This window comes from Pinus tabuliformis, chromosome X (genome assembly GCF_031772625.1).
Source record: "Pinus tabuliformis cultivar Carrire ecotype Pingquan chromosome X, CPIR1, whole genome shotgun sequence".
NCBI lineage: Eukaryota > Viridiplantae > Streptophyta > Pinopsida > Pinales > Pinaceae > Pinus > Pinus tabuliformis.
The window spans coordinates 77,264,013-77,336,101 of NC_142308.1; the positions used below are offsets into that span (position 1 = coordinate 77,264,013).

The 72,089-nt window shown below is 35.6% G+C and overlaps 2 protein-coding genes and 1 non-coding gene across 3 annotated transcripts; 1 reads left to right on the plus strand and 2 right to left on the minus strand.

Annotated features, from left to right (window-relative positions):
* Window positions 1-20,908: 20,908 nt before the first annotated feature.
* LOC149138447 (U6 spliceosomal RNA) lies at window positions 20,909-21,011 on the minus strand. Its single transcript, XR_016265424.1, has one exon. It is a non-coding gene; the product is annotated as a U6 spliceosomal RNA (small nuclear RNA).
* Window positions 21,012-23,541: 2,530 nt separating this feature from the next.
* Window positions 23,542-33,554, minus strand: LOC149138448 (Major facilitator superfamily protein). The gene is made up of 4 exons (XM_089453275.1): window positions 33,113-33,554; window positions 32,491-32,708; window positions 30,337-30,899; window positions 23,542-25,027 (listed from the first exon to the last, which is right to left on the minus strand). The coding sequence occupies exons 1-4, from the start codon at window positions 33,249-33,251 to the stop codon at window positions 24,061-24,063; spliced, it is 1,887 nt and encodes a 628-aa protein (XP_089309401.1). The 5' UTR covers window positions 33,252-33,554; the 3' UTR covers window positions 23,542-24,060.
* A 9,938-nt stretch (window positions 33,555-43,492) lies between these two features.
* LOC149138449 (uncharacterized) lies at window positions 43,493-44,604 on the plus strand. Its single transcript, XM_089450358.1, has 4 exons — window positions 43,493-43,906; window positions 44,003-44,092; window positions 44,296-44,388; window positions 44,521-44,604. Exons 1-4 carry the CDS (start codon window positions 43,493-43,495, stop codon window positions 44,602-44,604), a joined length of 681 nt encoding a protein of 226 aa, XP_089306484.1.
* Window positions 44,605-72,089: the final 27,485 nt, after the last annotated feature.

Here is a 72,089-nt window from a genome sequence, read left to right on the forward strand (position 1 = left end):
CTCGACAAAAAATAGATGAGTAAGCACGACTTGTCTATTAATAAAGATACATGTCAGTGACCCATCTATATCTGCTTGCAAGAGCAAGCTGCTAAGTCCCTCAATAACAAGAATGAAAATAAGGGATGATAAGGTGCATCCTTGTCAGAGACCCTGAGAGGCAGAAAATAATTTAGTAGGAAGTCCATTAACCAATAAGAAAAAGTTTACAATAGATACACAGGCCATGATCCATTTTGAAACTTGAAATGAAATGTCAATTTTGTGTAGGACAAGCCGAAGAAAAGTATAATCTACATAATCAAAATCTTTTTGAAGGTCTAGCTTCATAATGATCATCTCAAGCTTATTATATTTGATAGTATGTACAGTCTCCTATGCAATAACAACCACATATTGAATTTGTCTTTGACATGATTATCCCCTAATGTTTAAGGACATGATTATCATGGTAAGCCATCATAATTAAGAAAATAATATCTAAGGGACTGGATTGGAGAGAAAGTGAAAACAAAAGATAATGTACCAGAAGATGATGGACCAAGATCTAGTGTTGCAGAAAGATTGTAAAGATCAGTATCAGCCCCATTCAAACGATTCAAAGGCTTCAAACACTATTCCTTCCTAATGGTCACATTATGATGATAATTGGGACTGATAGAGATCTTAGGAGAGGAGGATGACTGAAACAACAGTGTCTCTAGATGGGTCTTAGAGTGAAGGAGGCTAAACTCAATATTCCTCTGAATCAGTTGAGATAGTGAAGCCTCTTATCTACTTCAGACAAACCACTGTGACTCGGACCTGTGCTCAAACTTCCACACAGTGGCTTGATGGACATACATAGCAACTCGGATCTGTAACCTTCTATTACGCATCACTTAAACATTCTAAGATTACCCTTGATCAGTGGAGTAGTGTTGTGATAACCTTCAGACTGTGGATTTTTGTTGTAGCTCAGATTGTGGAGTATTGATAACCCTTATACTTTTGTTGTAGCTCAGATCATGGGTATTGATCACCCTCAGACTATTACGTTGGAGTATTGTTGAGATCAACTTTTGGACTATTGCTTTGGAGTATTGAAGAATGTCTTGGGACAGTCAAGAAGACTCTTGAGCAACTGCTTTAAATATATCCTTGAAGATGTCATGATAAAGCCTTGAAGAAGAATGTGCATCAATTGAGTGAAGACACTATGAATCATTAAAGCATTGAGGCAATGAAGAAGAACTAAGATCTTGAAGTCTTGGTGTATCATGGTGCATTGGACAGTGGTGTAGTGTGGTGCAAGGTTTGTCATTACTGAAGTCTTGGTGCAACATGGTGCATTGGATACTGGTGTAGTGTGGTGCAAGGATTGTCATTTCTAAATTCTTGGTGCAAAATGGTGCATTGGACAATTGTGTAGTGTGGTGCAAGGATTGTCATTATTTAAGTCTTGGTACAACATGGTGCATTGGGCAGTGTGATATTTTGAACAGTGGTCTCATGGACTGAAGTATTATTGCTCATAGGAAGATTGAAGCTTGGGTCTGAAATTTATTGACCTATGAAAAGAATAGTCACCTGGAACCTGTGATGTGTGGATGGGTAAGACTTGAAGAAGCCTTGTAAACATCCTTGGAGACATGATGCTGTGTTGAAGTCATCATGAAACAAACTTGGACGATTTGATTGGGTACCATGAAGAACAGTGGTGACATCTTCTATATGACAAGGTTTTCATTGATGATGTAGCATGGAGACTAAAATGAAGCTGATGATTGATAGGACTCATTGAAGAAGAATTTGGGAGCTGTGAAGTACAACCAGAACACATCTTGACAAAATAAGATTGGTTTCCTTGGAGTTGATTCTCCTAAACTCAAGGTTGGTGCCTTGGATAATATAGGGTTAGAGCCCTAGAGGTCGTAGCCTCACTAAGGTTCAAGTAGGTGCTTGGCACATCCCAGGTTGGAGCCCGGTGTCTTCATTAAGGGTTGTATCCCTACCCATATTGTACTTAATTCATTATAAAGATTATATTAATAAGAGCATTTATTTCTATTGTTCATTTTGTGTTCTAAATATAAGTGATCTAACTGGTAAAAGTAATAATTGAAAAGAAATATTGATTCACCCCCCTCTCATTATTTTCAACAAGTTAATGAAATTTCATTCAACAAAAAGCTTCCTATGAAATAGGGTATTCTCCAATAATTAATTCCTACAAGCTCAAACTATATCAACCTTCCCATCTAGACAAATATAATCCTATATCTCATTCAATGGATAACATTTTAGATTTCTATTACCCCTTCGATAATGATTACCTCTTAAAGGTGTGCCCCAAATCCATTCAACATGGCATTATCACTATTTACATCATGCACAATATGGGTAAACACCCCACCCAAGATAAATGGTTTCTATAATATGATTTTGCTACACATTTCCCTCATTCCATTTCACAAATATGGACACTTTCATCTTCAAATAAGGAGGAAATGACGTGGATTTCAAGAGACGAAGAAATTGGAGGACATAATAGTGTTATGGCACTAGAATGGATCCACATTTACTTTGAATATATAGATGAAGTTTTTCATTTCCATGTTCAACAAGGAAGGAATTATAGATCAATTCCTATAAGTTTCTTGTTGCATTTGTGAAAGATATGGCCCATATCATCTACAATTATGCTCTTTAGTGTAACCTAACACACATCCATATGTTTTGTGATCACTATCGTAGCCCTGGATCCTTATAGGTTAGTGATAATGTATGACTATAACCTTAGAACCAACATTTTCATTGCACTAAACACCATAAGCTTCATCCACTCCCATGGGGCCATCACCTAATTAATTGTGACATAGTAGCTGCATTATCGAATATGAAATAATGTCGTTAATTTCACTAGGTATTGATAAATACCTCCAGTTTTGTTTTTTTCAAACCCCCCTCCCAATACATATTGCTAAGAAAGAAAGCTCTTATTTTTACTACATATCCTTTAAATTTCCCTCAATGCCTATAAACCATTTGATACTCTACAACTCCCCATAGTAATTATAATACATTGACTTTATTCTTTACAATTTTAAAAGTCCCTTTAACAAATGAACATGGTAGGATATTGGTCAAGAAGGTGAAGCCTCTCTACCCACTCCTTTATTGCAAATATTAGATTCTACAGTAGATTGGTGAGAATTCCTTCAAATTAGAGCTTCCTCTATAATAGGGTACTCTCCAACAATTAATGCCTACAAGATCGAGTTATATCAACCTTCCCATCTAGACAAATATAATCCTATATCTCGTTCAAATGGATAAATTTTTAGATTTCTAGCCCTCATTTGATAATGATACCTTCTTAAAGGTGCGCCCTAGATCAAATCATCATGGGATTCTCACTATTTACATAATGGAAAACAAGGGTAAAGTCCACACCCAAGATAATAGGTTTCTAGAAGATGAATTTTTTACTTATTTCCCTTATCTCATTTAAAAAATGGTGACATGTGCATCTTTAAATAATGAGGAAATAGTATGAATTTCAAGAGACGAAGTCATTGGAGGATAGAGTAGTGCTATGGCACTAGCAAAAATCCATCTTAACTCTAAATATATAGATGTCCCACTCTGTTCCATCATTATATCACATGACACCTGTCACTTAAGGGATGTACCGTGGACTTGTCACTCCCTTAGAGGTTGAAACCACTTAATAGGGTCCTTGATTAAACTCCTTCTTAAACTTGGAGACACTTGTACGTTCTAAAGTCTATTATGCAAAGGCATGCTATTGTGAAGTGTCAACTTCGTTCCATGATTTGTAAGATCATTTACTCAATTGCACTAATGATTTGTTGTACTAGAAGGTGAGGAGATACATTGTATCTTATATAGGATTACAGGTGGGTCTTCATCTTGGGTTTTGGTCTCCCTATACGGGGTCCAAGCCCTCTAGAGGGTCATAGTGTCAATGTAGGGTGAGAATAGAGAGCCATGGGCCTCCACTATAGCAGAGAGCATATAGCCACATCATTGGATCCTTCAACTCCACTCAATGCTGGCTCATGTTCCATTTAATTCAAGATGATGATGTACCTGGACCACCTTGCCTAGATGGATACACACTTGCACCACACACTTGGCAGTTGTTCTAGGGCCCAGATAAGGATGCCATGGGAGATAAAAGGAGGGCTTTCATCATTTTTCTAGCCCTTACAGATGGGATACATGCTTTTTTGATCCACTTGGAGACCCATGAGGGTGATTTTGTGATGCCACGACCACTTGGGAGCACCACAAGTCATTTTCTTGGAGATCAAAGGGCCACCCCCTTTATTAATATATTTTGAGCCCTTGCATCCATTTTGGCACATGTTGAACTTCACTAGGCCTTCCAATGACCCTCATAACTATTGTATTATCATTTCAACCCTCCCAATAGGCTTATTTTTCATGTTATGGAGTTATTTGGCGGGCTTCTCACCAATTAGGGTGTTATTTTGCACATTAGAGACACTTTTAGGGGTTTTTTAGGCTAATTAGACCCATTGAACTATTAGAGGCTCATATAAATAGAAGTGAGATCTGATTTGTAACTCATCATCACTTGGATTTGGATCATTTTTTCTTCTGGAATTTCAATATAGCTATTGAAGGAGAAATGGGAGATTCTTTAATCATTTTGATGTTTGGGTTAATGTTATTCTATTTTGATCTTCTCTCTTGTAAATGTGATGGATGGATATATTTTTTTTGCCATGTAACTTTCTATTTTATGCAAAATTTTGACTATTTAATATATGGAATACTAATCATGATGCATCTTATGCTCTAAATTATGCATAAATCTTGAATCACTTTGGTAGTATTCATCTATTCCATGTGTTATTCATTGGGAAAGAAAAAGTGAATGTTCATAGGGGTTTCCTTGGGAAAACCTAACCCTAAAACTCCATTATTTGACAAGTCTAAGTATAAATCCTTGTTGTAGCTAAGTAGTTGCTTCATTAGGGCATGCAAATATGCAATTAGGCTCCTTGATAGAACAAAACCCTGAATCAATCTCATTCTTGACTCCATTCTCTCAATATACTAGGCATTGGTCCTATATCCTTGGTGATCACATCCACTTAATGAAATATCATTTGTTCACATCTATTTTCCTCTTTTCTTCGTCCCCTAAAGATAAGGAGATTTTCTAGGGCTTGGTGGAAAATTTAGGGAGGTGAAATTTTAGGATTTCGTCTAGGAAAGTTTCTTCATTTATGTCTCCTCTTGACATCCTCCAATTTTGAATGAATTTCACCAGTGGAATTTCAAATAAATTTATTCTATGGCTAGTGCACCAAGAGGGAACCCTTGGAGCTCCTTTAACTTCGGGATCTCTTGAAGGTTTTCACTTTGTAGTTCATAATTAAAAACCTTTTATTTTAACTATAGGTGATCATTGAATGAGCATTTACTATGATATATCTCTCAAACCTTGGTCTATTATAGTATTTATCTCAAGGGTTTTTCATGGAAAGTCACCCTATATTCTCCCAAAACTCATGCTTTAATTGAATCTTTCCATTGGATGAGTCATCCTTGCCTCACTTTGAACCCTAGGATAAACACATCAATCAAAAGTGAGGTATTTTGGAAGTTTTTATCTTAGGCATTCATCATTTTTTAATATTCCTAAACCCAAGATCATCCTTCCCTCAAGCCCTTCTTTTGCTTCTAAAAAAATAACCTATTATCTGAGCCTCTCCTTTGAATGGGCATTTGAAATCATATTGTGCATCATTATTGATCTCATCATTCTAGTGATTTCCCTATATCAGGACTCCTCCTATCGGTGAAAGTTTGTAAAGAGCAGGGGGCATTGACTGAGGTGACAGTGGGTCCTTGTCCCATTGTTGCCACTTGATCTAGTAGTAGTCCTTTGGAACCCCTCCTAGGACCCTTGCTAAATTAAGCGTTAACATTTTTCAAGAACAAGTATAAAGTAGATAGCTCACTTGACAAGAATAAAGCTAGGCTTGTGGTAAAAGTATTTTCATAGAAAGAAGGGGGTGATTATGAGGATAAATTTTCTCCCATTGTAAAATGGTATACCATCCAAACACTCCTTGCCTTGGCAGCTCAGAATAGTTGGAAATTTCATCAAATGGATGTAAAAAAATATTTCTTGAATGGAGAATCTTTGAAAGATAATGTTTTTATGTCCCAACCAGAAGGATTTTTTGTGAAGGGTTAAGAACACAAAGTATGCAATCTTGTAAAATCCTTGTATGGCACCAAGAAAGCACAACGACCCTGGTATGAGAAGTTGATTGGGCATCTTCTGAAACTCAATCTCAAACATTATGATCTTGATGATGCAACTTTGTTAAGTTGGAAAAATAGTTGTGTATCTTTTGGTGTATGTAGATGATCTTTTGATGACAGGGAACAATGAGAACGAAATTACATCCATAAAGAAAGAACTGAGGAAAGGTTTTGAAATGACAGATTTGAGTTATGTTCACTACTATCTTGGTATTGAAGTAACCCAACATCCGGAGTTTATATTCATACCTCAAAAGAAGTAAATTGGAGATCTGTTGAACATGTTTAGCATGGTTGGGTGCAATCCTTTAACTACTCCAATTGAACATGATGTAAATCTCACATCCATTGAAGGAAAATAATTTGAGGTTGCGACAAAGTATAGACAAATCATAGGAAATCTCAACTACTTGACTACTACCAGACCATGCATTTCATTTGTTATTGGAATCCTCTCTAGGTTTATGCAAAACCCTTGTGAGGGTCATTAGTCTGCTGCAAAAAGAGTTCTAAAGTACTTGAAGGGAACTCAAGACTTTGGACTCAAGTATACACAGGTGGGTGACTTCAGCTTGATTAGATACTCTTATTCAGACTTTGATAGAGATAAAGAAATCAAAGTATCTACTTCAGGTTGTCTTATGAGCCTTAGATCAAGATTTGTCTCTTGGAGGTCACATAAACAATCAATTCTAGTAGATTCCGTAACTGAGGTATAATATGTGGCAACAGTTGAAGCAACCAAGGAAATTGTGTGGCTAAGGAAAATTCTAGAATATTTTTAGGAGAGACTAGTACATTCAATTCCTCTTTTGATTGACAATAGTTATACAATAAATTTGGCCAAGAACCCAAAGTTCCATGATCAAACAAAGCACATCGATACAAAATACCATCTCACTCGACATCATGTTGAGGCTAAAACAATCCACCTATGACATTCTTCCACAAATGAGAAGATTGTAGACATATTCACCAAAGCGCTTAGAAGGCAAAAGTTTGAAAGATTCAGAATGATTCTTGGACACACCAACATCCCTTCAGATAAGGAGGGGAATGTTGAAACCTATTCTTTAGGATAATGAAAACTTACGTAAATAGCAAAAACATAAAGGAAGTTAGAATACAAAGAGACATTGGGAGATGAAACTCGATAATCTCCCTCTCCTTGTATATATTCATATTATCTCTTAATGCAAAACACAATTTGATTCCGATTTTGTTAGGTCCCTATAATACTTGTGATTACCCCATTACTATTGTAGTTATATCCCTTATTAATATTTTTGTGCCCCTATTGTCCCCATATTGTTATTACTATGCCCCATAGAATCCCTCTATTGTTATTTTTGTGGCTTTATATTATTATTGTTAGGTCGGCTGGGTTATATTGTGACTCCTCTATATAGAAAGGAGGTTTTGTCATTTGAATCATCCAAGAATTTTTCATTTATGTAATGTAAAGGAGGTTGCCCCCTCGAAAAGGCTGAATTCTAAAGTGTTGATCTATCTTTTCTATCTTTTGTGAGCTAGTTTCATAACATTTGGTATCGGAGCTTTGGATTCTAGGGTTTTGCTGCTCCAAATAGGTCATCGTGGCAGTTTCGCTATAAATTTTTTCTGTGATGTTTCAGAAGCTAAAAAAAACCCATTTGAGAATAAATTGCACTGAACCTCGGGTCCAAATTTCAGAGCTTTTAGCACTATATTTGTAGAGATATGATCTGAGGAAGTTGGTCTTTTTGCAGACTCCTGAATTACATTCCAAACAGGTGACCTGGGGAAAATCGTCGTAACATTCTCTCTGAGCATTGGATTGAAATTTCGTAAAATGGTACAGAAAGAGGATGGACTGTAGTTTCTTGTATATATTTTTCAGAGCCAAAGGTTGAAACATTGACTCGTGGCACGTCGTACAAGTTCGCTATACTGAGCTTGTCTATAATCAGGTCACTGTGGGAGATTTGGAATAACTCTTCCCTGGAGAATCCAATTTCGATCAGACTGGTGGCATTGGAAAGAGGGCATAGAGGGCTACCGTAGATCGAAATTTTAGAACTGGGTGATCTAAAATTACAGAGATATGTCAGATTCAATATCAAGCTCCTACAAAGTGAAAAAAAGTGTGTAGTTTTTTTCAAATTTTTGCATAAGCTTGGTTTGAAAAATTAGTTTGAAGGAATTCAAAGGGAATAATAAAGCATTATTACCGGTAGTTGATGCCCCGAGGAAAGAATATGCAAACACCTAGTCTGCAACCTGAAAGCTCTAGCATGACTCATGAAGAAGAGGAAGAAATGCAACATGATATATCAAAATTAGGAGACCAAGTGCAACAAGTGTCACTTGCACAAAAAGTAACAGAATCTAAAATGGATGGTTTAAAGAAAGATGTAGAAGCTAAGATGGATGGTTTAAAGAAAGGCGTAAAAGCTAAGATGGATTGTTTAAAGAAAGGTGTAGAAACTAAGATGAATGATGTGGAAGCTAAGATGGATGATTTGAAGATAGGGATGGAAGATTTGAAGACAGATTTGACAAAGTTTCTATAAGAAATGCTTACTAATGGTGAAAGGGTGGTAAAGGAAACTCATGATGAGAAGAAAAGAAATGTTAATCATGATTTCATAGACTCTAATGTTGGATTGAAGACCCACCATATTCCAAAAATCGATATGAGGAAGTTTGATGGCAAGGATCCCGCAACATGGATATTACAGATGGAGCAATTTTTTGATCTCAATAATGTGCAAAACACATAAAAGGTACGTATTGCAACTTTATATTTGGAACCAAATCATTTTGTATGGTATCAATGGCGTTGCTCTCGTAAACAAATTATCACTTGGGCAATTTATATGGAAGAATTGACAACACATTATGAGGATACAAAAAGCAACACTTTTTTTAGCCAATTGATAAGTCTCAAACAAAAGGGTTCAATAATGGAGCACATTGAGGAGTTCCAAAAATTGAACATAAGGGTAAAAGATATTCCAGAGGAGCATAGGATTGATGTGTTCATAGGGACTTTAAAGAATAATATCCAACATGATGTTTGCCTTTGGGAACCTGATTCATTAGAGAAGGCATTCAGGTTAGCAAGAAAGATGGAAAGCAAAATTATGGCAACCAGGAAGCATACCACTCACAACTATAAAGATGGAAGTGTTGTTGCCCCTAGTCTTCCACAAACTATAAGGTTGACACCACAACAATTGGAAGAAAAAAGAGAAAAAGGGCTTTGTTACAGTTGTGATAGCAAATACACTAAAGGTCATAAGTGTGCTGAGAAGAAATTATTCTACATAGATTGTGAAGAGGAAGAAGAAAAGGAGCAAGAAAGGTAAAAAAAAGAGGATATACTCTAGGAACAAAGCCTAGGTAAAGAAGAAATGAATCCGACCATATCTTGTAATGCATTGGCTAGAATTACCACTCCTCAAACCATCAAGATAGAAGGACAAATCAAGAAGAAAAAGTTAATAGTGTTGATTGATTCAGGAAGTACCCACAATTTTATTCATTGTAAGATAACAAAAGAATTGAATTGCTTCCTATATCGAGCACCAGAGTGTCAAGTGATGGTTGCAAATGGAGGAATGATAAATTGCTCTGGAAAGTGCCATAATATCAAGCTATCCATGGGAGAATATGTATTGACTAGCCTAATGCTTTCCATTCCAATGGGAGGTACTGATGTTGTACTAGGAGTCCAATGGCTACAATCCTTGGGTACAATAGCTTTTAATTTTCAAGAACTTTTCATGAAATTTTCTGCAGAAGGAAAGGAAGTTGAATTAAGGGGTATTGTAGGGAAACCAGGAAAGATAATTAGCTCTAACGGTATGACAAAGCTTCTAAAAAAGGAACAAAGAGGTGTAAAAAGTCTTGGATAGTCATTCCAAGGTATTTGAGACTCCCAAAGGTCTCCCACCTATTCATGATCATGATCATGCTATTCATCTGATTCCAGGAAGTGTTCCTCCAAACATCAGGCCTTACAGATATCCCTATGCCCAAAAGAGTGAAATTGAACGTATGGTTGCAGAAATGCTAGAGGCTGGTATAATTCAACCTAGTCAAGTTCTTTCTTTGCTCCAGTAGTATTGGTGCACAAGAAGGATGGATCATGGTTCATGTGTCTGGATTATAGGGAGCTCAACAAGCTCACTATGAAAGATAAGTTTCCCATTCCTGTCATTGATGGATTATTGGATGAATCACATGGATCAATTTACTTCACCAAGTTGGATCTTCGTTTAGGATATCATCAAATCAGAATGAAGACTGAAGACATTCCGAAAACAACATTTAGAACTCATGAGGGTCATTATGAATTTTTGGTCATTCCTTTTGGCCTTACCAATGCACCTTCTACATTTCAAGGTTTGATGAATTCCATTTTCAAACCCTTCCTTAGAAAATTTGTGTTGGTATTTTTTGATGATATACTAATCTACAACAAGTCTTGGAAGGATCATGTTGAACATGTTGACAGGGTGCTACAACTATTGGAAGAGAAACAATTATATGCAAAAAGATCCAAAGGTTTCTTTGGAGTACAAAAGGGGGAATATCTGGGTCATATTGTATCTCATGAAGGAGTTAAGGTAGACCCTAGCAAAATTAAATCCACTAAGGAATGGAAAATCCCCACATCCATAGACCATCTGTGAGGATTTCTCAGGTTGACATGGTATTATCACAAGTTTGTTGAGAATTATGGGAGAATAGTAGCACCTCTAACAACATTATTGAAGAAAGATGCATTTTCATGGACTCCAGAAGTAGCAAAGGCCTTCGAACATCTTAAAGAGGCAATGTGCCAAGTGCCGGTCTTAGCTACACCAGACTTCACAAAAACCTTTATTGTGGAATGTGATGCTTCAGGAAATGGAATTGGTGCTATTTTGATGCAAGATGAATGACTAATTGCTTTTGAAAGTAGTCCAATCAAGGGAAATTTTTTACACAAAGCTATTTATGAGAGGGAAATGTTGGCAATACTACATGCACTTAAGAAATGGCGACCCTACCTAATGGGAAGAAAATTCAAGGTAAAAACGTATCATGATAGCCTTAAATACTTTTTAGAACAAAGATTATCCTCTGAAGAGCAACAAAAGTGGGTGACAAAGATGTTGGGTTATGACTTTGAAATCATCTACAAAAAAGAGAAGCAAAATGTGGTGGCAGATGCACTCTTAAGAAAGGATGAGGATGTGGAAGCATTGTTGTGCACCATTTCTATTATCCAACCAGATTAGATAAACGAAGCAAGGGAGGAATGGAAGAATGATGAAGAAGTGTGGGCACTTATTCAAAAGTTACAACAAGATTCCAGTACATCTGATACATTTAGCTGGAAAAATGATTCATTATGGTACAAAGATCGCTTATACCTCTGTAAGAATTCCCAACTCAAACAAAAGATTCTTATGGAATTGCACACTTCTCCCTTAGAAGTGCACTCAGGATTTTTAAAAATGTACCACAGGGTTAAGAAGGAATTTTTTTGGGATGGCCTTAAATTGGATATTCAAAAGTTTGTGGCGGAATGTTTGGTTTGCCAACAAAATAAAGTTGAAACAATTAAGACCCCAGGTCTATTACAACCTTTATCCATTCCAAGCCAACGTTGGGAGGAGGTTTCAATGGATTTTATCATAGGTTTGCCCAAGTTTGAGGGAAAGAGTGTCATCATGGTGGTAGTTGATAGACTTACGAAGTATGCACACTTTTGTGCATTATCACATCCATTTAAAGCCAGTACAATTTCTACTGCATTTATGGAAACAATTCAAAAGCTACATGGAAACCCAAAGACTATTGTAAGTGACAGAGATCCCATTTTCACTAGAAATTTTTGGACAGAATTATTTTCTTGTCTTTGTACTCAGTTAGCTCATAGCTCATCTTATCATCCTCAATCTGATGGGAAAACTGAGATGGTAAACAAATGTTTGGAAGGATATCTTTGTTGCTTTGTATATGATAAACAGACATAATGGGTCAAATTGTTGCCTTTGGCTGAATGGTGGTATAACACTTCCTTCCATACAACAACAAAAATGACCCCATTTATGGCACTTTATGGATATCAACCACCATCCATCGCATCATATTTAAGAGAAAATTCTAAGGTTCAAGAAGTGGAACATCACATTGAACATCAACAACAAGTCCTCCAACTCTTAAAGGATAACCTCGTGTTGGCACAGAATAGAATGAAACAATAGGTAGATCAATATCGCAGCGAAAGAAGTTTTGATGTAGGTGATTAGGTATTCCTATGGCTACAACCATAAAAAAAATGTCCCTCAAGCAAGCTAAGAAGGATAATAAATTATCACCAAAGTATTATGGTCTATACAAGGTGTTGCAAAAGATTGGTACTATGGCATACAAATTAGAGCTTCCTACAGCTTCTCGAGTGCACCCAGTTTTCCATGTTTCATGTTTAAAGAAGGTTATAGGCGACAAGCTCCCAGTTCAAACAATATTTCCAGAACTTGATGAGGAAGGAAAAATTATATTGGAACCAGAAGCAAACACAGAAACAAGAACTCGACAGCTACGAAATCGATCAATTTCAGAGTATCTCATCAAGTGAAAGAACTTATCCGCTGAAGATTCCACATGGGAGGATGAGAATTTTATACAGAAGCATCCAGAACTACTCAAGCATTGAGGACAACACTTTTTTGAAGGAGAGGGGCATGTTTGGTCCCTATAATACTAGTGATTACCCCATTACTATTGTAGTTGTATCCCTTATTAATATTGTTGTGCCCTATTGTCCCCATATTGTTATTACTGTGCCCCATAGAATCCCTCTATTGTTATTTTTGTGGCTTTATATTATTATTGTTAGGTCGGCTGGGTTATATTGTGACTCCTTAGACTCCTATATATAGAAAGGAGGTTTTGTCATTTGAATCATCCAAGAATTGCTCATTTATGTAATGTAAAGGAGGTTGCCCCTCGAAGAGGCTGAATTCTAAGGCGTTGATCTATCTTTTCTATCTTTTGTGAGCTGGTTTCATAACAGATTTACAAAACTGGCCTCACAGGAAAGACACTTAGAATAATCATATTAGGTAAATGAGAGTAGTAGTCATATGATGGAATGAAAACAAGCACAATACTTAGACATTTGTTTTCCTTTTTATGGCATATGAAGCATCAAGGGGCTCACACAAGATAATTGAACAAGTCTAGTCTAAAGACAAGGGTAATGTGTAGCACATGGGATGAACAGATCAGGGTAGCATGCAAGCATGTAGAGAGGAACCCATTAGAATGATTTGAATTAGCTAGAGTGGGCATGGCAGTATAGCACATGAGTCAAGTGAGCGCAAAGGAGAACAAATAATTATTGAGACAGGTTGGGCCAAACTATCATTTGGAAAAGTATGTAATACATAACATTGACCCATTCGAAATGGAAGGATGCAACCTTCTTCAATTTGGAATGATTTCTTGTAAATGCGACAAGAGAGTTGGCTAAGGCAACAAGCATTTGACCAAGTACCATTTGGATTATAAGTGCTAACGTGATATGAAGAGTTGGAGGGGAAATGCATAAATTTATGGGTTTGGATAGTGTGCGATAACCCAATGTCTAACATGATTGGGTGGGTCATTGCACAAGTCATGACACAATTTTCTTATATGACAAAGTGTAGGGAGATAAGTTATTATTAGTCAAAGGCAAAGATAAGCATGTAAACAAAAGACAAATAAATACACAAGTTTATACTTGAATAAATATTTTCTATTCATTAATTATTCTCTCATATACATCCACTGAGCTACAACTATTCTCTCTTCTTGCTTCACATTACAATGGCCCAACCACATACATATAAACACAAAACTTTTTAAATATGGAATCATGCAAACTCTAACTCTCCTTTCCTCATGCAAACTAAGACTTCACACTTTAACTAAACTTTTCTAACTTTCCTTTAACTTAACTCAACATTTTTCTTTTACTTGACTCAATTTTTCTAGACAAAGCATTAACCTTCTAACTATGGCTCACTTGACTTCTAATATTAGACTCGAATTTCTTTCCTTAACTTAACTCTACTCTTCATGCATTGCATGCATATGAGAGTAACTACTATTTATAAAAATCCCCCTTAATTATGACCATATGAATCAACCTTAACTTAAATGTGACTCAACTATGCATGCTATGCTTGCAATAAAAAATTGACTCAAAAAACCTTTTACAATGCAATTTTTTCTTTTTCATTTCTTCCATATTCTATACCCTTGAAACTGCTTCATTTTCAGTTGTTCTTTCTTGATGTAAGCTCCATATTTCTTCTCTTTCTGCTACTACAAATTTTCTTTGAATTCTTCTATATTTTTTCTAAAAAAAAAAAATTATGCTTTCAGAGCCTATCTTCTATAGGTTCCTCTTGAAATTTTCATTCACTCATGGAATACTACCACAAGTCTTCATCTTCAAACTATGAACTTTTCCATTGCTTCTTTTGCTTCATGTTCTTGATCTTCTTTTTTCCATATTTCTTGATAGTAGAATTTTATATCTTCTTGACTCCATTGTTGAAAGATTGTTTCAATGCTTTCTTCTTCATCTTTAAAAATTCCCATGCCCTTTCCTACATCATTTTCTTCATCTTCTCTTTTAGTTATAACTTTAGATTGATTGTTGTCCTGTCTACTTGCACACTCAAAATTAATGTTCAAAACATCTTCATTATGCTTTGTAGTGAGAATTTTCTTTGCTTCTTTCTTCTTTGCCTCTTTAACTGCATTGGGTCTATCTTCCAATGTTATGATGTTAGTGGATATTCTCATAAAAAAATCATGAATCACTTTATCCTCTTCTTAATCATCAATTGCTGCTAGATCGCACACTACTTCATGAGAAATTCTAACTATTGCTTCATAAATTACTACTACATCAATAGCTTCAACCTTTAATTATTCATAAAACATGGCACTTTCCATATTTCCATAATAAATCCTTGTTTCAAAAAAGGGACCACAAATTTCATCAACATAAGTTTTGTCCACTCTATGGTGAGATATCTAAGCATGCGTGTGATCATTAACAATTTCAACTTCACTAAATTCATAATTTATTTTCGGATTCATGAGAGATGCAATTTCAGCTCTACAAACCATTACCTCAAATGAAAAACTGTATTTGTTATTCTCAAAATTAAATACCTCAAACTCTAAGGGAAATAGGTCATTATCAGCTACAATCATATGAACTAGATCGCACATGTTATTCACATTTTTATTGGAATCTTAACCATCATCAACAATATCTATTTTTGGATTCACCAATTCAGAACTCACTTTGGAATCACCATCCACACATGTCTTGTCAGAGTGAGATTCACCATCATATTCACCATCCATGTTACAGTGGGGTTCTTGAGAATCTATATGCTCTTGCTCTACTTCACATGTAGAGACTTTAAATTCTCACTCTGTAATATTTTCTACGTCTTCTTCATCCTTATGCATGTCTGCATGATGGGTTTCACTTTTATAGTCTTTATGACTATCATCCACATTTGAGTGGGATTCTCCAATATTTTTTCCCTCTTAGAGTCTTACTCATTTACTCTCAGACTTGCAGTTGATTTTCTCTTGATTCTTCAATAGAATGTAACATAATTTGCTGCTTTATATCACTTTCCTTTATACCAAATTCTACTTCTAGGGTCTTCCATGCTTCCTAGGAAGATGTAGTTTTTGTTACCTTGCATAAGGACTTCTCATCCAATGCATGTTTTATAATATCCAATACTAAGGCATCACGTACTTCATCATATGGGTTATGGAAGTGTTACCAAATCTATCCTGATCCATTCATCCTCGAATTTTTCTACTTCATCTACTTGTCTTTTAGATCCCTCGACTATGGTGAGAACCTCTATGATCTCTTCAAAATACTTTGGCTCTTCCTTTCAATTTCTTTTCTCGGTTTGATTTAGTCTTGATTTGTGACCCATGACAGTCATATTTATTTTGTCTTTTGTCTTCTTTCCTTATTGTGTCATCCTTCTAGAAATGAACGTCTCATACACTTGATTATCTTTAAAACTAAACATTTTAACCTTCACTTTAACGGTGGCTCCCAACAACTACAAACAACTTTGCTAAGCTCTTCTACACAGACTCATATGGAAGCTCATGGCTACAACTTACTTTGGAGACTAATTCTTTGTTCATTGGTGGTGGCTCTTTCCTCTTGAGATGGTGGTGGCTCTATAGGCTACTCACCCTAATATTTTAGTCGTTGTGTTTACAAACTCTCAACGATCTCTAGTTTCTACTTATGGATCGATGGATGCAAACTTCAATTTGTGGGATACTCACAATATGCAAGGCTCTTGTTGGAAGTAGCTCATGACATTTTTAACTCCTTTAGTTATTTCAAACCTTGCTAAACCTTTCTCTGATACCACTGGTTATTTAGAGGCAGAGATAAATACACAAAAATAGACAAATAAGTAAACAAGCTTCTCCTTGAAAGTTTTATTCATTAATTATTCTCTCATATACATCCACCTAGTTGTTGTTATTATCTCTTCTTACTTCACACCACAATGACCCAACAATAAGTATATAAGCACTAAAATTTCTAAATATGGAATCATGCAAACTCTAGCTTTCTTTTCCTCATGCAAACTATGGCTTGACACTTTAACTAAGCTTTTCTAACTTCACTTAAACATAAATCAACATTTTTCTTTTCCTTTTCTTTTCTTGACAAGGCATTGACTTTTTAACCCTAACCCTCACTCACTTGGCTTCTAATATTAGACTTAACCTGCTTTCCTTCACTTAACTTAACTTTTCATATATTGCATGCATATGAGATTACTTAATATTTCTATCAAGTGAAACGTTTTCTGTCTATGACAAAGTTGCGATCAATGACAGTAAATCAAATAGGAAATTTAGGGATAGGTTTGTATGAATTGTATGCTCTTATAATTTTTAAATTACTATAGGATACTAGAGTTCACTTAGTTGTAACATGTTTGAATATTTGACAACTTTTAGGCCAGTTGGGTTGTTGATTCTATAAGATTACTTTCATTCATATCATTTTTATATTGGTTATGATAAGGCATAATTTTATGGAATGAGTATCTACATACTTCACTAATTGTTAAACTTATGAATTTTAATAATCGTGAAATATAAAAAGTGAGGTGTAGTATGGAATCACGTAGTTTCAAACTGAGAAAATCGATGAGATGAAATGGGCCACAATGCACCATAAACCTATAGTGATGGACTATCCGGGTGCGCTAAGTGAGTCTCTGATGTGAGTGACTATAGGGGCATGGCAATGACTTTTTAGGTTAAATTAAAGTGAATGCTAGAGGTACTCTTTCAACTCATTAATAATTTATTTCCCTAGTTTGAAATGATATCAATTACTAATATTACTTACTTAGAGGACATCCTTCAATTGTTGGAGGAGGAGTTAATTTCTAGTTTCTTGCAAATTTATATCAAAGTTTTAGTTGAAGTAATTTAAAAATTTTCATATATTAAAAAAAAAGTTAGCTCATGGAGTGTAACTCAATTGACAATCACCTTGTTGTGAAGTATTATGTAAAAGCATGAGATTCAAAGTTCAAATCCTCATGCGTTACGTCAATCAAAAAATAATAATTTTTATCTATTTATTTATTATATGTTTAGAATGTGGTATGTATATTGTAATTGTTTTGAAATCAAATTATCTTTAATTTATTACTTTTATATCATTTTTAATATAATTTTTAAATAAATATACTAAATTAAATACTTAAAAATTGGTTAAAAATATTCTAACTTTTCAAAATGTTATATTTTAATTTTATAATTAATTAAAAAATAATATAATTAACATATTCTAATTTTATATTTAATTTAAAAGGATTAATGAAAAAGGAAAAATATAATATAAAATAAAGAAAACAATATGATTAAATTTCATGTGGTTTGAATATCTATTTTCAAAAATTAAAAGTATAATTGTCCCCTATCCACTCAAGGAATTTTTGTGGAAATTTCCTAGATGAAATGACAGACAGGTTGTCTCTAATCATATCAGCAAAGATTGAAGGGACATAAGAGGAATTGATGTCTTGGAAATCTTGTGAGAAAATGTTTTCGCATTCTTCAGAGTCTACTACCCCCACAAAACAAAGAGCCCGAAAAATTATTGTCTTTATATAATATAACATGAATGGTAAGTGAAATAGCAACCTCTATATAGCACGCGAGACAATAGTAGTCTGGAAGCTTGCGGACTTAGGGCGCACTGTGAGAGTCATAATATTGTCTTAAATTGACATGGTTTTGTCTTAATTGTTAACTGTCTTAAATGAGTTTCGTCTTAATTGGCATCATCTTAAGTGACCATTGTCTTAAATATAAAGTTTTGTCTTAAATATTTTTGTCTTAAATTGTTTTTGTCTTAAATATAAAGTTTGTCTTAAAATATTTTTGTGTGAAACTATTTTTGTCTTAAATATAAAGTTTTGTCTTAAAATATTTTTGTCTTAAACTCTTTTTGTCTTAAATATAAAGTTTTGTCTTAAAAGATTTTTGTATTAAATTGATTTTTTCTTAAATATAAAATTATGTCATAAATTATTTTTGTCTCAAATTATTTTTGTCTTAAATTTTATATTTAAGACAATTCAATTGATATTAAATTTTAATGAAAAACAACTAAAATAAAAAGTGACTTTTTAAGACAAAAGATTTCTTTTGTCTTAAAAAAATGTCTTAAAAGTGTCCTTCATGTAGTAGTGTGATGTTCTACCCACTAACATTGTTTATGTCTAAAGTCTAGTGTTGTTAGTAAAGTAAGGGCTTATCATTTATACATTAATGCCTACACATGAACATAGTTTATGTCTTAATTTTAGTGTTGTTAGCTAGTATAGTAAGGGCTTATTGTTTATGGTTTATGTCTTAATTTTAGTGTTGTTAGCATAGTAAAGGATTATTGTTTATACATTAACATGTCTTAGTTTTAGTGTTGTTAGAATCTAGTGTTGTTAGTAAAGTAAGGGCTTATCGTTTATACATTAATGCCTACCCTCCTTTATACATTAGTTTCAGTGTTGTTAAAATCTAGTGTTGTTAGTAAAGTAAGGGCTTATCGTTTCTAATTTAATGCCTACCCTTAGTGTTGTTAGTAAAGTAAGGGCTTATCGTTTATACATTAATGCCTACCCTCCTTTATACATTAGTTTCAGTGTTGTTAAAATCTAGTGTTGTTAGTAAAGTAAGGGCTTATCGTTTCTAATTTAATGCTTACCCTCATTTATACATTAGTTTTAGTGTTGTTAGTAAAGTAAAGTAAGGGCTTATCATTTATACATTAATGTCTACCCTCGTTTATACATTAATGCTTTTTTAGTGTTAGTTTTAGTGTTTTTTATACATTAATGCTCTTTTAGTGTTGTTAGTATAGTATTAATGCCTACCCTTGTTTATACATTAATGCTATTTTAGTGTTAGTTTTAGTGTTGTTTACACATTAATTCCCTTTTGACCAACATGATGTTCTACGGTGGTTTATACATTAACGCTCTTCTAGTGTTAGTTTTAGTCTTGTTTATCGTTTATATGCCTACCCTCGTTTATATATTAATGCTCTTTTAGTGTTAGTTTTAGTGTTGTTTATACACTAATTCTCTACCCTCGTTTATACATTAATGATATTTTAGTGTTAGTTTTATTGTTGTTTATACATTAATGCTCTTTTAGTGTTGTTAGTATAGTGAGGGTTAGTGTTGTTTATACATTAAAGCTCTTTTAGTGTTATTTTTAGTGTTGTTTATGATGATGATGATGATGATGATGGTTAACGTCCACTGAGACCAAATTGGTCTATCGGACCTACAATTTTCTTAATTTTTACTTGTCTGGCTCCTCGTCTTTCTTGGCGAGATTGGTGTTGTAGCTTTCTTTCTTTTCTCTACGGTCTTCCAACTTCCTTTGTCTTGCATCTCCTTCATCTCTTCTGGTTCTTGGGACATTGGTGTCTTAGCTTCGCGATCTATAGTCGGAGAAGTTTTTTAGGAGATCTGCTTTGCTGTTAAATGAAGATTTATTTTCTGCGGTATTCAAATCCTCATAACTGTTGATTTGTTGGGGCGGGCTTTCTCCTTGCTTGCTTTGAGAGTTGTTTCCTTCTTCCTTGATTTCTTGTGACTCAGAGTTTTCTCTAGAATATTCTTCTTTGATGACAGTGTAGTGTTCTTTTTGTGCTCCTTCCCACCATGTAGATCTGTGGTGGTTTTTTCTAGCAAAATTTTTCTCAGAGGCTTTTGGGCAATTTTTGGCTAGATGCCCCGTCTCAAAGCACGATCGACATCTGAAGAGGACACTTTCATAATCAAGCTTCTGATTCCACACATAGTCTTTACTTGTTAGGTTTATTTCAGCTGGGAATCCGGCACTGAAATCCATTTCCACACATATGCGTGCGTAGGTGGTTCTGGCATATTCCTCTGTTTCTGGGCACCTGCAGTAAAATTTCCCAATTGCATTTCCGATGGCTTTTAGCGAGGAGAGATTCCAGAGATGCCTCCATTTCTCGATTTTTGCGTGTCATCCTTGCGCAGGGGCCATGCTAATCTTCTCTGTATCGTTCCAATTTTATCGGATGCCCACATTAATGCTAGTTTTTTAGTGTTAGTTTTAGTGTTGTTTATACAATAATTCTATTTTAGTGTTGTTTATACATTAATGCTTGTTTTAGTGTTGTTAGTATAGTAAGGATTAGTGTTGCTTATACAACAATGCTCTTTTAGTATTGTTAGTATAGTAAAGGCTTATCGTTTATATATTAATGCCTATCGTTTATACATTAATAATAAGGTTAGTGTTGTTTATACAATAATGCTCTTTTAGTATTGTTACTGTTGTTTATACCACAAAGTTGTATTGTTAATAATTCTCTTTTAATATTGTTAATATTATATAGTATTGTTAATAATACTCTTTTAGTATTGTTAGTGTTCTTTATACAACCATACTCTTTTAGTATTGTTAGTATAGTAAAAGCTTATAGTTTAATATTGTTAATAATGCTCTTTTAGTATTATTAGTATTATTTATACAACAATGGTGAGTATTGTTAGTAATGTTTTTTTTTTTTTTTTAAAGTATTGTCAGTGTTGTTTAGACAAAAATGCTCTTTTAGTGATGTTCTTTTAATATCGTTTATAAAAAATGCACTTTTAGTATAGTAAATGATAGTAAAGCTAAAAGGAGCAAAAGGTAAAGGCTTATCTTATCGTTTATACATTAATGCCATGCCGTTTTAACGAACATGAGGTTCTACCCGCGAACATGGTTTATGTCTTATTAATTGTGCCACTATGGAGCGCTAATGTCTTATTAATTGTGCCACTATGGAGCGCTAATAGGAGCAAGCGTTCAACATAGTTCTTGTCGCATATCAACTCCACATATTTATTAGAACGACGCAATCTCATACAATTTTAAACCACAGCGCTTAGTGTATGAATTTGTTTAAACCATGTGAGATATATTATAGTCTGGTTGGCCCACACAATACAACCGGCGAGACTTGCTATATGACATGTATAGAAACCCATGTGAAGTCACATGGCTTCCTGGCCTGCACACTTTCAATGGCCACGATTTGCCTTTCAGATCTAACGGTGAAGAGTTATTGGGTTTTTTTAAAACGACTAACCCTAATCAGTGAAATTATTTGCTCCTTTGGTTTTTGTCTCTCACGACCAGAGCGCCACCCTACTCTGCAACATCCCAGCGTTATTTTTGCCACCTGAATTTGTTCTTACATGTGTTGAATGTATTATTGCCAAGCGTAATTAACCTTACTTGCAGCATGGTGTGCAAAGCTCTGGAAGGTTTGTAGGGTTTTATATTTCTATTCTTTGCTCATTCATATCGTATAATAATTTCATCCTTTCTTTTCCTTTTTTTCATGTATCTCTGGTGGTTATTTTGAGGTATTCTCGGAAGGATTAGAGCATAGATAATACTTTTATTCCTATTATGTGATCGTCTTCACATAAAATTCCCCTCATACATACAGGTAGTAGAGCTAATTTCGAACTGAAACGTGCTTCTATATCACAGTCAAGGTGTGTTGCCACGTCGTCCAGTCTTAGGTGGTTGAGAGGCAACCCCCTCCAAACCCTCTTCCACCGCCCACTGAGAAACACCCCATCCCGGGAGCAATCCATGATATTATTAAAAAGGTTTGTAGGGTTTTATATTTCTATTCTTTACTCATTCATATCGTATAATAATTTCACCTCTCTTTTCTTTTTTTCATTTTTCTCTGGTCGTTATTTTAGGGTATTCTCGGAAGGATTAGAGCATAGATGATACTTTTATTCCTATTATGTGATGGACTACACATAAAATTCCCCTCGTACATACAGGTAGTAGAGCTACATATAGTAGAGATAATTTCGAACTGGAACTTGCTTCTATATCACAGTCAAGGTGTGTTGCCACGTCCTCCAGTCCTTGGTGGTTGAGAGGCAACCCCCTCCAAACCCTTTTCCCCCGCCCACTGCAAAACATCCCATCCCGGGAACAATCCATAATATTATTAAAAAGTATTATCATTATTAAATGTATTGTAATAATTAACTTTAATGTGTAAATATGAAAAAATATATTTAAAAAATATAAGAGAAAATTTAAATTATTATAAAGAATTTAGTAATATGAAGTTAGAATTTAAATAAAATATTAATTTTATAAAATTTGAAAAAGTGGTAAAATTTAATAGTTTAAAATGAGTAGTCGAGTTAAATTTAATGGTTCAAAATGAACAGTTTTGATCATTGGATAAAGTTCAATTCTTAAGGTTTAAGTTGGAGTTTTAGAAACACTTTGAATTGAAAATTAAAATTAGTTGATGTGACCCAATCATTTTGATGTCTCACATACTTTTCACATAAAGTTTTTTTTAATAATAATAATATTTTATAATAATATTAAAATACAAATATTAAATATAAATATGACCACATTATATAAATAATCATCAATCGTTTTATTTTAATCTGTCCAGCTAAAAAAAATGTGATTGAAAAAATACCATATTTGTGACCATATGATCCAGAAATCTTTGTTAATACACATTAGATTATGCATCCTTATTCTATCCATTCAGGATCCGACGTTGCACCACCTCAACAATTATACATAATTACATATTGATTTTATTAACACTTAAAAGAGATACACACCAATAACCATGGTACAAGCTTGCGATTTTCTATCCTCATATTTGGTTATTGATATTCCAGAGAGATTGAGGATATTTCCCCAACCTTCAATCTTGGAAACTCACAATACCGACATTCAATTCAGAGAGATTGACGATATTTCCTCAACCTTCAATCTTGGATACCCACAATACTGGCATTCAATTCAGGTACTTTTTCCTCCTGAACAAATTGTTTTTTTGGTTTGAAGTATACATTGTTTTATTGCAGAACAGGACAAAGAAAAATACGACTGCCATTTTATTTTGCGATATATATGCATATGGCCAGTCTACTACTTTACATATCTACATAAACTCCAAAATGTTTCTGAACTTGAGGGATTGTAGATTCTAGGAATATCTTTCGAGAAGATCAGTAAAAAAGGACAAACAATTGACTGTCTCCGGATTATTTTGCGATATTCCCAAAATTTATCATCCAAATAAAACTAATGTGCATTCTCTGAACGCAAGGCTGCAAGCTCTGTGTCTCCAGAAGACATGAATCTTTGGCTTTCAGGTTGAAGCTTAAACAGAGGCATAAATGCGAGGTGGGACGGCTGATCGGAGGGAACGGTTCCGCTGTCTTCCTTCTTGTAAACATAAAACTTTGCAATGACCAAGAAGAAGATCATGTTGAGGAAACAGAGAATGGCAATGAAAGCATAGTAGTAATCAAGATGGGAGTCATTCAGATTGTTAAGAATCCAGCTTTTGTGCCCTCCTCGTCCTGTTATGTTAGCCACAGTTGTGAGCAGAAAACTGCTGATGAAGTTGCCTATTCCGAGGCTGCTAGGGAAAAGCGCGGTGCCCAAGCTCTGCATGTCTCCAGGCGACTGATCATAAAAGAATTCCAACATGGCAATAGTCGTAAACACGTCTGCAACTCCCAACAAAACATACTGAGGCAACAACCAAAAAATACTTATGGGAACGGGTTCCATAGTACTGGTCAGATTATGCTCGCTTATAACATGAAGCCTCTTCACTTCTGTGGCGGAGGCGATGACCATGACGAGAATTTGAATGAGGTAACCGATTCCCATTCTCTGCAGGAGAGTTATTCCTCTAGGGTTTCCCGTATGACGTCGAATGAAAGGAACGAAGTAGCGGTCGTATATTGGGACCGAAATGAGCATGCAGAGCGTTATGAATGCGCCCAGAGTGGCTGCGGGGATCTGGAATCCGTGCGAACCCACGTGCCTGTCCATGGTTGCGCCCTGCTTCACAAACATAGTGTTCACTTGGGCCAAAACAGTGCTGGGTATGAGGGTTGCAAGCCAAATCGGGAGCATTCCCATCATGAGCTTTGTTTCTTCCACCTGTGTTACCGTGCACAACCGCGGTCCATGACCGGTTCTTCCTAATTCCTCTGTTCCCCCATGTTGAACTGGGGTAGCAGCCTTGTCCAAGAACCTGCGATTCAGCAGATGCACTTATGTTCAATTTAGTATTTAACCTAGGATGTAAGCTGCATAGATAACCTAGAAAATTCATACTGTGATATTACTTCGAACATAAAGTGCATTTGTTCTCGCATATATATCTACGTGGAGAAAAGCCACGGCTTCATGGGATAGAAGTTGAAGAGATTGGTATTATTTAGATTTAATTAACGTGGAGAAAAGCCACGGCTTCATGGGATAGAAGTTGAAGGGAATGGTATTATTTAGATTTAATTATGGTGTCATGGGATAGAAAGTTAAAGGGATTGGTATTATTTAGATTTAATTAATATGTCAAGTAAGTAAGGGTAGTTCAAGTGGTTTTGAGGTGCACTATTAGCTACATTTTCTATATTTTATTGTTTTATATTCATGCTTTAGTCATTGAGTTATTAGCATTTATATATATTATTTAATGCTAAGTTGAATAATATATAAATTATTAGGTTTGCAACTAATTTATATTTATTAATTTATATATTATTTATTATAATATATTTTTAAAATTTAAAATTTATATATTATTTATTATATAAATCAATATATAAGGTTAATAAAGAAAAATATAGCCATCATATAAAGGAAGGTATCATATATACTTTCTTTTCTAGTATTGGTATTGGTTTTTCTTTTCCTTTTCTTTTTATTTTTGTTTCTAATTATAACCCGTAAACATTATAAATCAACAATATGAGCTCTTTAATATTAAGCATTATATACTCATAATTACATTTATATTGCTCATCTCAATATTAAATATTCACAATTAAACAAATGTCACTCATTTCATTATTCAATATTGTGTTAACAAAGTAAATATACCTAGCAACTTCAAAGAAAAATCTTAGAATTTGGAGTTCTTAGGGTTGCAAAGCTAGGAAGGTATAATCCATCATAAAAGCATCTTTTTTTTTCTTTAGTATTGATGTAGGTTGTCTTCTGATTTAATTTTTATTTTATGATAACAGGTAAACATTGTTGATTTTGTTTTTCTTTTAAATTTTTTAATTCGACATATAAACATTATAAATTCAATAAATATTATATACAAACAACTTTTTGATAAAGAAAAATTAAATTATATAACATTCCCTCAATAATATTATATACCATCCACCTCAATATTAAATATTGACAGCTTCACACCAAATTTCTCATAAATATACCATCCCGTCAATAATATTATATACCATTTACCTCAATATTAAATATTGACAGCTTCACACCAAATTTCTCATAAATATACCATCCCCTCAATAATATTATATACCATTCACCTCAATATTAAATATTGACAACTTCACACCAAATTTCTCATAAGTAAAAATCATATTATATACCATTCACCTCCTTATTAAATATGGACAACCACATAACAACTTCACACCAAAAAGTCTTAGGCTTGATGGTTATGTGTTAAGGCTGCTAAAAAAACCTATCACTTATTTTATAAAAAAAATATAATTAATGTGAATAATATTATATACCATCCACCTCAAGATTAAATATTAGAGCTTCAAACCAAATTTTTTATAAATAAACTCATATTATATACTATCCACCTCCATATTAAATATTGAAAATCACATAACAACTTCACACCAAAAAGATCTTAGGCTTCAGGGTTATTTGTTAGGACTTCTAAAGGAAAGGTATAACTCATCGTATAAGGGAAGGTATAATTCATCCTGTACGTATCTACTCTCTTCTCTAATATTGGCGTTGTTTTTTCTTTTCTTTTAGTTATTTTAGTTCTTGATTATTACATGCAGACCTTATGTACAAACGATATACGCTCAGCAGTAAACGAACATTATACGCTAAAGAACTGACTGATGCATTTTGTACATACTTTATATGTATCGCTAAATGTACACTGCATTATGTGAAAACACTGTTACATATCCACAGCAAGAAAATATTAGGAATAACCCTTCTATCTCAGACGTGATCCTTCAACATCCTGGCTAGTTTGCTGGAGCCTTTGGAGCAAACACAAGTCATTTAAAGAAAGCAAACAATATAAATCCCACCAATGGTTCATAAATAGCATAAACCTATGATGATAGAAATTTGTAAACTAATGATTCCGGCAAATTCCAAGCAGGAATTTATTTGAAATCTCCTGATACATGTTGTTTTCCTTTAGGGGATGGCTTATTTTTATGAAGAAAATTACACCACTTACAGATATACACATTAATATAAACCCATGCAGATATAATATAAACCTCATTGAACCACACGCATATGAAAGCTTGGTCTAAATGGATTTTTGCAAAGGAAGAAATACGCCTAATACAAGCAACACATTTGAATATAGACTCAGAATCTGTGATTTAATATACATCTCAAGGACTACCTCACGTTCATAAAACAAACCTCGAGTTTAAAGGAGTATGTGTAGAAATTCTGGTGTAATTCAAGGGTATATTTATTTTGATGGTGGATATGTAGAACATTTTGGAATCTAATTGAATAGATGATCTGGCTTTTGTTCTTTGGATTTTAGAATATTCTGGAAATTCACAATCTAGATAAATTTAAGCCTAACTCAGAGAGACTAAATGAACTAAAATTCCATTAAAACAAAATACAAAATACATCAGTATTTGTTATTCTTGTATCAAAAGGTGCTCTCCCTATGAAATAAAGAAAAATACCTGTCAAATAAAAACAAAAAACAAACAAACGATAGTTATCGGAATGCAGAAGAGAACAATTATTGAATGAACTTACAACCATTACCCACAAAAGGACAGTTGAATACATTGGAAAAAGACAAATGCGTTGAAAAGTAAGTGTTGTAATGAACTATTGCTTAACATGTCCGGAACCTTGAGGTGGGGACCTTGAGATGTGATAATCTTTGATTTATTAAACATTTTCATCATGGGGGGCAGGATATATTTATGTCGAAGACGTGGTGGCCATAAGAACTTCACAATATAATAAGTTTAAATTGGGATTGATTTAGATTTGGTTTTTTTATCCCTTTTAAATGGCTGGAATTTGATAAGTATCAATTTTGATTGATGTGATAAGTATAAATTCTAATTCTGTTTTAATGGCTGGAATTTGACAATATAATAAGTAAAAATTTTGATTTTTTTTTTTTAACCGGAACTTCACAATATAATAAGTTTAAATTGGGATTGATTTTTTTTGTTAAATGGCTGGAATTTGTTATAAAAATTTTAATTGATTTGAAAGATTGGTTTCGGTAGGCATCTAACAATTATGTAAAATTATTTTTTTTCAATTTTCTATTTTGTTGGTCAGAAAAAAACATCTATTTCTTAAAGTTTTTGGGGACTTCTTGAATGTTATATATTGTTTTAATGTGTCACAAAAATGTCAGAGTCATAGTGCTATCAATACTTAAAGATATTTTATAATTAAAACAAGCTTTTGACTTTATATCTTGTTGTCAAATTTACAGAGAAAGAAAATCTGAAGTAGATATTTAGTCTAAAGAAAACTCTAAAGAAAGCTATGGACAGAAATAAGTTTTTGGCAGGTCATGTAGCACACAGATAAGACTATACAAGAATATCATCATCATTCATTCACTAAGTATACATTTTTTTTATATTCTAGAACACTTTTTTACATAGTTTCAGCTTATGGTATTTTTGATATTTGTGAGAAACTGCTTCAATATTTATCTATACTGTTTACATTTTATGAAAATAAACTACATAGCACACTGTTTTCTATGTGGTAGTTTGGTTTTTGGATATTGGCAGGGGCTCTTTACTTTCAGTTTATAATGATAAATCTTAAAATACATTAATAAAAAGTTAGGATTTTATTAATTTTTTGGATTGTTTATAATGTCAAATTATAATCCACTATTACAATAATTGGCAAGTCCACCTTAAAAAAAAAAAAGGAATCTCTATGATAATCTTTCTAAACTCTATTTATAATATTTTTTTAATCTTTTAAATAATTTATCATATACAAAATATAAATAAATTTTATATTAAATTATTTTTAGATAATACAGTTTAAACTTCAAATAAATTTGATATAATTTTTTCCTTTAAATTTATTAAATTTAAAAATATTAATAGATAATTTTTTAATAAAAATCTTATAAATTTAAATTTTGGTTAAAAAAATTTAACAATTTTTTTCCATTTAGTGAGCCAAAGCATATTTATTGAGAATATGTCAGAAGTAGCTAACTCAAGTCCATAAGTGGGGTTAAATCTTCACTAGGTTTCAAATTCAAATTTTATGAGGAGTTGAAAATAATAATCATTTCTAAAAAATTAACTTATCCAAAAAGTATAATTACTAAAAATAAATTAAACTATCCCAAAAATATCCTACTACATGTTAACTATTGCTATAAGAAACATATTTAACAAAAATAAAATTCAAACACTTCATAAATAAAAAATTAAACAATCCCAAAAATATCTACTATTTATCATGTTACTTATTACTATAAGAAACATATTTAACAAAAAAAGAAAATTAGAACACCTTATAAATAATTTGCAATGACAATTTTTTGATAACAAAAATAATAAATAACATGTATTAATAACTTTATGATTTTTTCACTATGCCCAAAGAGTTGAATAAACCAGCTTAGATCCATCTTAAACTCTGATGTATCAAAAGCAGAGAGGGATCAAATCTCTCCAAATGCAAACTTCTTTTTTGTATGTAAAACTTGAGAAAAAATTTACTCTTCTTAGAATCGACCTAAACTACTATCAATTTTTTATTATCAAAAATATAATTAATTTTATCAATAATCTATAAACCTATTTAATATATAATGATTTTAAATATCATAAATATATTAAATTATATATTAAAATAATTATTCAAAAAATTCTGTCCTGCACACTCATCAAAATAAACACTCATCTACTTATAAAGCCTGCTCACCATTTAGCTCTTTTCAACAATCACCGCATAAAATTAAATCTAGACACTTAAATCAGGCTGAAATAACTAGAAATGTGAATTATGATCAGGTTTAAAATGCCAACGTTCTCCATTATGCAAATTCAACCTAGCTGTTCACAGTTGATCAGTTTTTTAAATTATCAATCATTAAAATTGTAAGGAGATTGCAGATTTTAAAAATATCTTGAGAGTATTCTTACCGGTGTTCTAAATCTGATAATTACTAAAAGTGAAACAATGGTAAAATAAGATTCTGAGAATATCCCAGAATCCGCAATGTCGACATAGATTGCTTAAAATGCACTATTGGTGAAAAATAACTCACGAGTGAAAACTAGAGATCCTTACCTTAAAGCTGGAGTGTGAGGAATCCGGCGTTTCCCAGAAGCCTGATACTCTTTATTATCATCCAATTCATACAGCTGAGAAGGATCTGCTGGAACAGCTACCTTCCACTTCCGAATGGCCGAAACCAGTACTCTCCCAACCCGATTGATCGGGTGGTCGACGGTTCTGACCATCCTGTGTCTGTAATAAGGAGTGCCTACCATGAATACGAAAAAGGAAACGAACAGTCCTAGGGTGGGAATCCCATATCCGAGCCCCCAACCCACATTAACTTGTATATATACCATAACAGTCTGAGCGACGAAAGCTCCAAAAAAAACGCTGAATAACCACCAGTTGAAAAAGGAATTCTTCTGCAACTTCTCTCCTTGGTGAAAATCATCGAACTGGTCGGCCCCAAAGGTTGAAATGTTGGGCTTCGTGCCCCCGGTGCCCAGTGTAAGAACATACAGTGACAGGTAGAAGAATCCAATCTGCAGAGTTGAAGCCTTCTTGCATACCGCATCACATGGGGGCGGTTTCAGAGATTTCAGAGACACTGCCACTGTCAGAAGCACCATTCCCTGCAATATGAACGAAGTGAGCAAAATATTTTGATAAGGAAAAGTATGTTTTTTTACTTATCAAAAGAATATCAATTCACACTCCTAACAAGTCAATGGGCATCTTTATCTCGACAGTGGTAGTTTTATCATCTTTATCTCGACAAGAGTATCTTTATCTAGATTGTGGATTCAAGGAATATTCCAGAATCCAACAATCAAGGAATATTCCAGAATCCAACAATCAAGAAAGAGGTATTTACTGTTAAATTCCAAGATATTCTGGAAACTAAAATGAACATAAGTTCAGCAACTTGCTTGAGAAAGCTCTACATACTTGGTTTGGGAATAATACACCAGGTTTAAGATGAATTTGGTGTAGTAACCTGTCAAATCAGCATAGAGCCGAGAGGCATAAAAACTCTGGACTGCACATTTCCTCAAGGTTAAATCAATCTATAAATGTGCAGATTGATTTGATTATCATTAAAATAATTTATTGATGGACATTGCGGATTGTTAAACATTTTGAAAATCTGATTTACAAAATCACAACAGTAAAATAATCTGTTTGACTTCATTCTTATCAGTAAAATTTCCAAAATATTTTATAATATAATATATTGACTATTTTCAATAAAGTTTCCAAAATATTCTATAATATAATCAGCTGCAATTGAGTTAAGTAAGCAAAATATTTTGAGAAGGAAAAGAATGTTTTCTTATTGAAAGAATATCAATTCACACTCCTAACAAGGTCACTTGCGAAAAACGATGAACTCTACAAGCTTGGTTTGGAGATGATACACCAGGTTTAAGATGGATTTGGTTGAGTAGCAACCTGTCAGATCACTATAGGGCTGAGAAGCATAATTCCTCTCTGCACTGCACATTTCCTCAATGTTAAATCAATCTAGAAATGTACAGCTTGTAAATGTTTTACCTTGATTATCAGTAAAACAATTCATTGATGGATAGCCCTATTTAGATTCCCGAATATAATCTGATTAGCTGCAGTAAATTGCACTATTTATAATTTCATTTTTATTAGTCAAATTTCTGAAATATTCTATAATATAATCTGTTATCATTGAGTTAAGTTTAACATTTATCAATAGAGAAATATCTAAGAGGAGAATTTAGAGTGGTAAGGTATTAGCATGGGCTAGCTCAATGCTCAATAGATGATTGATGATAGCTGTGTTAATGAAGTAGGGTGGTTCAAATTCCCATAATTCAAGTAAACCAAAAAACTTAGTGATAAAGTAAACCCAAAAAACTGTATAATTTAATAGTGAAAAAATATATGAGAGGAGTTTATAACTACTACATCAGTGTTTTTTTGGGTTAGGCTGAGCCTAGACCCAAGCCAGCTCTTCTATTGGGTGGAAGAACGAAGAACACTGATCCACCTACAATACATATCTAAAATAAAAACATCAGTGTGTTATATTTCACACAGAGAATACAGCTGTTGGATAACCCACCAGCACTGAACAGGTTGTGAGTTCGATACTCCAAATTTTAACGTAAGCCTGAACCTAATCTGGTAGACAAAACCATTTGTTCTAAGTGCGGTCTGATATTTCAATAATAAAATGGCAGAACTCACCAGCAAGTAGATCAGGGACGAGACTAAAAAGGTCCAGTAACGGCCTAGATAAGTGTCAGCAATATAAGCTCCAAGAATTGGAGTGAGCCAAACAGCTCCGGACCAGTTGTTAACATTCCTAGCAGAGGAGATAGTGTCCTCATGCAGTTCTTTAGTCAAGTAGATCACCAAATTTGCTGCGATGCTATTGAAGGCCATTCTCTCAAAGGCTTCGTACCCTGCAAATACATGAAAGCATGAAATATGTAAGTGACATCCATGAAAACATGAAAGAATACCTATGTAAACAACAAAATATATGTCCTTGAAAACATGTAACATATCAATTTTAAACATCAAATATTTATTCTCAGAAGTCGGCATTATAAAGTTCTGAGCATCTGGGATTATGAATTCATACAAGGAATAAGGTCGGTTCTTAAGTAATAGGAATCCAGCTTAGTGTTAGAACAGTTCAGTGGGGACAATTCAAACTTGGAATTATTAAGAGACAGAAACTTAACTTAGTGGGAGAGCAGTCCAGTGGGGACAATCCCTGAATATGGGAACAGGGTTTCGCCATTAAAAAAGAGATCAGATTCCTAACCTATCTAAGTTTTGTGAAAGCTATCATTAATCTTACCAATGAGAAAGAAGCAAGCTCTCCATTTTCCAGTCTTCGCCCTAGGTACAGGCCGACCCCGCAGATCAACAGAACCATCAAGTGTGAATTCTGTTATACTCTTCTCATGAATCCTTCCTTCCTCGTTTGCAAACTCCATTTCTAGCTAACAGACTGAGATTGCGTGCAGGGATCCTACTGATAAATAGTACTACTCAGCCGAAGGCTACTAAACGAGAAATACATAGAGGGGTGTCAATGAGGCAGCTGTTAAATACGTAATTGGAAACAAGAAAGGGGCGCTTATGCTTGAAATGGGAAGAATGCTGTCACGGACTTGACCACATCTTTTTTCCAGTACATAACGAGAAAGAATCCCGCAGCAATGCAACAAATAGATCATTTTACAGCCGAAAAACGATGTACGAAGTGGAAATATTCACATGGTCATTTATGACACTACTGGAATTATTGTGGAGTATCTAAATAGCCAAGAATTTTTTGTTTGTTACCTTTACTTTTCTTCATTACTGGAATCATTACTTTGTTCTCTCATCTAAATTGTTATACGCCTAAAAATAATTAAAATATTTGGAAATTGCCACAGCCCATCGGTGAGGGAATAGTTTGCTATATACGCGACAGTGACATTGTGTACAGAGATTGAACACTGAGATCAACTTTTTGTCTCTTTTTTGGTAAGCTATATAAGAGATTGAACACTGAGATTCGCCAATTTATTTTTTATTAATACTAGGTTAGCTATCAGCTCTTATATAAAATGGAAAAAAATACTTATTACCTAGAGTAAGATGCTTATCACTATTTAGATATTTTTTGAGAAATTTAATTCCTTCAGAATAAATTTTATCTTCAACCTCTCACCCTAAAATTTAAGTTTGAATCTTTCCCATAAAATTTGAGAGAAATTAAACCCCACCTAAACTAAATATTAAGTTTTATTGATTTATCTAAATAACTTTTTTTAAATAATCATTTAATAATTATATTATATTTTAAAATAAATATATAAATACTAAATATTAAGTTTTATTGTTTTATTTAAATAACTTTTTTTAAATAATCATTTAATAATTATATTATATTTTAAAATAAATATATAAATAAATATTTTGAAATTGTGGTCAAATAAAGTGGTCACTCCAAACGAAAAGTTCATAGAATTTATGGAAATTTTAATTTAATAACACATTCAAATCTACTTCGAATAGTAGTTTTACTTTATTTATTCATATTTAAATCATTATTTTTCAAAAAAATTATATCATTCTGAAACTGTCGATAAGTATTCAGGTTTTCATTTAAAAACACAGTAGCCAAAATTAATTAAAATAGTTGGAAATTGCCACAGCCCATCGGTGAGAGAATAGTTTACTATATAGGCATAGACATTTCATACAAAATTTCAACAAAAACAGTGACATTATGTACGCTATATAAAGGATATAAAAAAATTGAACACTCAGATCAACTTTTTAAATAGTAGTTTTAGCTTTTTTCCCGGGGGGAGGCCGGGGGGTGTGGAGGGACCTGGTGGAATTTAGGCTGGGTTAACTCTGATATTAAATGGAAAGTGGAATGTTTATTACCAGAATTGTGTGAGGTTGGGTTTTAGGTTTAGTTTAGATTTTATTTTGGAAGTTTAATTTTTTATGTTATTTAAGAAGTTTATTTTTTTTTTGTGATTTCCATTTTCAATCTTTCTCTATAAAATTTAATATGAAAAAAACTAAACTTTATTCAAATTAATTAATTTATACCTCATAAGTCAATAGTAATTTTATTATTTAAATGACTTTTTTTAAATAATCTTTACATAAATTTATTTTATTTTTACATAAATATTTTAAAATTATTGTCTAATAAAGTGGTCACCACAAACAAATGAACTTTTGGAAATTTCAATTTAAAAACACACTCGAATCTACTTTGAATAGTATCTTACTTTATTTCCTCGTATTTAATTTTTTTTTTTTTTAAAGAATTTTATCATTCTGAAAGTGTGGATAAGTATTCACCGAAAATATGTTTTTAATTGATTTTCACTTATTTTCAATTAAAAATTCAGTAGCCAACAATATATACAGCTGCAAAAGCTTACACACTAACAACAAATTTGAATGGTGATTGAGGTTTTTTAAATTCATTGAATCTCATTTTGTTTTGATCCTCTTCCTTGTTAGGTAAGCTTACCAGTTTGAAAAGGTTCATTATCTGAATATACCAGCTATGACAGACAGTGACATGTTTACTTTACATTTCATCCATACAATGTGGGTTTCCTCCACTTACGGACTCTGGAGTTCTCCCCCACAAGCTTGCCTGCTTTGTTACTGTCATGATGTCATCTGCATCATTGGCACAGTTTCCCCCATTAACGACTGGATGAAGAACAGTCGAGCACATTGCCTCCTATATCTGAAATGGACGTTTCTTTTTCTCACAGCCTATCAAATTCATATAAAAACGAGAACAGCCGGACCCATTGTTCTCTCAAAAGGTGTAGATTGTGCTATTCACAGTTTTTCTATATCAAGAAAACCAAATTGTTCAGAGTTTCTACTTGGAGTATTTTTGTGTGGGAAAAAATATTCTTTTCGAGGGCCTACTGACTACGGTAAAGTTTCCTGGAAATATGGATTTCCGAAAGATTTTATTGCGAAACCCTTTCATATTTTTCAATTCCCCTATGTTTCTTAATATTTCCAATCTTCTTTGACTTTAATGTTCACAGTAGTCTGTATTTAAAGCTTAGATTGCAGATATTATTAAACCTAGTAGATTTTACATGATCATTTTAAATAAAACCGTGTGCATCGACTTCCAATAAAATATTTCCAAACACATCCATAATCAATATCAATATTGTTAGAATAGATGTGTTTTTCTCCTCAGGAAGAAACAAGTGCTATGTGACCCCACTTAAGAGATTATAAAAAGTAGCTTCAAAGTAGTCTTGTAGTTCATATCATTCATGAGTGCATGTCTTTTAAAGTGGTTACCATTACTTCTATTGACATGGAAAAAGCGAGAATTAATGAATGAATAATTATGATGGGAAAGAAATGAATTAATAATTAAAAAGCGAAGAAAAATTATAATTATATATATATATATATATATATATATATATATATATAACGAATTAATTTTGAATTTTAATTTATAGCTTTTTAAGTTTTTATTATATTATAGTTAAGCATAAATAAAATAATAAAAATTATGAATAAACAAATTTATAATTGATTTAAAATTGGTATACATTTAAAGTGTTTTTTGCTTTGTTTTTTATTTTATTTTTTAATAATTTGTTAATAATCAATTTAATAAAATTTAAAATATATCGATAAAATTCATTAGAATAGGAACTTTAAAATTGTTTGAAGTATTAAATGCATTTAATTTATTTAATTGCTTATTTAGTACTTGTGTTTATTCTTTGTTCTTAAATTTCTTAATAGTTAGATTTTGCTAGTTGCTTCTTGTTATCTATTAATTTAAAGATCTTTTAGTGCTCGTGATTGTATTTTATTTCCCCATAACTTCATTATTAATTTTAATAACAATTCATTATAATAATAAAAATCACAAAAATATAAAAATTGTTTGAAGACTCAATGCATTTAACATGTTTAATTTCCTATTTAGTGTTTGTATTTGCATTTATTGGATGTTTCTATTGGATGTTCCTAAATTATTAAATTAAGTAAAATAATAATAACCATGAAAATATGAATCTACAAATTGCTTAAAATTTTAGTAGTTGTGTTTGTATTTTAGTTCTTTATAACATTATTAATCTTAACAAAAACTAATTAAATAATAAAATCACCAAAATAGAAACCTCAAAATTGTTTAAGATATGAATGCATTAAACATGTTTAATTACCTATTTAGTGGTTGTACTTGAATTTGTTGCATGCTATTAAATTTCTTAATGGTTAGTTTTTGTTAGTTTCTTTTTATTACCTCCAAGTGTTAAATCTATGCCTGCAACAATTATTTCAATGTCTTATTAACTTAATGACAAATTTACTTTAGATTTCAATAGCAATCTCATTAGAACTTCAATAGCATTCACTTTACATAATCATTGATAGTAATTGTAGACAGAACATCAACAGTAAGTACATGAAGATATGCAATGAAAAGTGAATTATGTAAAATGAAAAGTTTCAAATGACTTTTCTACTCCACATACCCAAGAGACAAGTCTCTTTGTAAATTGGATCATGTATCTTTGTAAATTAAATTCTAGTAAGTTTTCACATTTACATTTTTATCCATATTTGTTAAAGTGTTGAAGAACCCGTAAATAGTGGTGGGCAATAAATCTTGGTAAGTATATTTATTTACATATTTTTCCTTATCCCATCTTTTATGAAAATACTTGCTTCAATTATGGTGGGTAGTAACTTATGATAAATACATTATTTACGTGAGTATGACGTATTTTTAACAAATGGTCATGTCTTAGAGATATGACTCTTCAACACTCATTATTAGTTAATTATCATATATATAATTCATAAAAGGATTGTAGGAATGAGAATTAGCCCCTATTTTCACGCTTTAACACTCCCTATCAACTAGGGAGGAATTCAACATGTCAACATTCGTCCATTGCTATACCATCGTGTCCATCATGTGTCATCTCTACAACTTGTCTTGCCTCTGTTGAAGATTGATATCATAGTCCAACAAGAAAGGATTGAAAGAGGGTGGGTCACAAGACCTTTCCACTATTGCCAAAATGACAGAGGTAAGCCCTCATGTATAGGGATAGAACACCTACCAGGCTTGACCCTTAGCAATCAAGTTGTTGAACATCATGCATCCTAGTCATAGCAAATACAATAGTACCTAACGTGTTTGTCGATATTACTAATTAAACCTAACCAATTTTTCCAACTTATTGGCCAAATAAGAGGTACATCCCAAAAGTCCCAAACTACAAGGGTAAGATGTATGCTGGGGTTTCCATAGGGAAAGGTGAACTACTCACCCTCTTTTCATATTGTGTACTCCATAGGGGAAGGTGAACCACTCACCCTCTTTTCATATGGTGTACTCCATACGAGAAGGTGAACCACTCACCCTAAGCTCACATGTTGGGGTATGTACTCCATAGGGGAGGTGAACCACTCACTGTATGCTCATACAACTCTAAGAAATACCAAGGTCCCTAGGAGCTCCCAAAGCTCAATGTCAACTCAATTGGGACACTCATGGGAGGGTCCTTCCATGACTCCAAGTATCTCTATGAAGGCTAAGAACTTGGCCTTTCCAAAAGGCTTTGTGATGATGTCAACAACATGTTCATTTGTCCTGATGTGTTGGAACCTTATTTCTCCCTGTTGTACCATATCTCAGATAAAATGGTAACTATTATTAATATTCTTTTATTAGTCAGGGAACACACGATTCTCTGAAAGGCGAATCCCACTTTGATTATCATAATAAATGATGGTTGTATCCAACATGTGCTCAAATATCTTATGTTGGGTAGCAGAAGTCCCGCGTAATGGTTATGAGACACAAGGCCCAAAATTTTGGGTAAAGATAGGGTAAAGACTTGCGGGATGCACAGAGCACGATTTGTAATAAGTTGAGTCAAAGGGTAGTCCGCCCAAAAATAATGTAAAAGAAATGTAAATTGAGTCAGCCCGCCCATGGTTCGTGGACCATGGAAAGGTATAAATAGAGCGAGGCTCTATGGGTAGAAAGCAACTTCTTGGTATGTAATCTTGGATCTGATATGTAATGGGTTTTTGAGAGGGAAAGTCTTGAAGCATCTGCAAGTCCGAGTCAAGGGATTGGGTAGTAGATAGAGGCTTTCCAACTATGTGCGCAGAGGCCTAGAAGAGTCCGCAGCTATGTGCGCAGACCCCTGCAGCTGAGTGTGCAGGGCGGATCTGGAGGTAGTGGTGAAGAAAGTGAATAAAGATAAGTTGATTATGAAATTCTATGTTATATCTATATTATCGCGGATTTGGCTATTGCATGGTTAAATATAACTATTTGAATTTGTGCGCATATGCTTATGTTATAAATATATGTGAATCTGCGTCTATTCCAAGTGTGCGAACTGGTTAATTCTCATAAATGTTTAGTTAAAGACTCTTCTAAGTAGATCTGATTCATAATACATCATTAAGTAATTAATCTTGAGAAGTAGCCCTATTATGGATCTGCGTGGAAGCAGAGCGACGCGAGGCTGCAGAATGGTGCGCGAAGCCTCCAGACCACATCTAGACATCCCAAGGGTGCAGAAACCTAGTTCGAGCACCCTCCCTTGCTACCTTGGGCAAGACCTCAGTCCGCGCTCTGCGGGCTGTTGCCGAAAGGGCCGGTAGCTGCAGGATTTGTCTGGATAAATAATTCTTCCGAACCTGGGTCAAGCCCATATAAGCCAACAAATGGTTCCGTTGCCAGGATCGAGATCTGCATAAGTGGTGTCTGATGTAGGAGCATTGGAACTCTATAGAGAGAATTTAAAGGTCGAAGGGATCAGGAACAATAGTAGCCCATAATACACCGACGCACAAACCAGAGGTTAAAAATGACGAGCGTGATCCAACTACGGTCATTCAAAGGAGCAGGAAGAGAAGATCCAGAAAAATTTTGGTTCGTGTTGACATCGGTATGAGACGTACATAGAATTAAGGATGATAATATTTAGAAAGGCTACTTTAGCTAGTACGCTGTAGGACCAAGCACTGACATGGTATATAAAGTACTCGAGCGATCACCCAAATGCGGGGACAACAGAGATTCAGACGGAATTGAGGAAAGAGTTTAGCTGGCCAAATTCAAAAACACAGTCGATCATAAGGTTCAAGGAGATTGCGATGGTACCTGGTGAGACCCCATGGGATCTGGATCAAAGGCTGAAAAGTACCATCCGCAAAGCAAACATGACACTGTTGGATGCGCAGCACTGTGCTTGGTTTGTAGCGTCATTGACACCACATCTGAGGATGACTTTGTCACAACAAAAGATCTCAACCCAGGATGAAGCATTAGAGACAGCGATGAGGTTGCACGAAACTCTGTTACAGGACTCGGGGTTGGGAGTTCAGCAAATCCAAGCACAGATACAAACCCTGTGTTTAGAAATGAAGAAGTTAAAATAGGAACAAGCACCTCGCCCATAAGCCTGGGAAGAAGTATGGTGTATAAAGTATAGAAGCCAGGGTCACGATAGAGATCACTGTCTAGTCTTTGTGAACTATGTGACAGGGGGGGAGACCAATGCCATTGCGACCAGAGGTACCGGCAGGGCCAAGCGCGACACCCACCCTCTGGTGTGCGATAGGTCAGGAAGGAAGAAAACATGCCATGGACAACTGCCATCTACTATAGAATATGAGACAACCCCCCCCCCCCCCCCCCCCCAAATGGCTATTTTGAAACTTGTGCAGATCGGTAGGCCATGAGGAACGAGACTGTTGTAGTTATCAATTATTGATGGACCAGTCACCAACCTATAGAATGTAGATTGAAGCGCAAAGTCAGGATCCAGCCGCGGCAATCACGCGCGGTGGGTTCGAGGGACGTGGACGAGGATGGGGTGGAATGGGGCCAGGAAGGGGTCGCGGGCAGCTAATTTGTTACAACTATGGAGGACCAGGACATTATGCACAGGATTGTACCAACCCAACTAGAATATCATGCACTTACTGTGAGCAATTCGATCATGAGCTGATAGATTGCCCCACACTGATAGCATAGATTCGTGAAAAAAGGGCAGCACAACCTACAACAACCTAGAACATGCAGATGATGAGGTTTGAACCCCATGACGAAGACCCCCAGGTAAATAGGGTACTAAGAAGTGGCATGGCCATAGAAGAAGATAAAAGGAACTTAAGTAAGGAAGACGCAAGGATTGGTAAGGAGACGTATCTGGAAGCTAGGGAGAGCTTCGCTGAGGTCTCTGCCCTAGGTAGCAGGGATCAACCTGAGCAGGACAAGGATCCCTCCATGATAGCTACCTTTTTAGAGACATGCATAAAATTGCTACACGACAATAGGGCGGTTAGGGGCTTGCAAGAATTAATAAATAGGTGTGCGGGGACACGAGAACCTAGTGTGGTCTGCAAACTAAGAAAACATGCAACATGGACGGGGCAAGAGATGCGATTAATGTCACAAATTGGCGACTATGAGATGGATGAGATCATTTTGGATTTGGGCTCAGATGTAAATGTATTGCCTAAACAAACTTGGGAGTGCATGGGTAGGCCTACAGTACAATGGTCTCCTTTTCAATTGTGGATGGTGAACCAACAGAAAATTTTGCCCATGGGAAGGTTGTAGGGAATTATGGTAGGTATATAAGGCGTGAGCACCAGAATAGACTTTGAAGTAATTGAAATCGTGGATGAAAGTACGCCTTATCCTGCATTGTTAGGAATAGACTGGGCCACCAACATGAATGGGTTCATTAACTTAAAGAAGCGGACAATGATATTTGAAACAAAGTTGCTCCGCGTAGTTGTTTCGCTAGATCTGGTTGAGGGACCACACTACATTGAACCCATGCACAACGAAGAAAGTAACAACGAATTAGACTGTATCTACACTATTTCTGCACAAAGGCAAGAATGGGTCAAGTCAAAATCACGGGGTTATGTAGAGTCCTGCACTACCGATTCAGACAAAGAAGACGGGTGATGGCATAATTGGTTGAACAGAGTAACCACACTACACTGCAATATGGTGGCTAAATCTCTATACTGCGTGAGAGCCCAGGATCACGAACTGCCGATGTATGATGGGTTGACAATAATAGATGAATTTCTAACCAAATTTGAAATCGCAGTACCAGAGCACCAACAGTTTGATGCGTTGAGATGGGCATTGTGTGTGACACCTGCACGATGGTGGGGCACACATGAAGGGACTTTCAAAGATTGGTGCGGTTGCAGGCACATTATGTAGATTAGATTTGGGAAGCCAGAACTACAAATAACGAAGAAATACGATGGACGTGATGACCCGTGCATGCACCTTACCGGATGGATCAAAGCCTACGGAGAGGAGCCTCAACCAGAGTGGGTGCACTTATTTTATCATACCCTGGATGTCATCCCAAGGAACTGGCATACTGAAACAGAGCTTCGACATGGAACCGACGAGTGGGATATCTTGCGTGAAGGGTTTCTGTCGACATTCCTTTTGGAAGACCAATGGATGGATACCATGGATGACGTGTTATAGTTGGTGAAGGCCACCATTTTCAAAACACCACTAAAACCAGAAGAAATTGTGCAGCCAGACTGGTCGCGACAGCTGAGCCAGGTCCTAGAATGTTATAATGTACAGATAGAAGATGATGAGGATGACTCACGAAACATCAGTATTCCAGAATCAGAGGGAATCCGTGAGGTGCGCGGACCTGAAATTGAAGATCTAGATATCACGATGCCATTGAAAATGAAACAAGTAAATATCGAAACAGAAGAAGAGTTGAAGTATGCAATGCTTGGGGACTATTGGGATGACGCCAGGGTGGAAAAGGTCATCGAGTTGCTTCGGGAATATCGATATTTATTCCCAACAAAAATCACGGAGGTAAAAGGGATCCTAGGAGACCTCGGAGCGATGAAGATAATGTTGAAGCTAGACATAAATCCGGTTAAGTAGCAGCCTTACTGATTGAATACAAAATACAAAGCAAAGGTCTGCGAAGAATTGGACAAGATGCTGGCAGCAGGAATCATTGAACCAGTCGAGGAGTCCGACTGGGTAAGTCCTATAGTGGTGCAGGAGAAGAAACAGAAGGGTGAGATTCACATCTGCGTGGATCTTAGAAAGCTCAATGATGCCTATGTTAACGATCCATTCCCAACGCCTTTTACAGACGAAGTACTGGAAAATGTGGGGTGGCAGGAAGCCTACTCCTTCACGGACAGGTTCTCTGGGAACCACCAGATCAAGATCGCGCCAAAGGATAGGAGTAAAACAACATTTGTCATTGAATGTGGTTGTTTTCAGTATACAGTGATGCCCTTTAGACTGAAGAATGTGCCGACGCTAAAGTACCTAGTGAATAAGCATGTGTTGGGGGGGTGCATTTTTAGGTGGTTACTGTTATTCCAAGAATATGACTTCGAGGTTGTCATAAAGTTGGGACATCTAAACGTAGGCCCGGATCACCTATCCCGAATTGAAACCAGCGAAGAGCCCACAAGTTTAGAGGACAGACTCTCGGATGCACAACTATATGCAAAGCATGTAGCAGATGGCCACTTTGGGGATATAATCCATTTCTTAACTATAGGAACCGCATCGTAGGGATATTCTGTTTAGCAGAAGAAGGAACTAGTGATATGCAAAACAGACTTTACCATGATTGTAGGGCACCTCTACAAAATGGGCAACGACGAAATATTACACAGGTATGTCCCAGAGTTCAAACGAGGACAGATCCTGGTCGAAGCACATGGGGGGGTTACTGGCGAACATTATGCGGGTCGCACCACAGCCCATAAGACTCTTCATGCGAGATTATGGTGGCCTACTTTGCATCAAGATTCGAAAGCATACTGTCGAGCTTGTGATGTATGTCAACAGACAGGGAAACCATCGGGGAGGAATGAAATGCTACTCCTGCCACATATGATGCTGCAACCATTCAAGAAGTGGGAAATCGACTTCGTAGGACCTATAATGCCACGGGGGAAGACAGGCACACGCTATATCATCACTGTGACAGAATATTTGACTCAATGGGTAGAGGCACAGCCGGTCAAGGACTGCACAACTGCGAAGTTTTTGTTCAAGAATGTGCTGACAATGTTTGGATGTCCCAAAATTCTCATGAGTGATAGGGGAACGCACTTTCTAAATGAAATGATTAGCGCACTCACTAAGGAATTCCAGATATATCATCAACAGAGTACGCCTTATCGCCCACAAGTGAATGGCACCATTGAAGCATTCAACAAAATTTTGGAGACTGTGTTGACAAAGGTCTGTAATGTGTAGCGAAACGATTGGGACTTACGCATCACTGTTGTACTATGGGCATACCGAACCACGTGCGAGAAGTTGACAGGCCAGACACCTTTTTGGTTAGTCTATGGCAAGGAGGTTGTTATGCCTATGGAATGCATTGTGCCTAGGCAATAATATGTATGGCAGATTGTGGGGCATTGGAGGAATGACTCACACAGCTAGAAGAACTGGAGGAGGAAAGGCTTTTGGTTGGATTCCATCAGCATGTACGGAAACAACGAGAGAAAGAATGGCATGATCGCCATATCAAGGTATGCACTGTCAAGGAGAATGATCTAGTATTATTATATGACATAAAATTCGAGAAATTCCCTGGCAAACTCTGAATGCATTGGTTAGGACACTATGTCGTCAAAGAAGTTACCGATGGATGTGTGGTTTAGGTTGCCAAACTCAATGGAGACCCCTTCCCAGGAAGAGTGAATGGTAGTCAACTGAAGCCCTACACGGGTGGGCTGCCTGTTTGACTCACCGTCCACCGCTCTAGCCAGTTGAAAGAGAACATGGGATGATAAAGTAATCTAGGGGACGGATGCACGATTACCAGGGTGCATGTAGATTTGGCCAATTACAAGGGTTGTGGTTGCACAAAAAGGATTGTGCTGTTGCATTGCTAAGAATAGAAGTGACCATTGTTGTCACTATTCATGACAAGATGTCCACATTATGGCAAAAGGGAGCAGGCGGCGGGTAATTAAATGAAGGAGTACGAGCTATGTATGGACTAATCTGCCATAGGTTTAACACGAGGGCACTAGAACAGGCGGGAGACAGTGAATTTGAAATTCAAAACGCTTATAAATCACAGGGGGGCTTCCATCGGGCAAACTGCACTTCATAAAAATGCAAGTTGGTTACCGATATGGAACTTTTCATTATCTTTGCACAAGTAGTAAGCCCGAGGGTGGTGATCTAGCCGATGGAAAGATAGGGCTCTCTGAGGAACATGGTGGTGACAGCTGAAGGCACCATGCAGAGTTCAGCATCAACAGGAGGGGATGAACTAGAAAATGGAAGGTAGGAGCAAAATTGGTCTGGATGCTGCTACCTCGCCCGTGGGAAGGCTGGTGAACTATAATAGAAAAGCAAAAGACTGGAAAGACAGAGACCACTGGTAGAAATGCAGTTAATAACATTATAACTCGTCCCTGATGTACCTTGAAGATTAGGATCTCGTGGACAGCGGCAAGGGTCTTGCAAAATTGCAACACAAGCTACAACAAACATTGAGAAGAGAAGATACGGACAAAGAAAGTGGCTGTGGTGGTACAAGGAGGTCCCATATGTGGCTCCCCCACTAGAGCTAAAATCCTATGAGGGGGTGTTCTATGTTAACCAAGCAGAGCAAAATGAGCATTATCGGTTGCGAGAGTTGGTAATAACAATGAAGCAGGAGCCGGACAGAGTGTTGTAGGAGAAAACAAAGGAGTAGTAGGACGAAGAGCCCCACTCGAAGGGGAGGTGAACCGCAAAGCCAAGGTAGTGCGTCTCGCTGCACCAACGAGTGACTCAGGATGAGTCATGATGATTTTGTTGGGGGACTGTTGGGTAGCAGAAGCCCCGCTTAATGTTTATGAGACACAAAGCTTGAAATTTTGGGTAAAAATAGGGTAAAGACTCCACGGGATGCGCGAAGCGCGATTTGTAATAAGTTGAGTCAAAGGGTAGTCTGCCCACAAATAATGTAAAAGAAATTTAAATTGAGTCGGCCCACCCATGGTTCGTAGACCATGGAAAGGTATAAATAGAGTGAGGCTCTATGGGTAGAAAGCAACTTCTTGGTATGTAATCTTGGATTTGATGTGTAATGGGTTTTTGAGAGGGAAAGCCTTGAAGTGTCTGTAAGTTCGATTCAAGGGATTAGGTAGTAGATAGAGGCTCTGCAGCTGTGTACACAGAGGCCTGAAAGAGTCTGCATCTGTGTGCGTGGACCGCTGCAACTGAGTGCGCAAGGCGGATCTAGAGGTAGTGGTGAAGAAAGTGTTTCTAGGAAACTAGTGTCTTTTCGATCTGCTAGTTCCACTAGGATTAGCAGCTATCCTAGAAACAAACAATCAAAGTAATTTGTGATTTCCTCTATGTATGATAGATAAGAGAGAACCAAAGGGACTAACCTAGATCTTCCACTTGACTCCTCGCTTGATTTCTCTCCCCCTTGATAGAGCTTGCAACTCCTCTCCTACTTGTCCCACAAGAGAATATCTGTAGAAAAAAAGTAACAAAACACCATCAAAGCATATTGATCTATTATATCATAAACAATGCAGAATCAGAAATAGATTGAACATACAATAGCATTCAGAAATAACAAGATTCACAAATACACGATTGTATGGAGGAAAACTCAAAGAACTTTATTAAAATAGAAGGGAGAATTATAACCTAACTGTCTGATCCAGCATCATCCTCCCACCATCAAATCCCTCTTCACCTCATGAAAAACAAAATCACCCAACAATACAATGCTCTTTCTCAAAGACAAACTATCAACACTTCCTTACAAATTACAAAATCTTAGCCTCTAAATCTCTCAGATGAGGGATCCATTTATAGATGTCTGCAAGGGTGTGAGTCATCTCTGGGTTTTTGATTAGTGTCATTCCACTTGTTTTCCTAGGTTTCCCTTGGAGATTTCTTGGATCTCTTACTCATCCCTGGGCATATTCAGAGAGGCAAGTGTCATAGGAGAAGTTTCTAGAAGATTCCATGAGCATCCACTTAGCAAACTGTCTCAGACATTTATCCATCTTCGCTCATCACACCACACAGAAGGCCTCTTCAGTATGCATCACACTTGACTAGTGTAGAAGTCAGTATGCGTCGCACCTTGACAGTGGAGTAGTCAGTATGGTCCAATTTTTGCCAATTCTGAGTGGTTTTTCAGGTGGAAGTTTTAGGGAATGATGTATTCAGTTGACCATGATCCTTTAGGGTATGAAACAACACTTTAATGGGTTAAAAATCCATTGGTTTATTGACATATAAGATTGGGGTTGCAGTGCCCAAATATGTTTATAACAGTTGCCCCCTAAAGCATGAGGTTGTAAATCTTCTAATGTCGGGTGAAATTCTTTATCATGAGGATCTGAGGTATTTGAACTAGAAGGTGACCTGTATAAGATACAATACAATACATCATCATGATATTATTTTCATGATCTAGCTGAGGTGGGCATTCCCATGCTCAGCTTTATAAATTCATTTTCATGTACATAGGACTGATAATCGTCTACAGTTGCAGACTGGTGATTCCTCATATGAAGAGTCATCTTCCCTAGCTTAGATGACTGTTGGTGCAGCTTTTGTGTACATTTGATGTCTTTATATTCCTGAATATATCGCAACCCAGATGGATGAAACTAGATCTGGAGTCTTCAAAACTCATTCAATCTTCGCTCGATGTACAAGTCAATCCATGTGAAAAGATGTCCTGAAGTCGAACATGGAAAGACATCACCTAATTACCATCCAATAATGTAAGCTGTTAACAGGCGCGAGAGGAATCACCGATAATGATAATGACCCTCAAGGTACTACAGTACAATTCACGTGGTGTGAATATATGATCTGATGTCGAACACCATGCAAAATCTTTCGGTCGAAGGCCATTGATGTAAACCTGTCGCCGGAAGTGAGAAACTTGCCATTGAGGCATGCAAGCTTCAAAGTACTGAAAGGGTTGTTTCTAAGTCAACTTCTTGGATAATGAGCTGATGTCAACAAGAAGTGACCCATCGTAGGAGGGCCTTAATGTATCCCACATCTATGACATGAAACGAAGCAAATGATTTTCTAGAGGTGAAAACGATCTGATGATACAAGGTTCAAGAATGGCGGTCATGAAAAATGGAGGGTGAAGGTATTACAGTGGATGAGGTGTTAACTGGATGGTGAATTCTCTGAATGACTTCTCTTGAACATATCGGTGACAATGAGATGGACTGGTAGTGTTAACCCCAAAAGATGGATGGTATAGAGGACCAATGGCGATATGACCGGTGAATGGAATAATCCAACCCGACTCAATCATGGTGATGGAGTGAAAGTGTCATGTTCAAGAGAAACCCGCTACCAATAAAATTCTTCAAGTTTTCTTCCTTTCTTCCACAGTCATTGCTGACCAGTACCTCTTTATTTTTGTCAAGCTTGAGGAGGATAACATATGCTTGTTCTATAATTTTCCCTTCGGGAAAACCTGTCGCCATGTTTTAGTGAGCCTAGTGAGAGTGAAACTCATTCTTGTCTTGGTGGACAAGTTTTTCGCTATTGTTTTAACAAGTTTAACGACAAAGATAACTCGGTCCTTTTCATGTTTAGAGATTTTGAAAATGGATGAAAAGGAAACTTCAGCAGTTCTTTTTCGTAGCATAATCACTTAAGTCCAAAAAAAGATTAAAATAATACAAAAGGGATGACCTTTCGATCACTTTAGCGAGCCTAAAAAGACAAGCCGATCTTTTTTTGAGATAATCCCTTAGGTCCAAAACAGATTAAAATATACAGGAGGGATGGCACTTCCAATCACTTTAGCGAACTGGAGAGGCCAATGGCTTGACAATCTTTTCATTTTTAGCAAGTCTGACAAGAGTTTAAACGAGACTCGTTTTTTAGGAACAAGTGGTGTTTAGGGTAGCAACTGGTTCCAGGTAATCTTTGAAATTCTTAAAACATGGTGATGTGGAGAGGGTGGCTAACAATACCACTCATCGCAGTTGTTCCTCAAAATGGTAAAAAATCAAGTGGAAGCGTATGATCGGCCAAATCGATGGAGGTGATGGAAGGAACACAACCAAGGTTCAAAAGGCTGATATAATGGCAATCACAAAGGCTATTTATCGAAGGTGGGTTCATTTTTTAACGAGCTTGAACTCTGGGGGAACATATGCTCAGTTGGTAGGTTTATTTTTTAACAAGCTTGAACCTTGTGGAAACATTACTCATTGCCTTTTTATGTAGGCTAGAAACGACCAAACTACAAAGCTAAAAAACACTAAAATGCTAAGGAACTACTGAGGTTAGGTAGGATAGTTTCATTAGAAGTTTAGACAAAACACTTCCTTTGCTTCGTCCATAGCATAGATGAAGGTGAATGGTGGATCAAACCAATCATCTAACCTAAGAAGTTGAAAAACTAAAATGTTAAAAAGCTAAAAAGCTAAAAAATGGTAAAAAGCTAAGAAAAGAAATTGGTTGTTTTTCGCTTGCATGAAAAGGTTTGCATGCCCCCAGGCATCGAGAAAAGGAGAGTTTCCAGTAACCATATGGGAATCACTATAGTTAAGCAAGATTGTTTTTGTCAGCAGTTAGACAAAAAGAACATCCTTGGCTTTGTCTGCCAATTAGACAAAGGTGAGTGGTGTGTCAGACCAATCACTTAACTTACAGGGAAATTCATATGGTAGGATGGTTTTGTCCATAAAATAGACAAAACACTTCCTTTGCTTCATTCGTAGCGCAGAAAAAGTGAATGGTATTTCAGACCGATCACATAACCTACAGGGAAATCTATCTTTTCAGCTGGGTTCATCCGCCAAATGGACAAGGGTGCATGCCTCCTAAACTTCGTTACATTCTCTAGACTACTCACTTTAATTAGGTGGATGGAATGAAGGTTGAAGAGACACTCTTGACGCAAAAGGACCATTTAGAGATGATGTTTGACTTGAAGCTGTGTTTGAACCGGGAAATGAAAGATGGTCATTAGTGACTATTTTTCCTTCATGTGGGAAACACATCACTCCAAAGAGTGTGGAAACAATAGCTTCCATGCTATAAACATAGTCATGTCTGAGGAGTAGATTGTAATCTAACAGTCCTTGGACTACCATCATGTTCAAGTGAACAATTTTCCTTCTCAAAGTTATTGGCAACTTAGGAAGGATCCCTAATGGTTGGGTCGTTCCTTTGTTAAAGCCTGAAAAATTCTGTGTAACAGGCATAAGCAATGGCGAATCAAGCGCTTTCCAAGCAGTTGAGGAAAGGATACTCATTGAAGCCCCTTCATTTATGATAGTGCTAGACATGATCATTTTGTAAACTTGTACTATGATCTGGAATGGTACATTAGAAGGAAGGTGAGATCTTGCTAGTCGATTCCAATCAAAGGAAGTAACCAGACCGCTTAGAGGGGGTATCGAATAAATGGTTGAATTAACCCATTGAGTCGTGGGAACTGGGGGATTCTCTTCCTGTTTTGAAGGAACGGGCAAATTGCCCCCAAGTTCATTGGACTCTGAAGTGACAAAAGGAATTTGAACAGTATCATTCTCACTCTCTTTGGGAATGATATCATTTGAAGGTGGACCTTCTGAAGGCAAGACTGGGTCGACTGCCATCTTAGCCTACTGACCTTGGTCTGGTATGGACTCAGAAGATTCACTTTCAATAGTAGGTGCTTCGACCAACGGTTGAGTTATGTCAGTCTCATTTTCAACTAGTAAAGGACTTGAGGTGAGTTTCTTGTATCCAGATGGAAGTCACTGTGGTGAAGCAGGACGGTTACGGAAGACTCTTTTGGCCTCATCCAAAAAAGGACAATGGGGAATGTGATGGTCCCCTTCACATAATCCACATGGAGTTTTGACCTTTCCTTTCTGTCCAGGAATTTCATTTTCACTAGTTGATGGTGTGCTGTCAACATGATCACCAGAGGTTGATGACACCAGACGGTGTGAACGGGGAGACCATTCTCTCAAGATCCGTGGAATGCAAGGAAAATCTCGATGAAAATGGTTTCCTTTGCAAATTACATAAGGATATTTTGGAGATTTAGTGTGCGGATTTTCAGCAGATGATTCATGGTTGCCTCCTTGCTTAACTGACTTCTTCTTCTTCTTCTCCTTCCCTTTCTTCTTCTTCTTAGCAACTTGGTTATAGTATCACTATTTTCACCAAGTGAAGAGGAAGAAGGGGAGGGAGAAACAAATGACGAAGGAGGCATAGGGTCAACTTCAGTATTAACTGGTTTCTAATTTGATTGCTGAGGAATCATGTTATTTTGAACCACAGAGGTTGAGAACAGCCATATTGGTAGGCCAATAGTCAGACCTGGCAGAGACAATGTATCCATATGAGGAGCACCAATATTTCCCCAAAAAGTAAAGGGACCAGGATTCCCCTCGAGAGGGATTCCTTGATTGGTGGACTCCATTATCTCAACCCTAAGATCAATGAAGGAAGAAGGGATGTTATTCTGAATTATATAAATTTTTAATGACACTTTGACACAAATTTGCTTTTTCTATTTTTAAGAGTAAAGAAAAATCTAAAGATGACTCTAGTCACCTTTGATTTTTAATAAGCCTGAAGTGACAAGTGCTCAGATGGACCCTTCCTTTTAAGGAGTCGAAAAGGAACGAAAGTGACTACTCTGGAAATCTAGACAGAGGGATTACCAAACCAATCGCAAAACTACAAAATACACCTTGGTGATAAATTAAAGAGAAATTACCAAGGACTTATGTACGGCAGTCAATCTTCTCGAATGATGTGTTCATTGCATTGCGATCGGTAGGGCGGCAGACACAGCTTCATATGGATAAAGGATATAAGCCTATTGTGGTCTCCCAATATATACTCAACGGTACGGGGAGCATAAGTCCGTGCTATCACTTGTCGTATCAAAGAGGAGGAATCACCTAACCTTCAATGAAAATGATAGTTACTAGATTTTACGACACCGGAACACGTCTCTAGCCTAGACTTCTAGATGTGTTGCATTAGGTTCCAAAGTGATGTTAAGTTCATTGAAATTTATTTTAGAGTTCATCTTGCTTAGAAGTTTTCCTTTCAATGGTTCACTGCATGATGTATATGTAAAATTCCTAAAAATGCAATTTAAAATGATAAACAATCGTTGTTTATTTTTAGCAATGAAAATCCTAGCTACTAAGGAAAGAAGATTATGATTCTTTCAAACAAAGAGCAAACAACACACACTAAATGCACTTTTCCTAAATCATTTTTTGCACACAGTCTAAATGCAAATGCAAATGCATGTATTTGTTTTTTTGTTCCCTTAATGTGGGACATGCAAAAAGGAAAACTAAGTATAGATTTGAAATATTTTCTTCAAAGTGACATTTCAACAATTTCTTTTCAAAATAAAAAGGAAGACTTAAACAACACTTTCGATTTCGAATAGAATATGCTTTGGACACTTCAAATATAGGCAAATCAAATCAAATACATGACAAAAATTTGAACCAACTATCTAGAGAAGGAAGACTTTATGACACTCCTCTTTTTGACACAAAACGACAATTCTATTTAAACAACTTTTCGACAAAGGATTGCAATTGATGGACAAATACATAAAAATATTTACTAATCCTAATCAATGGAGGCTGGTCTATGTAATGCAAGGAGACTTCAACAATGAGATACTGTTCATGAGCAGCAAAACAACTAAAGAGAGCTAAAAACAAGGACAAAAAACCCAAATTTCAAGGGAAGAAATAGGATTACTCAGTCATCGCACCTGTGCTTCACAGAAACAAGGATGCATCTCACCTACTACACTCAAGAAGTACGATGCATACTGGCTTCCAGTGATAGACAGTGTGATGGGCCAGGGAACACAATTGAGATGGGTTTTGGCTCAAATTTGCAGCTGATTTCAATGAGTTAAGCTAAGCTATTATGGACAGTAGAGAAAAAAGTATAGGGGTATGATCTTTAAAGGTTATTGAGCTACCAACAGGGCATCTAGAATTCTTGTAGGTCAGATGTTCAAATCATAAACTAAACCGGAGATTGACTGAAGCAGCATTCATCTACTTTACAATTGCAGAGCAAGAGCAGTTTGAAGGCTATCTGGCTAACTTCAAGCTCCATCTATAGTTTATAAAACAAGAAATCAAAAACAAACAAACAAACTATTCAATCCCCAGCAGAGTCGCCATTTTGTTTCCAGGAAAACTAGTGTCTTTTTGATCTGCTAGTCCCACTAGGATTGGCAGCTATCCTCAAAACAAACAATCAAAGTAATTTGTGATTTCCTCTATGTATGGTAGATAAGAGAGAAGCAATGGGACCGACCTAGATCTTCCTCTTGACTCCTTGCTTGATTTCTCTCCCCCTTGATAGAGCTTGCAACTCCTCTCCTACTTGTCCTGCTAGAGAATATCTGTAGAAACAAAGAAACCAAATACCATCAAAGCATCTCGATCTATGATATCATAAATAATGCAAAATCATAAATACATTGAACATAAAATAACATTCACAAATAACAAGATTCACAAACACATGATTGTATGGAGGAAAACTCAAAGAACTTTATTAAAATAGAAGGGAGAATTACAACCCAACTGTCTGATCCATCATCATCCTCCCAACATCAAAGCCCTCTTCACCTTTTGAAAAGAAAAATCACCCAACAATACAATGCTCTTTCTCAAAGACAAATTATCAACACTTCCTTACAAGTTACAAAATTCCAGCCTCTAGATCTCTCAGATGAGGGATCCATTTATAGATGTCTGCAAGGATGTGAGTCCTCTGGGTTTCTAATTAGTGTCATTCTGCTTGTTGTTCTAGGTTCCACATGGAGATTTCTTGGATCTCTTACTCATCCCTGGGCGAATTCAGAGAGGCAAGTGTCATAGGAGAAGTTTCTGGAAGATTCCATGAGCATCCACTTAGCAAACTATCTCGGACCTTTGTCCATCTTTTCTCATCACACGCCATAGAAGGCCTTTTCAGTATGCATCACACTTGGCTAGTGTAGAAGTCAGTATGCATCACACCCTGATAGTGGAGCAGTTAGTATGGTCCAGTTTCGGCCAATTCTGAGTGGTTTTTCAAGTGGAAAGTTTAGGGAATGACGTAATCAGTTGAGTGTGATCCTTTAGGGTATGAAACAACACTTTTAAGGGTTAAAGAGCCCTTGGTTTATCGACATATAAGATTGGGGTTGTAGTGCCCAAATATGTATATAACAAAAGTGAATAGAGATAAGTTGATTATGAAATTCTATGTTAAATCTATATCATCATGGATCTAGCTATTGCATGGTTAAATTTAACTGTTTTAATCTATGCGCATATGCTTATATTATAAATATATGTGAATCTGCGTCTATTCCAAGTGTTCAAACTGGTTAATTTTGATAAATGTTTACTTAAATACCCTTCTAAGTAGATTTGATTCATAATACATCATTAAGTAATTAATCTTGAGAAGTAGCCCTATTATGGATCTGCACAGAAACAGAGTGGTACGAGGCTACAAAACAGTGTGCAAAGCCTCCAGACCACATCTAGACATCCCAAGGGTGCGAAAATGTGGTTCCAGCACCCTCCCCTGTTACCTCAGGTGAGACCTCAGTCTGCGCTCCACGGGCTGTTGCCAAAAGGGTCGGTAGCTGCGGGATTTGTTTGGCTAAATAATTCTTCCGAACCTGGGTCAGGCCCATATAAGCCAACATCTCACTGAAGAGCTTCCTCAATCAAATGGCTTCATAACAAGCCATATTAGCTACAATATATTCAGCCATAACGTTGCTTAGTGCAACAAAATTTTGTTTTCAGCTCATCCATGAGATGGAAGTGGATCCCAAAGAGAAACAACATTCAAATGTTCTTTTTCTATGCACCACATTTCCAGAGCAATTAACATCAGTATATCCATGTAATTTAAAATCCCCAACAACATACCTCAGTCCATGGTTGGTAGTACCATGAAGATATCTTCGAAGATTCTTTGCAACAACCCAATGCATATGATGAGTCTCAACCATAAATTGACTCAATGTATTAACACCAAAGCATATGTCCAGTCATGTGTTCACCAAGAACATCAATGCTTCTAGAAGTTTTCTATACTCGGTAGGATTTGTGAAAATCGAACCGACAACACTTCCACATAACTTCTTGAAATTTAGTTCCATCAATGTAGTCACATACTTGTAGTCAAGCATGCCACATATTTATAACAACTTCATGATATATTTCCCTTCAGAAAGGAAAATCTCACTTGGATTTTGTCAGACCTCCAAGCCTAGTAAGTAATTAGTCAATCTTATGTCCTTCATCTCGCATTCAGAGGTCAAATCCCTCTTACATTGATAAATTAGAGGGTTTGCACTAGTGAGAAATAAATCATCAACATATAATACCAAAATAAGTGGCATGTCCTTTCCAACCTTGAAGTATAAGCTTGGATCAACATAGCTCCTTGTAAATCCTAGTTTCATAAGACAACTATCAATCATCTCATACCAAGCCCTTGGGGCTTACTTTAACCCATAGAGGACTTTCCTTAACCTACACACATGAGTTTTTCTATCTTGCTCTTTAAACCCCCGAGGTTATTCCAAGTGGACTTCTTACTTAAGTGAGCCATGCAAGAATATTCTTGACATCCATTTAATGTAGGCTCCATCCTTGATTTTCGACAAGAGAAACTATGGATTGTATAGTGGTGTATCGGGAAAATAGAGAAAAAATATCATCATAGTCGATTCCTTCCTTTTGTAAGAAGCCATGTGCCATAAACCTTGCCTTTTATTTCTCAGCACTTCCGTTAGCTCCATGTTTAATCTTGTAGATCCATTTTGAAGTGACTATGGACTTGTCCATTTGTCTAGGCACCACTACCCAACCATTTTTCTTCACTATTGACTCATATTCCTCAATCATAACATCTTTCCATACTTGGTTCTTCACAAATTCTTCAAAAGTGCAAGACTTGGTTTGAATGATAATACGCATGGAAGCCAAGTATCCTTGATACTTTGTAGGATTCTTACTTTCTCAAAAATTTCCTCTTAGGGCCACTTGGTTTTATGCATCTTGAACTGTGTCTCAAAGCCATAGTGGTATTTTCTTTGAGATAGAGGGGTCACAAGGAGGTGGATCAAGTGGATCCATCGGGCCATCAACATCAGGCATATGTTCATCCATTAGATGTTCTTCTTAACTTTTAACAACATCATCATCCTTCCTTGTGATGGGGAGATCCCTTGCTTTTCCAAGGGAAGAGTCTTCATCGAAGGTAACATCTCTACTTACTACTAAATTTCTCTAACCATGTACATAAATTTGATATGCCTTTGAATCTTCACTATGTGCAACAAATACACCTTTCTTCACAAAGGCTTCGAACTTGCTCCTTTTCACTTTTGATACATGAAAACATATAGTGCAAGAAAATATTCTAAAATGTGCAACATCAGGTTTCTTACCAGTGAATATTTCTTTAGGTGTCTTGAAATCCAAGATTTGGTGAGGACTCCTATCTTGGATATACATAGTAGTGTTCACAGCTTCTCCCCATAAAAAATTCGATAGACCTTCATCATGAATCATGTCATTGATGGCTTCCATAATTGTACGATTATTTCTCTCGACAACTCCATTTTGTTATGTATTGTATGGAATGATGAGCTCCCTCTTAATATTGGCCTCTTTGCAAAAGACGTTGAATTCATTAGATTCGTATTTGGTTCCATTAATAGTTCTCAATGTCTTGATATTATTGCATGTATGATTCTCCACCAATACTTTGAAAGAGAAAATCCATCTAGGTACTTCATCCTCCTTCTTCAAAAAATAAATAGAAGTTTTATGAGAGAATTCATCCACAAAAATCACAAAGTATAAGTATCCTCTCAATGACGTCATGAGAAAATGACTAGTCATATCAGAATGGATCAATTAGAGAATATCAGTTGTCTTTCTCTCACTAGAATGGAATGGTCCCTTTGTATGTTTTCCTATTGCACAACCTTGATAAACTCCTTCATGATTCATATGAAATTTTGGCATCCCTGTGACCATATTCCTTACACTCAGTAAGGCTTTGTAATGTAAATGAGAAAATATATGGTGCCATAGCTCACATTGAATAGAGGTTTCATTTTTCAAATCTCCCAAAGGAATTCCACCAACTTGATAAAGATCATCAATGCTAAACCCAAGAGTAAAATAATCTCTAAAGTTCATATTCCATGCACATACCTTTCCATCAGTGAAAGCTACCTTACCTTAAAGCCTTTATCCTCCATTGGAGAAATAGATATCAAATTCTTCTTCAAATCAAACACATACAAAAAATCTTGAAGATGTATGGTTTGACCATAGTTCAAGTGAAGAGAAACAATTCCTATTCCTTTCACATGTTAGGTGGCATTATTTCCAAGAATAATATTTAGATTAGTCTTCCTCTCAACTAAATTTGAGAGAACCTCCTTATATCTAGTGAAATTCCTTGAGGCTCCATTATCAATTAAACACTAGTCCAAGGTGTCTGGAGAAGAGGCATTAGATAAAACATAAATGAGATAATACTCATCTTATTTTTCAACAACATTATTTTCATCATACCTAGCATTTCTTGTCCTCTTGGAAGGTTTACTATTTCCTTCTCGACCAATAAGAGCATTCCATTTTTCTTTGTAGTTAGACTTGTTGTTTCTTTCATTATTGTTGTTGTCCCTTGGAGGATTCTTCTTCTGAGGACATTATCTAGCATACTGGTCAAACTTGTTGCAATTGAAGCATTTTCCTTTTTGTTTTTCTTTGAATCCCTTCATAGATCCAAATCCCAGCCTTCTTGAATTTGATGGAACAACATCATTTCTCCTTTTAGCATGTGTAGAGAGAGCAGTAGGATCACTTCCATTAATAGATTTATCTCTCTCCATCATCCTTATTTCCTCTTGAGTGCATCTAGCCAATAGCTCATCAAAACTAGGTATCCTATCATTGTTGAGAATGTTGGTGACAAATGTTTCCCATGGCCTTGTAAGACCCTGAAGTGAAATAAGGGTGAGTTCTACGTCAATAATAACTTCTCTAATAGATAGAAAATAATTATTTACTTGAGTTATTCTCATGAAATATTCTTGTATATACTCCCCTTTGTCCATTTTGATATCCTTCAACTTGTTCTTGAGAAATATAATTTGATTTTCATTGTTGACTTTGAACATCCCTATCAACTTATCATACATTTCCTTGGAATTTCCTAGATTAGAAATATAAGAGATTAAATTCTTTTGAATGGAGTCAACTAATATTTTCTTAGCTTTAACCTCTCCTTTTCTATATTTCGTACTAGTAGCAGTATGTGAATTTGAAGGAGGTTTTCACTACTTTCCCTTGCACATAATCCAACACTTCATTTTCCTCCAAGGTAAAATCAAAAGTCATGTTCTAGGCATGATAATCTAATTTTTCATTGAGATTATTCTCTATCTTGAAATAAGGGTGAGTATCCTAGAGATTTGTTCCAACAAACCTTGTTCAACAACAACAATTATTCAACAATGATCGCTTCTCTTATTCCTTGGGTTTTATTCACTTGGGATTTTATACCATGCTAAATTTTATGGTATGTTTTATTCTTGCAACAATTACTTCAATGTATTATATCCGAATAACAACTTTACTTCAGATTCCAATAGCAATTACATTATAACTTCAACATCATTAACTTTAGATCATCATTGACAATAAGTGTATATAGAACATCAATATAAGAAGATATGGGATGGTAAGTGAATTGTATAAAATAAAAAGTTTCAAGTGAATTTTATACTCAAGATACCTAAGAGACATGTCTCTCTCTAAATTGGATCACATATCTTTTTAAGTTAAATTCTAGTAAGTTTCCACATTTACATTTTTACCCATATTTGTTAAAGTGTGGAAGAACCCGTAAATAATGGATGGTAGTAACTCCTGGTAAGTATATTTATATATATCTTTTTCTTTATCCCATTTTTTTATGCAAATATTTGCTTAAATTATGGTGGGTAGTAACATATGGTAAATATGTTATTTACGTGACTATGAGCTATTTTCAACAAATGGTCATGTCCTTAGAGACATGACTCTTCAACACTAATTATTTGTTAATTATTCATTATTTATGATTGTTATATATATATATATATATATATGGAAGAGGAATTAGCCACTTGTTGCACTCTTTAACCCTAAGTGTAAAAAATATTTATTGTTTACTTTTGCATTTTAACATTAACTTTAGTATCAATCTTAATAAAATTTAATTATAATAATAAAAATCTAAAACTTGTTTAAAGTCTCAATGCATTCAAAATATTTAACTACCTATTTAACTACCTATTTAGTGTTTGTACTTACTTTTATTGTATGTTATTCAATTTATTAAGAGTTGGTTTTTGTTAGTTTGTTTACATCATCAATAAATTCATTTTGAGCTCATAGTGGCTTACTATGAACTTAAATGTTTTCCCTATGGTTCATAGGTTTTTATTGAAATTGTTTCAATTAAGGTATTGAAAGAAGTTTGTGAAAAAAGAATCTTAACCTTAAAATTTAGTTAAATTTTAGTTCATATTCCTCTTTAAAATGAATATTTCTATGCATAGTATAGACAACATGTGAAGTTTGAATTTTTTTTGTAGGTCATAGCAATAATTAAAAGCTAGACCTTAAGGTGTAGACCTTCATGGTTTTCACTGTCAAAGAAATAACTCATCAAAGAGTGTTTTCCTTTACTTTTGTCAAAATAAATTCCCATTGTTTAAAAGAAAAAAAAAACTTTGAATCAATCTTTATCATTTAAATTATCTAAAATGTCTAGACAATAAATTAACATTTCCATGAACCAATTCTAGAAGAGAAATGAACAGTTTCATGAACCGGTTTTAGTATTTATGAGAGAATTTGTTTTTTCTAAATTAGCAAAGTTATATAATATTCATTTTTAGATAAATTCCACATAATACTAAATCTTTCTCAACACATTAGAGAGTATGCTATTCATATTTATGTAAATAATAAAATGTTGCCATCCAATTCATTATATCAACGTCCACATCAAATAATCTATATGATAAATATTTAAACATAAAATCATGAGTAATCCATTCAAATTAAACAAACCTAACCTAAAACCACTCAATAACCACCTATCCCTCTTCCCTGAATTAGACCAAGGAGGTGGTTCCAAATAGTATGGAAAAAGTTTCATCTAATAACCTTTTCCATATAGTCAAGGAGAAGATAATTCACTTATTCCAAACCTAGACACCCTCTACTTGAATCTATAAAAATATGTTTCAACCACCTGACAATTTCATCATTTCTCGATTATTACTAACACTCTCGTTTACTCAAGAAATGAATTTTCTAGAACACACAAGTTATTTATACAAATTTCAAACTTATTCCTTCCCATAGGATTTCTAAATATGTTGACCACATTTTCTTATGTAGTACAATATGCCAAATGCAATTTCCTTTGAATGCATCATTTCTCTTACATAATTGTGTTTCACTATACTTTGACCTAGCATGATATACTATATTATTTTCCAATTTGATGGAGGTTTGGTTATCATGTTTGATAATCATTGGTAGTTGCTATTCTTGTCCAATATATTCAATAATTATTTTAAGCCACATTACCGCATAGATATCAATAAATAATTCTTTGTACTTCGCTTCTTTGGATGCTAGTGAAACAATATGTTGTTTCTTTCTACTCCATCATATGGCTCTAGATCATATGTCAAATACATATCCAAAATTTTACCTCTTTCCATTTTGATTTCCAACCCAATAATAATCAATATGACATGTCAAATCAAAATTACACTCATTAGTCTATTCAATGCCAAAATTAATAGTTCCTTTAAAATATCGAAGGAACCTCTTCATAGCATTTGAATGGCTATTATGATGCTTAGCCATGAACTAGCATTGAAATGTAACTAGTGTCGTTTTTCATAATTGTATATGTCATGACTTGATGTAAACGATGCATTTGTCAGAAAGAAAAAGAAAATAAATTATTGTGAAGAGAATATTATTTATTGTGAAATGGGTTTCTTGCCCATAATTATTTTATCCTAGGTCAAAACACCCATTAAGTGCTCTAGGGGTCTTGGTGAAAGGTAAAATGGTCAAATTCATGATGTACTAGCCCTTGGAGGGAACCATGTATTAAGAAAGAAAAAATATTATTGTATTATGTCAAGTCTAGAAGACTCCAAGAGATAAGTTAGCCAACCTTTCTCAAGTCATCCTAGAGAGGCCTAATTCACCCCACATGATGCCTATAAAAGGAAAGATCACTTTGATTTGAGGATACACACATCCAATTGATTACGTTTCATCCTAGTGAATAAGTAAAGGTATGATTCAATGAACTAGAGGAGAGAAATTATGAGGAAGCCAACGAGGAAGTAAAGGAAGAAAATTTTTGTCACTTGCTACCCACACATATGAGTTTATTGGAGAACCTAGGGTTTCCTCAATCCAAAATTTGTAGAGATATTATTTTGGGGTTTGGATGGATCATCTCTTGGAAGGTTTGGTCTTGGTTAAAGGTATTAGAAGTATTCATTGAATTGATTCTATAGGAATATATTTTTTTGGGTTTTCCTCTCTAGGAGAGGTTTTGGTCATGGCTAGCAAGCTACATCTCGTGTTCTTGTGTTTTCATTATGATCTTATTATTGGAATTTGTCTTGATGATGAACAAAACTAGATAATGATGAAAACTTCTTAAGATAAATCATAAGACAATGTCAATGATTAAAGAAAAATCAAGTTAATAAATATTGTAACTCTTTGCTCTATATTTCTCAACATTGTATCAGAGATAGGGATTTGAATAAAGGGTAGGAAAGAAGATGATTTTGACATCATTTCACCTCAAGGATAGTGAATATGCTAGACCAAATCTGTGGAGGTAAGTAGATCGAAGTTATGGGCATAATTACCAGCCATATTTGCAGAGGTAAGGTTGCAGACATTGTATGGATAACGAGATTACTTTGAGGACATTTCAGACCTATTAAAGGAGACCTAAAGGCTAATATAATAGCCCTATCTAAGACACATATATTGACGCAAGGTAAACCTTACTTTACCCACAGTATGCATGTAGACCTATGCATAAATCATTTTCCCAGGAATAGATATGACCTACCAGGTCAAAACTTCATTAAAGTTGATGGTTAAGGTCCCTTTCTTTCAAACTCATGCAAAAACATATAAATAGACTAACCAAAGTCTAAACCTTCGTTATCAAGACTCATATCACCCCTTAACCTTTGTCCCCTTCTGATCGGGACTGGTTAACCATTGTAAACCTTTATAAATGCTTATGGCCGCACATATACAAAACCCCACTTATAACTTTGGGTTATAAGCTTAAAACCCTTCTATCGCGCTTTAACCCATTTAAACCCTTTATAATAGATAGCACATTAAACATGTGTAACCTTACCTTTTTCCGCCTTTCATAAGCCTTTGCACAGTTATCGATAAATGCCTTTATTGCAATTGGCCATTGTAGTTACCCATGGTCTTACCAAATATATGCTCTGTCGTGCCTCCCACTCTGATATGTGACTTTTGAAAGTGTTTAAACATCGCTTAAGCCTTAAAAGACTTGGCCATAGCACTTTACCGAATACAAAGGAAATACATGATATTCTGACCCAAAACACATAAGGTCGGACTTTAAATGGTTTACATCCGCGTTCATAAATATCGTTGGGTCCACCTTTCCATATCAAATCTTCTGTTGTGCTACTCCTCCTCCGATCTCAGATCACCGAAGCCTTCGATAAAATCTTAACAGTCTGTTGTAACCTTTGATCCAACGGTTGGCGTTACTCCCGACCGTTTAATTTGTGCACCTATTCTCCACCGTTGATCTACACCCAACGGATCTGATGGCTATCGTTGATATCGGGTAGATAAAAAGCAGAGGATTAACCACCCGATAAAGTGGTTTCCTCTCTCCCCTCGCTGCCACGCGTCGTTTGATGAGTGGAATCGGTGATTGTCCTACAATACTACTTATGGTTTTGAAGCCGCCCGAAATCCACTTTCACTATTACAAAACCGCCGATGTGATATTCCTCTATCTCCTGTGTGATTGGCTCCTGGCAATTGATCTTCAAGATCCAATGGTCTTTGTTCATCGTTTCTCTCTTTACTTAGTTTTTACACTATTTCTCAGTGTTTTCTATGGGTTTCGGTTTTCATCTGGACCTCAACATTCCACTCCGTGACTCCTCATGAGCTTAGCTCTATGAGTTTCTTTAGTTCCTGTTCCTCCAAAACATTACTTGGGCTCTTCGAATGGATTCAACAATCCATTCCCTTCCATTGTACTTCTTCTCATCTATGCATTCGCTTCGACCCTGCTTGCATACATATATTATGCAGAATCTCTGATAGACACATAATTTATCAGTCAACACTCAAATCACACATCTATGCACTCAGAATCGAATTCTCTGTGTATAAATACATAAACAAATTATTACATATTGAGACTCTGTCTCTCTGGCCTGATCTTCTAATTAATGGCCTTTGTTCATTATCTGCCCGTAGGCTTACAAACACTCCAATCTGCTATCTATCTACCCTATCCAACCTCTCCAACCTTTATCTATGCCTTTTTGGCTTGCATTTATCCAAAAAGATTCTAAAATCAATTTCTAGTTTAGATCCATATATTCCTCAACAAAAGCCTAAAATCTCTTCCTCATCCCTAAGGATTGTCTCAAATCCACAAAATCATGAACTGACTCCTAATCTAAGATTTACAATCAATTCCCAATCCTCTCATCACTTAACTATCTTAAATCTCTCATGTTCTCCTACATTCGAGAACATTTACAATTATGCCTCACAATATTCAATTAATTCTTACTCTCATTAAAATCACTCAAAACATTAAATAGTCACATTAATTCAATACTCAGGAAACCAACTTCATTGAAACACAAGACCCCCTATGTCTACTAGAATACGATAATGATGTTGAGTTGAATGCTCCTGCATCAGACTCCCCAAGTAAGAAAATTTATGACCTCCTGGTCATAAGTATGGATAATTGATTCCTCCTATATCCAAGACTTTATTTTGTAACCTGTCTTTTCTTGTCCATTGTTCTATTGTTGCTGTTGTCTGTTGTTGTTCTTCAAGTCTCCATACCTTATGCTGCAATGCTCCACTTGCCCTACTTTCATAGTCTTCTACTGTCTTTATGTTGTTGTCACTCCTCTCCTTTCTTGTTGTTATCTTCTTTTGAGACACTTTCATCATTAACCTTCTTATCATCTCAATTTCTCTATCCAATATATCCTCAGTTTGCTGACTACTTTCATCTCTTTATTGATGAACTCTCATTCTTGCTTGTTCTTCACCTATCCTGATTGCCTCCTTTTCATCCTTACCCTTTTCTTTACTGTTATTTTGCACCCTTTTAGCTGCTGTTATATCGTGTTTCAGAACAATTTCCTGCTTCTGTTTCCTGCACCTGTCAACTTCTTCTTTATTATTATTTATGACAACCTTTTTGTCATCCTTCATCAACAATTTATCCTGAACATTTATCCTTTGCTCTTCTAACTTCCTTCTTTGAAAGTCTAATTCTCTATATAACTCAATGATTTTACTTGGAGTGAACTTTGGAAATTTTACACAATCTTCCATTTCTTCATTTTCTATTGATCCATCATCACATGGTCCTTCTTCCTCTGTTAAATCTTTATTAACATCCTTCAATAAATGTTCTTCCTCTTCCTCTTTCATTTGGTTGTCTACATGTGCCAAATATGTCCCAGCTTCTGCAACAACATCTTCAATTATAAGAAAATCATTATAATAAAAAATATAAGGCCTTTGTACCTCTTCTTCCTTTGGCAACACTTCAGTATGCTACTTGGATCTCTCTTCTTCTGTCAGCATATCAGTAAGCTGATTAAAACTCAAAGAGCTCTTGAGACTGTCAGCTAGTCTCTCCTTCTCATCATTTGTTTCAATGATATCTTTCAGCACTTGTCCCCTGTAGTGAACTGATTCTTTTACAATCTCCTTGTCATATTCTAATTCAAAACTTTCATCTTCAGGAAGGTTTTTTTCTACATTTTTGACAGCTTTAAAATAATTCCTATCTTCTTCCAAACCTGCAATCATACAAAAATCATTAATTTTAAAAATACTAGACCTTTCAGTCTCATTTGATGCTTCAGTCATCAAGTCTTCTAGCTACTTTGAATCATTCATACGATCCAACTCCTATGTTTCTTCATCACTTTCAAAAAGTGATGGTCCACGTTCTGGTTCACATATCGAAACTTCAAGATCTTCTTCAACATCTTCCTTTTGTTGTATCTCAACCCTTTTGAACTTCACTGTCTTCAATTTGGCCTCTATAATCTGTTCAATTTCCCTTAGCTCCTTTATTAACTGCATATTCACCTATTGTTCCCTCTTCTCTTGTAGCCTCTGCCACTTCACTTTATTTCTCATGACATAACCATATTTCAGGTCCATCTCATTTCTCTGCAACATTTCCATTAATACTTCAAGCTGAACTACTATCTTAGCCTTTTCCCTCTCATATTCTCCTTTACTTAACTATTTATGTATGCCATTTACCTTGGCATCTCCTTCCTTCTGTCCTTGGCTGTGGTTTCTTTCAGAACCTCTATTATGATTGTCACTAGTCATCATCCTCTCCATCTATATGAGTTCCTTACTCACTCACTATGAGCTGCACTAAAGCCTCTACAATAGCAAGTCTACCCTACTGCCACTTACCTCACCAAGCTCTCCTCTGTACTTGGTCTTTTGGCAAGCAATTGGTTCTCTATCTCTGGAGCCTCCTTTGAGCAATTCTCTTTCGTCCTTCTAGGCTTCAACTAATCTGTACTTTCCAAGAACACAACTCTCCTCTTTATCCAATCTCCATTGGAATTCCTCAAGATTCTGCCACATTCTACTTTCACTTAGAAACTCTTACCAGCTTCCTTTATCTCTTAGCAATTCTACCCACATCCTTTGTGGAATTGCCTTTGGGAGTTGCAACAATACTTTTGCATCAATGCAAAGACTACAACTCTTCAATCCTAAAATCCAATTAAAATAAAACCATATCATCTTACCTTCAAGATCTCTGTCTGATCTTGTCCTCCCATTCACCTACACTTTTGAATGGACTATTATTTTCACGAGCTTTCAGCCGTATCTTCAAACTCTGCTACTTCAAAAACTTACAAACATCCATCTTACAGTTTAACTACTGTAATCCTACTCTAAAACTTCACCCATTCAATATCTGCTAATCATTAGACAAATTTGCATACCTTCACCGACCTTCAGGATCCCACCATTCCTGCAAATCTATTTCAGCATATCTTTATGCTTCCAATGCAAAAATTCTCAATATTCAGTGACTGCCAATCATATTTAGAATCTGATTCTTTCTTCCAATCTTCTGGCTTTATCTTGGCAAAGCTTAACTATCAGCAACAATTTCTCTTTTGTTGAGTTTTCTTCCACTACTGCTTCTTAAGACTTGATCTTCTTTTGATGAGATTCTTCATTAGCTGCAACTATCAATCTTCATTTTATTTCTTTATCCAGCAAAACTCAAATCACAGTTAAATAAAACAATACCTGCATGATTTCACACCCACTCTTCACATTCGAGTGAATCTCCATTATTCAAAACATCGCTGTAGATTCTTTATGTTTCTGCAGTCTCCTCTAAATTCTTACTCACCTTCCTCTAAGAACTTAACTATTCTACTCCATTCTCCTAGCTTTACTCTGGTTGCTTCACTGTCAGATTATAATTTGATCTCCCTTTCCTGCATACACATCTTTCCAAATATCTCTGGTTTGAATTATTTTAACGAAACCTTCATACATAATTTCTTTGTTCAGCTCTGATACCAAATGACGTAGGGTAACCCCTTCTTTACCCATAGTATGCATGTAGACGTATGCATAAATCATTTTCCTAGGAATAAATATTACCTACCAGGTCAAAACTTCATTAAAGTTGATGGTTAAGGCCCCTTTCTTTCGAACTCATGCGGAAACATATAAATAGACTAACCAAAGTCTAAACCTTCATTATCGGGACTCATATCACCTCTTAACCTTCGTCCCCTTCCAATCGGGATTGGTTAACCGTTAGAAAACTTTATAAGTGCTTATGGCTGCACATATACAAAACCCCACTTATGACTTTGGGTTATAAGCTTAAAACCCTTCTATCACGCTTTAACCCATTTAAACCCTTTATAATAGATAACACAAAGAACATGCGTAACCTTACCTTTTTCCGCCTTTCATAAGCCTTTGCACAGTTATCGATAAACGCCTTTATCGCAATCGGCCATTGCAGTTACCCATGGTCTTACCACATATATGCTCTGTCGTGCCTCCAACTCCGATATGCAAATATCAGAAGCATTTAAACATCTTTTAAGCCTTAAAAGACTCGGCCATAGCACTTTACTGAATACAAATGAAATACATGATATTCCGACCCAAAACACATAAGGCCAGAGTTCAAATGGTTTACACCCACGTTCATAAATATTGTCGAGTTTGCCTTTCCATATCAAACATTCCGTTGTGCTACCCCTCCTCCTCCTCCGATCACTGAAGCCTCTAATCAAATCTTGACCATCCGTTGTATCCTCTGATCCAACAGTTGGCATTACTCCGACTGTTTAACTTGTGCGTCTATTTTTCACCGTCGATCTGCACCCAACAAATTCGACGACTGTCGTTGATATCAGGTAGATAACAAGCACGAGGATTAACCACCCGATAAAGTGGTTTCCTCTCTCCCCTCACTGCCACACATCGTTTGATGAGTGGAATCGGTGCTCATCCTTCAATACCGCTTACAGTTTTGAGGCCGCTCGAAATCCACTTTCACTGTTACAAAACTGCCAATGCGATATTCCTCCATCTCCTCTGCGCTTGGCTCCTAGCCATTGATCTTCAAAATACAACAATCGTTGTTCATCATTTATTCACTTCTCGTTTCTCCCTTCACTTAGTTTTTACAATATTTCTTAGTGTTTTCTGTGGGTTTTGGTTTTCATTTGGGATATCGACATTCCACTCCGCGACTCCTCCTGAGCTTAGCTCTGCGAGTTTCTTTAGTTCTTGTTCCTCCAAAACATTACTTGGGCTCTTCAAATGGATTCAAAGATCCATTCCTTTCAATTGTACTTCTTCTCATCTGTGCATTCGCTTTGACCCCACTTGCATACATATATTACGCAGAATCTCTGATAGACTCATAATTTATCAGTCAACATTCGAATCACACATCTACGCACTTAGAATTGAATTCTCTGTGTATAAATACATAAACAAATGATTACATATTGGGACTCTATCTCTCTGGCCTGATCTTCCAATTAGTGGCCTTTGTTCGTTATCTACCCGTAGGCTTACAAACACTCCAATCTGCTATCTGTCTACCCTATCCAACCTCTCCAACCTCTGTCTATGCATTTTTGGCTTGCATTTATACAAAGGGATTCTAAAACCAATTTCTGGTTTAGATCCATAGATTCCTCAACAAAATCCTAAAATCTCTTCCTCATCCCTAAGGATTCTCTCAAATACACAAAATCATGAACTGACTCCTAATCTAAGATTTAAAATCAATTCTAAATTCTCTGATCACTCAACTATCCTAAATCTCTCATGTTCTCCTACATTCGAGAACATTTACAATTATGTCTCACAATATTCAATTAATTCCTACTTTCATTAAAATCACTCAAAACATTAAATAGTTACAATAATTCAATACTTAGGAAAGCAACTTCCTTGAAACACAAGACCCCCTATGTCTACTAGAACATAATAATGATGTTGAGCTTAATGCTCCTGCATCATATATTGACAAGAAGATTGAAGTTTTCTTGCACCATAAATATCACAAATTTATGTAACTAGGTCATAGATCTAATTTAGCAGAGTGAGGGTACAACTAATCTGAAAATGTGTGATCGTCCTTTGACACTTTGCAAGCTTTTAAAATTATGTCTTTAGTTCATAAATTACTTCACATATGAATCATGGAATTTTTAATGAACTTAAACATGAAAAATATTCAAAGCATATAAATGACAATAAGCAAGGGACACAACCAATTGATGATGGAGTTCACCCCTCCTAGGCTACGTCTCTGGGCCCTGCTCAAAGGTTAGGTCACTTTTATTGATCTCGCTGCAAAGTGAGTACATATATAATCTTTCTCTCTTTAGTTTTAAGCTGACAATAGAGTGACAATGTTTCCCTTCAGGAAACATCCTCTTACAGAGAATTGTCACCCTTGGACTAACTCAATTTTATAAAGAAGCAATTGTGCCATTACAAGGAGGACTAAGCAGCAACGGTCCTTGTACTCCAATCGAGATCAAAAATTAATTTGTCGTCTTTGAAAAGTCTCTTTACATCAACTTCACAATTTTGGAATGTGGTCGCAGGCATCAATGGATACTATTAGAAGATAGGCCTTGATCGCAACTTCCCAAAGCAACTTACAGATCTCAAAAAACCCAATATTGGTCAAGTTATGCCTCCAAAGGTATATTATTAGCACTGATAAAAGAAATTCGAGTTGCTTTTCATGCAAGTCTTGTGGCTTTGACGCAGTGGCAAATAATTTTATATGTCTATGGGTAGGTCTCTAGGTCAAATCCGCTGGCCTCTCGGGATCGCATTTTGTAATTCAAGGTGATATGTTACGACATAACTCGAATGTTAGAGTTCGTCCACAACTATAATACAAACATAGTTTTAAAACTTTATTGTATTGTTTTAACATAGCATATTGTTTTAAACCATAAACCGGCCGACATTTCCCTCAACCCCTAGCATATGAAAGAGTTTAACTTTGGTTTGCCATTATAACCAAAGTCTGATCATTGGACCGATGGTCACCATATATGCAAACCATATATAGCATGTGGTTAATAGTCCGGTAGTCATATGTTTGAACTCCCTGCATGTCACATTTGATTGGCATCGAAGCAATACAAAGCCAGTGAATAACATGTCACCATCCCCGTGGCAACGGTTGTAACATATCACTCGATGCGTGGCATATGAAATAGTTTAACTTTGGTATGCCATTATAACCAAAGTCTGATTATTGGACCGACGGTCACCATATATGCAAACCATATATAGCATGTGGTTAATAGTTCGGTAGTCATATGTTTGAACTCCCCGCGTGTCACATTTGATTGGAATCGAAGCAATACAAAGCCGGTGAATAACATGTCACCATCCCCGTGGCAACAGTTCTAACATATGGATGCGCTCACATGGCGGTATGTGGAGCAAATCCACGGAAATGGTGTTGTTGTAACAGTCCACCCATACCATATATAATAAATGGTTTTAACAACATTAATCTAGTGCTGACATATCAATCCCCACGGCAGCGCATACAACATTACTCTGACAGTTATGTAACTCCCTGCGGCAGTGTGGCATGGTTACAACAAATGTTAACTTTGGATGGCATCAATCCTATGCATATTGTTTTTATACATTAATCCTCTGCAGGACCTGCACCATGACCATTGTAACTTTGGATAGTCCAACGATGGTGATATGATATATGAAACTTCACACTAAATAGGCTTCCTGCGTGCTAACTTTGGAGTTATGTTTGGTATGCTGATTAATAGAACCTTTGGGTTTGGTGGGGCCACCAAGTTGGCAGACTTCGCCAACCCTACCCCCACATAACCACACAACAAACATAAATATAAACTTGGGGCTTAATATATCAAATACAATGTTGTGGTGCATTGGTAAGAGTTTGTAATGTGATGTTGGAGGTTGCTGGTTTGAGCCCGACCTTGGAGCTTGACAGGTTGCTGAGTTTCACTTTGACCTGTGTGTTGACTTTGGCTTCCCATGTGTCATGCTAAGAGACTGCCACTTGGCCTACAAAGGTTCATTTTTTTCTTGTTGGAGAAGAACTTCAGAGTGCATTTTCTCCCTCATACAAAGGCCATTTTACAAATTGAATATACCATCAGAATTATCTCGACGAGCTCTTCGAATTGGTGCTAGTCTTGTGAGCATCTGAGACTATTGACATTAACCAGATGACTTTGACTTTTTTCATAGCTTGATATGATCTTTGAACTTGCATAACTGCTTTGTACGAAGTTAGATTTCAGTCATTTAAGTTACATTATATTTAGAGTGACAATATCTACGCAATGAGCCTTGGTCCAACAACATATGAGAACTAAAAAATTTGGAGCATTTGGAGGATCTACTGCTATCCATGATGATCCTGGTCTCAAAACATTACATAGCCAATATGACTCAATCAAGATCCATTTGGATCAACAACATATTGAATTTGGAGGGACCAAGAAGTTAATCTATAAGCCCAACAAAGTCCACATATTTTAATTGAGAAACAATGTTCAAAAGAAGTTTCTCAAGTTCTACTGAAATCCGATTTTTTTTAGAAACTCCTATCCCAAGTATGCATATAAATCAACACTTTATTTAGAATTTTCATTGAAGAATTGTTCCAAGTTCTTACGACATCAAAGACCCATACGTTTTCATCCACAATAACTCTAGAAAGGAGACGGATATTTTGTGTATTGTCCGAAATTCTATGGCATTGTTTTATTCATAAGTCTCACATTAGTAGCTTGTGAAGGTAGTCTCCATAAGAATCAAAATTCTAAGTCTACACCTTTTCATAAAGAGATACAAGTCCAAACTCAATGAGAGTATTTTTGGCTCTGTTGAAGGGTCAATTTGAGCAGCATCAATGAGAGTATTTTTGGCTCTGTTGAAGGGTCAATCTAAGCAAACTCAATGAGAGTATTTTTGGTTCTGTTTAAGGGTCAATCTAAGCATAATTGTTGTAGTTCAAACATATGTAAAGATTGATCTATCAATATTCTGAGCATACTTGTGGATATTCAATTTTGTGTTTCAAGACCAGTCCTAAGAGATCCAAAATCATATAGGTGCCAAAGTTCTCAGTCTCATTGAGAAACGAGATCCATATTGTGCAAAATGAAAGCTACATTTTTTAGCACTGAAATCCTCTCTATACCTGTGCATGAAGTCTGAGCTACTCTTCATCAAAATTCTAAGCAAGTGTAGACTAGAAAAGG

What these genes read in the sequence shown, in the direction of transcription:
- LOC149138449 (XM_089450358.1), top strand. Translation starts at nt 43,493, where the DNA reads ATGGGCAACGACGAAATATTACACAGGTATGTCCCAGAGTTCAAACGA. An exon ending in CGAAGTTTTTGTTCAAGAAT is followed by an intron (nt 43,907 to 44,002) that starts GTGCTGACAATG and finishes AAGGAATTCCAG; the next exon opens with ATATATCATCAACAGAGTAC. An exon ending in GGCATGATCGCCATATCAAG is followed by an intron (nt 44,389 to 44,520) that starts GTATGCACTGTC and finishes TGTGTGGTTTAG; the next exon opens with GTTGCCAAACTCAATGGAGA.
- LOC149138448 (XM_089453275.1), bottom strand. Translation starts at nt 33,251, where the DNA reads ATGGAGTTTGCAAACGAGGAAGGAAGGATTCATGAGAAGAGTATAACA. An exon ending in AGCTTGCTTCTTTCTCATTG is followed by an intron (nt 32,709 to 33,112) that starts GTAAGATTAATG and finishes ATGTATTTGCAG; the next exon opens with GGTACGAAGCCTTTGAGAGA. An exon ending in CGTCCCTGATCTACTTGCTG is followed by an intron (nt 30,900 to 32,490) that starts GTGAGTTCTGCC and finishes TTCATATTGCAG; the next exon opens with GGAATGGTGCTTCTGACAGT.